General features: G+C 43.2%; 2 protein-coding genes across 2 annotated transcripts; one reads left to right on the top strand and one right to left on the bottom strand.

The window, feature by feature from the left end:
* Positions 1-3,967: 3,967 nt before the first annotated feature.
* Positions 3,968-7,390, bottom strand: LOC127299457 (heptahelical transmembrane protein 4). The gene is made up of 3 exons (XM_051329421.2): positions 6,979-7,390; positions 6,590-6,881; positions 3,968-4,744 (listed from the first exon to the last, which is right to left on the bottom strand). The coding sequence occupies exons 1-3, from the start codon at positions 7,191-7,193 to the stop codon at positions 4,091-4,093; spliced, it is 1,161 nt and encodes a 386-aa protein (XP_051185381.1). The 5' UTR covers positions 7,194-7,390; the 3' UTR covers positions 3,968-4,090.
* A 38,328-nt stretch (positions 7,391-45,718) lies between these two features.
* On the top strand, positions 45,719-48,317 carry LOC127299455 (protein CLT2, chloroplastic). The gene is made up of 10 exons (XM_051329420.2): positions 45,719-46,013; positions 46,135-46,280; positions 46,400-46,437; positions 46,760-46,875; positions 46,956-47,055; positions 47,137-47,172; positions 47,264-47,314; positions 47,411-47,534; positions 47,616-47,741; positions 47,860-48,317. The coding sequence occupies exons 1-10, from the start codon at positions 45,877-45,879 to the stop codon at positions 48,012-48,014; spliced, it is 1,029 nt and encodes a 342-aa protein (XP_051185380.1). The 5' UTR covers positions 45,719-45,876; the 3' UTR covers positions 48,015-48,317.
* Positions 48,318-72,089: the final 23,772 nt, after the last annotated feature.

The following is a 72,089-nucleotide window of genomic DNA, read 5'->3' as shown; positions in this document are numbered from 1 at the left end:
TCTAAGTTGAGAATAATCAAAAGCGAGAAATCCAATGCGTGCTTTCTCCTTAGACCTTTGTACAGGCGGCATAGAGGTACCCCTTTGTGACACTTGGTTGAAACATATGTCATGCAATGATAACCGTGTTATCCGAGCTGATTAGGACAAGGTGCGAGCACTATTAGTACTCTATGCATGAGACTTGCAACTTGTAGGAAGTATTATGCATAGCACATATGAATTATTACTACCGTTGACAAAATTGTTTCTATGTTTTCAAAACAAAAGCTCTAGCACAAAAATAGTAATCCATGCTTCCCTCTGCGAAGGGCCATTCTTTTACTTTATGTTGAGTCAGTTTACCCACTTCTTTCTATCTTAGAAGCAAACACTTGTGTTAACTATGTGCATTGATTCTTACATATTTACTTATTGCACTTGTTATATTACTCTATGTTGACAAATATCCATGAGATATACATGTTACAAGTTGAAAGCAATTGCTGAAACTTAATCTTTTTTTTCGATAAAGGATGCTTTTATTACTTTTGGTAAGCAATTACATCCAGCCTCTGCACAACCAGGGTGCACACAGCCGTTTATGAGTCTTTTTAGGACTAGAAAAAGTTCAAAAAAATAGAAAAAGAACTAGGCGAAATACATATCGAAGCGATGAAACATATAACGCCTAAGATGTGGGTGGGGCTTCAGTCCGTAGACTATGCTGACACCCATGTAGAGAAAAAGTATCCCTCGCCGTAGCCTCCAACCGTGTACAGACCTCCGTAAATAGATCTCGGTTCTCCATGCGCTGAAGAGGTAACCACAAACGGAGAATACATGTACATTTGTAGATGACCTGCAACAAAGAACAATTTTTATCATTGAAAATCTTGTCATTCCTACTCAGCCAAAGCGCCCAGATAACTGCTAGCGCCCCCACCCTAAGAAGCAACTTAAACCTTGAATCTATACCATGCAGCCAATTGCCAAAGACATTGGCCACACTAGTCGGAGGGTACAAGGTAGACGCTACTTGGATGAAACTTAATCATCCTTTGTGTTGCTTCAGTGCATTCTACTTTGAATTTATTGCTTATGAGTTAGCTCTTATGCAAGTCTTAATGATGCTTGTCTTGAAAGTACTATTCATGAAAAGTTTTGCTATATGATTCATTTGTTTAGTCATTATCTTTTGTTAGCAATCTTTTGCTTCAGATCACTCCATTCATCTCATATGCTTTACAATAATGTTGATCAAGGTTATGTTGGTAGCATGTCACTTCAGAAATTATTTGTGTTATCGTTTACCTACTCGAGGGCGAGTAGGAACTAAGCTTGGGGATGCTGATACGTCTCAAACGTATCTATAATTTCTTATGTTCCATGCTACTTTTATGACAATACTTGAATGTTTTATACATACTTTACATCATTATTATACATTTTCCGGCACTAACCTATTAACAAGATGCCGAAGCGCCAGTTGCTGTTTTCTGCTGTTTTTGGTTTCAGAAATCCTAGTAAGGAAATATTCCCAGAATTGGACGAAATCAACGCCCAGGGTCCTATTTTTCCACGAAGCTTCCGGAAGACCGAAGGGATAACGAAGTGGGGCGACGAGGCGCCCACACCACAGGGCCGCGCGGCCAGGGTGGGCCCTGCGCCGCCCTATGGTGTGGGGCCCTCGCGCCGCCCCCTGACCTACCCTTCCGCCTACTTAAAGCCTTCGTCGCGAATACCCATGTACCGAGAGCCACGATACGGAAAACCTTCCAGAGACGCCGCCGCCGCCAATCCCATCTCGGGGGATTCAGGAGATCGCCTCCAGCACCCTGCCGGAGAGGGGAATCATCACCGGATGGCTCTACATCATCCTGCTCGCCTCCGGATTGATGCGTGAGTAGTTCATCCTTGGACTATGGGTCCATAGCAGTAGCTAGTTGGTTGTCTTCTCCTCTTGTGCTATCATGTTTAGATCTTGTGAGCTGCCTAACATGATCAAGATCATCTATTTGTAATGCTACATGTTGTGTTTGGTGGGATCCGATGAATATAGAATATTATGTCAAGTTGATTATCAATCTATCATATATGTGTTGTTTATGTTCTTGCATGCTCTCCGTTGCTAGTAGAGGCTCTGACCAAGTTGATACTTGTAACTCCAAGAGGGGGTATTTATGCTCGATAGTGGGTTCATGCCTCCATTGAATCTGGGACAGTGACAGCAAGTTCTAAGGTTGTGGATGTGTTGTTGCTACTAGGGATAAAACATCGATGCTTTGTCTAAGGATATTTGTGTTGATTACATTACGCACCATACTTAATGCAATTGTCTGTTGTTTACAACTTAATACTGGAAGGGGTGCGGATGCTAACCTGAAGGTGGATTATTTAGGCATAGATGCATGCTGGATAGCGGTCTATGTACTTTGTCGTAATGCCCTGATTAAATCTCATAGTAATCATCATGATATGTATTGAATCTTTATTTGTCAATTGCCCGCCTGTAATTTGTTCACCCAACTTGTTATTTATCTTATTGGAGAGACACCACTAGTGAACTGCGGACCCCGGTCCATTCTTTACATCTGAATACAATCTACTGCAATCATTGTTCTCTACTGTTCTTTGCAAACAAACATCATCTTCCACACAATACGTTTAATCCTTTGTTTTCAGCAAGCCGGTAAGATTGACAACCTCACTGTTACGTTGGGGCAAAGTATCTTGATTGTGTTGTGCAGGTTCCACGTTGGCGCCGGTTTCACTGGTGTTGCGCCGCACTACACTCCTCCACCAACAACCTTCACGTGCTCCTTGACTCCTACTGGTTCGATAACCTTGGTTTCTTTCTGAGGGAAAACTTGCTGCTGTGCGCATCACACCTTCCTCTTGGGGTTCCCAACGGACGTGTGCATCACGCGTAATCAAGCTCTTTTTCTGGCGCCATTGCCGGGGACCTGAAGAAAAGTTGCACCCCAGAGATTTCTAACTCCCACGTCAACTACACGCCAGCAGGGAACATGGGAGAGAAAGTTTGCGGCGGGATCGAATCCCACGGCCTTTAAAAATGGGGAGGAAAATATAAATGAAAAAATAAAAGCTCACCAAAAGTAGAAGACATGCGTTGCACTGCCGATTGATTAGGATGTTCTCCTGCAGTAAGTGACTTGTATTGAGGCTTGGATGTATAAGGGAGAGTTTCCTCCTCTATAGCATTGAGATGGTTGTCCATTGCCTCAAGTACAACTTCTGTGTCACGAAGTGTTGTGTCTTTGTCAGAGAATGAATCCAGGTTGGTAGGATTGCCCTCGGTTGAAGGATTGGAGCAGACATCAGCTTGACAGATTGCATGGGATTTGAATAGAATATATCCTCCTCTCAAGAAATTTTCAGAAGAGACGACGTTAGGAGACAGAACATAGAAACCGAGACAGAAGGCTGCCGATGTTATCACTACAACAAATGGTAGATGGTTGAAGCAACCAGATGGATGCGGTTTGAATGCTTTATGTGTTGTTGTCTTCAACGATGTTATCACTACAACAAATGGCTCTTAGCAGTTTAGTTGCTTGAAGCAAGAAGATGGTTGCACTTGTGAGTTCCTCGATAGTTGCTGTCTTTTAGTGATAACCTTGAAGCAGATAGAACTCAAGGAACATCAATTGAGTCTTGCCTTGAAGCAAGTGATTTGCTCCTTGAGTTTTTAATGTAGTGCTGCTTCAACGATGGCCTTACAAGGTTCTCAAGGACACATGATATGTTGATGTAGATTGGCGTATGCTTTCAGTTCTTTTTTGTGGTGTTGTTCAATGTCTCAATAGTATTTTACTCTAAACTTTATTTACATATAGCGTACATCTCCAATCAATTATAATGCATAAGATTGTCCGGTACCAGCAGCTCTTAATCCCTTCATAATACAAGTTACACCACACCCATTTAATAATCGAATAACCTCCTAATAGGAGATTTCTATATACTCTTCCACTAAAGTACACAGTTTCTCCACGCCTGATCCCTCCATCACCAATTCGATGAATGGATTCCGGCAGGAGCTGTAGCTGTACTGCTGCAGCCTGCAGCATGCCATTGCCATGGTCGGTCACCAGCACTTGTCGGCGTCCCTCCACCTGAGGTACTCGACGCCGCCCAGGTAGTGCGCGTACGCGCCTGCGATGACGAAGAGGTGGAACAGCTGGTGGCTGTGCCCGACAAGGTCGAAGCGCCCGGGGAACCACCGCTCCGGCACGCGCAACGCGTAGACCGCGGCGCCGAGCCCGTAGAGCGCGCCCATGAGCGCCTCGTAGCCCGCCGTCACGACGGCCTCCTGGCGGCCGCCGTAGAGCAGGAGCTTGTGCGCCACGGGGACGAACCCGGACACGCCCATTAAAGAGAAGAGCGCCGCGCGGAGCGGGCGGAGTTCGGGCGCCTGGAACGCCGGCACCAACGACGCCGTGACCGCCGAGGCGCCGAAGGCGGTGATGAAGCCCATGTAGAGCCGCTGGAGCCCCGGGTGGCACAGGAAGGAGTAGTAGACGACCGGGTAGAAAGAGGTGACGATGAGGGCGGCGATGCCGGCGTAGTCCAGCCTGAGCGTCACGTACGCCGTCCGCTCCGAGTGGCACAGCACAAGGTGGCACGCGCTGCTCGTCAGCAGGCACACCATTGCGCCGCACAGGTAGGCGAACAGCGGCCACCGCGTGATCGGATCGGCGGAGGCGGCATCCGCAGCCCGTGGCGTCCGGCCGGCGTCTTCCTGCATTTGCAGTTCATGCAGGATTTTAGTATAGTAGTACACTCATTTTGTGTTCGGGCTGAAGCTTAATTTGTCGGACGTAGCACAGTTGCTAGAATGGACCTCTTTCTGTGTTGTGAAATAAACTGATGAATATTCAGGAGAGATCTAAGAGGTAGCTGTGTAACTAGTCAAAGTACAGTTATGTTCTGAATCAAGCGGTACCATATTCTACTTGATCTTGATTTCTGGTTACAAAGTTGGTGAGCTACAGTGCAAGGATTCAAATGGGCAATGGATTTCTGGTCCAGGACATGCCCAGACCAAGGACATCTAGTTACATCGGGTTTATGTATGGATCCCTGAAATATGGATCTGGAGATATAGAACTTCGGTCCTACACGCCGTGTTCTCAGACATCCGCTTGGTCTTCAAAACGCAAGTTGATCGAGTACAATTTGTACAGATCAGCCCTCCATGGTATTGTACTAGGCATCCTCATAGTTATGAAGTATTTTTTTTTTTTGAGGTAAGTATTTTGTCTTTTACCTTCTCTTCATTCCTTCTTGCAGCTATGTGTACCTTAGTTATGTAGATATCGGGTATGAGCTCTTTGCTTGTATCTCCTTTGTAGGATCTTTCGAGTTTAATAAAAACGACCTTTATCGAAATGAACTTTCGGGTAAAAGGACGTGACAAATCCTTTTTTGATCTTTTTGCATAAAATGATCTCTTTCGGGTAGAAGGGCGGCGTTGGAGCGGCGAGGCTGGTAGAGAGCAGCGGTGGCTGGTGCGTGGGAGGAAATCGAGCGTGCGATCGTGAGAGATCGAAGAGAAGCAATGGGGAGGGTAGAGAGTGATGCGCGAGACGAGCAATCGACCGAGGTAGCTCGGGAGGAAGTGTTTTCCATCTCAAAAGCCAGAACATATGCAATTCATTGTTATTAGAAAAAAAATGCATAAATCCCAGGGGCTGCTAGTGTGTACATGCGGATCTGCAGCTTACAGCTAGTTTATTGGATTGGTTGACCAAAACGAGCTAATCAAGGCTCGCGGCACCAAATAGGTGGTTGTCCATCACATTCATGGGAAAGTAGAGCGCCGCACTACTTCTATTCTCTGATTGCGTTGCTCATAATCAACTCCATGTAGGTGACACGATCTTGAAGGTGTCATTTTGACCATCAGTTTTGATGCAAGCAAGTTATCTTAGGTATAAAAAATTTCATTACCAACTATAGGTACATTAAACTATATGTGCATTGGACAAATGAATCTGGCAATACAATTTTGTGTTGATTGTTGTCTGGCACATCTACCAGGCTGGTTGTCGGTGATACTTTGTTTATTGATGTTTAAACCTGAAATGTTTGACTATATAGATAATTTGGTTCAGCCAGCTTTGCAAGCACGCACACACTGTCACTAGCAAATCAATCAGTTGGCTAGAACCATAAGTGTGGAAGGTGGCTTTGCGAAACATTATGGTTGGCACAAGACGAATAGACCATGTACCAGAAGTAAGTAAATCAACCTATCAAAGTAGTACCATCTGTACTAGTACGTGTGCCCTACTCTGAACAAAAGTACACCAACAAACATGCCTTGCATGCATCACGCTCAAGAACCCTAGCTTAGCTAGCACAGGAAAGCAAAAGAAGAATCAATGCAATGCAGATGCCCTGCCACACCACCGCCCCATTAAGAACTTGCCAACAACCTAAGAAAAAACCAATAGGGATTCAGCCTACCTAACCTTCAACGAGGTGACAGGTCCTCCCAATTAGCCAGAGCACATGAACACATGACAAAGGCACTCAGCTAAACCAATAAAGAAAACAGAGTAAGTAGTCGAATCAGTGGTACCTGGATCAAGGCAACGTGATGGTGAGAGGGCGAGGAGGATGTGTTGGGTGGACAGCTGGTTGGGATCTTCTCCTCGTTTTCAGACAAATCTGTGGCAGCTGGAGGTAGCAGGAGGCAGGCCGCAGCTGCCTCATGCTTCAGCGCCCCCGTCATGTTGGCCATCGACATCAGATCTCCCCAGTAGCTCCTCGCCGACGATGCATCTTCGAATGTGCCGCTAATGCCGTCACTTGGGATCACCATTGCCGTGAGGACCGTCAGGCACAAGAACAGCAGGAATCCTACCAAATGTCTGTGCAGAAACAGAGTTCAGATAATTTGGTGGCCTGGAGATCATCTTCCTCGATGATGCGCGCGTGAGCATATGTATACTGGGTTCAGGGACTTACGACCAGACGTTGAGGGTCTCGTTGTGGATGGAGAAGATGCTGAGGATGGTCTCCCGCATTGGCCACTCGCAGCGGTAGTAGCCGTGGATGAACTCGTTGTCCTTGAGCCACTCCGGCAGCGACTCGTAGCCGATCAGCTCGCACTTAGGCTTCTTCTGTTGCTTCTTCTTCTTCCTGTCGCCGGAGCCTTTGCAGGCAGCGCAGGAAGAGGCCATGGTTTGCCCCTTCAAGCTGCTCGTCAGTCGTCACCCTTCTCTCCTCCTTGCTTTGCTCTTCTTGGATGTGCCACCCACGAAAAACTCGTTCAGGTACAGCTTTGACGTGTGCAGCTCCACAGGACAATATGCATACCAACAGAAGGAAAGGATGTCGCCGACGGTGGTTGTTTGTTCAAAGGTAGAGAGAGAGAAAAGAGGTTCTGTGGGTGTGCGTGTGGAGAAGCAGAGCACTCTATATATGCACACGTCTTCTCTCTGAATCGATCTATCCCTCATGTGATTGGTGGCACGTTGCTCTATAGAGCCAAAGAAGAAGTGCAAGCAATTTGGATCGCAGAGGCCATGTACTGATTCTTATAATATTCCAAGTCGATCCCTCCACATAGATGCCAAGATTCCGATGTCTCGTGGCATATTAGTTGTGGTCCATATGTGGATTAATCTAAGGAATCGACACTGCAGTACCACTCATGAGGAAATTGCACAAACCACTCACTTTTGGTGTCTCTGTTGCACAAACTACTCACTATTCACGTCTTTTGCAGAAAACACCAACTTTACGTGTAGTTGGTTGCAGAGAGGTCTAATTTTAAGATTAGGCTAGTTAACAGCAAATCTGACGGATGGATCCATGGCAAGTGATGATGTGGCACCCGAGTATCATAAACTAGATTTTTTCAAGTATTTTTAAAAGTTTAAAATTTTTCAAATAAATGAAAATAATATAAATCGAGCAGTATGATGGCATGTACTTGATGGCTTTAAATTATGTTAAACTTTTCGAGATTACTTATGTCATATTGTTTCAAATACTATAATTTTTTTGGAACTTTTTAAAAAGTTTGAACCCAATTTTGACCACATCACACAAAAAGTGATAAATATTTTGAAGTATTTCAAAGTTTTCTAGATTTGTTAATTTATATTGTTCAATTTATTGGAATTTTCATAATTTTTAAGGTTAAAAAGAATAGTTGATGACACGTGGATGCCACATCATCACTCACTGTGGGCCTTGTTTGTCAGATATGCGATTAGCAAGTCTAATCCTTAATTTGGACCTCTGTGCAACCAACTACATGTAAAGTTGATGTTTTCTGCAAAAGACGTGAAAAATGAGTGTTTTGTGCAACATAGACAACAATAGTGAGTGGTTTGTGCAATTTCCTCTACCACTCATCGCAGGCGCATCAAAACAGTTAATAAAAACGCGGCCTAAATATAATAAATAAATAATGTTCTGTTAGTTCAGTTTGATATTTGGAACACATGAAGTAGACGGGAAATCAATCAAGACAAATATTAGACTCAAGGAGACAAACATAAGTTTGTACTTTTGTCTTGGATGGGGTTAGTTAGTTGTCATTTTGTCTACCTTTACTTCTTGTTGCGCTTAGTGCCATAAATCTTTCTGAAGACAAATACATACGTCCACAATTTGAAAGTTTCCCACAAAAAATAGTGAAAAGACTAAAGTCAGAGTCATCCCTACAAGTACCAATACCGTTATCAATTGAATCCCAACCAAATCATGTGATATCGGTCCTCCATCCTAGATTCCGCTAGATAGTGTCATCTTTCACTAGTAGGAAACATGCAATCGTGACGGCGGCACGAGGAGCTCTAGCTTTGGCATGGTGCATCAGTGCAACAACCGTGTTGGTCGGCCAACATGGGGGGCCTCCTCCCCCGAGCCCATACTAGCTAGCGGCAAGGTTGATGGTGGTAGCAGCCCTCTTCTTCGACGATGAGGCCAGAGCGGCTTCTTGCTTCTCTGGTGGTGGTTTAAGCAGGCAACTGTGTCCCGATCCCTCGTCACCAGTCAGTTGACTCCGATAGCATTAGGGTCATGGGGAAGGACTAGGGTGAAAGCCCTGCTCGGGGCATGCATATCACAACGACGTCTCCAAGCGGAGTTTCCTTCATGGTGGCGTGGTCTTGGTCCAGAGTGTGCCTTCCTCTCCTCCGGTGCCACCTCCTGGGAGAAACCATAGGTCTGATCCGTCAAACCAGGTAACAACGACGACGCCGCTCTCCGTCGAAAGAAATCGTCTGAGCTACCTAGGGAGATGGTGATGTGACATCTGGAGTCTAACGAAAATCCAATACGCTATCGGCGTTGGCTGCCTAGGGCATGGGCCTCCGAGGCCCAAATTAAGCATGGTAGACGCAGTTTGGTCATCGTCCTCCCCAAATCTGAAGGATCCTTCCTTCTTCTTGCCAACTCCCTAGAATCAAGAGGGGGGTACGTTGCTATGGGTTGCCTTGGAGTTGCGGTCATGCTTTGGTGGTGTATTGTTTGGTCCGTGATACGGTCCGGAAGCGATGTGCTCCACCTCCTCACCAACTCAACACTCATGGAAGGATGTTGGGCATGTCAGAGTTGTTATCATCAGGTCGTTCATAGAGGGTGCGCTCTAAGTCGGTTGATGATGCATTGAGTAAGATGAGTGAGGTTGCATCCGTCCATTGCGGTTGTATTGGCCACCTTTCCTCAATAAAATATGATAAATCTTCTTTATTCTGGAAAAAACATACAGATTTGCTAATTCTCACTATACTGGGAATTAAGTTAGGGCTCAATAGAATTAGGGACCGTCTGATTTTGATGTGCTTTGCGATTCTGTTTTAGCTAAGTTTTCCCGTTTCAGGCCTGGTTATCGATTTTGAGTTAAGATTTATTTTACTGAGCGAACTTCATTGTCTGTTATCTTTATTTTGCTCGGTCTTGCTTGCTCTCGTTGACGTTTTTATTATACAGGCTTCGTTGTTTTCTCTTGCCTTGCAGAAACGACTCGATACGTAGCGCGTCACCGCCTTCGTGTCGCGTGCTTTTCCTGGTCACCAAGCGTATCATCTCGTGTACGCGTGTTAGCTAGCTTATTTGTTTGCATGATTCCTTTATTTTTTCCCTTCAATTTTTTTCTCTTTTCTTTGGTATTTCTTCATGCGTTTTTATTTCTATTTTCCCTTTATTTTTTACTTTAAAATTCAGTTTTTTTACTATTTTCCATTTAATCTACAAGCTTGGTCCTATTTTATAGTGGGATATGTTCTACCGACGTCATTTTTTATGTATAGTAGGATGCTTTTTATTATTAGTTTTTATCAATCAATATTAAGACATGTTTCTTTTTTATTTCATGTTTTGTTTGGAATATGTGTTTCTGGGACATAACACTTTTTGTGCCTCGAATAGGCGAGATTTGTTTATCAGATGGAATATTCTTGTTCCCTTAGTAGACTAGTTCTATTTCTTGGATGCAATATCCTTTGTTTCCTAAGTAGACGTGATGTGTTTGTTGGACACAATATTCATGTTCCCTGAGTAGACGAGATGTGTTTCTCGGATACACTATTCTTGTTTCTCCGACTAGATGATATTTGTTCCCTCGACGCAATATTCATGTTCGCGGAGTAGACAAAATGTGTTCCTCGGACTCAATATTCTTGTAATTTTTTTTTGCAAGTGGAGTTTGAAACTGCTAGTGAAATGCTTTGAAATCCGTGCTAAACCCTAGTTTTAGTTTGTACCAGTTGCAAGTGTGGTCGCAACAGACCTTTGTTGCCCAATAGCAAGTGTTGTTGCAACTGGGTGAGAAATTAATCCATGCTAAACCCTATTTTTTTTTAGTTTGTACCACTTTCAAGTATGGTTTGGTTAGTTTTTTTCTAGCTACAAATGGGGTTGCAAATGAGTTTTTTTTACAGTTGCAAGTTGAGTTGCAACTAAGAGATAAATACTTTGAAATTCTTTCTAAACCCTAATTTTGTCAATTGCAAGTGGGATTGCAACTGTTTTTTCGGTTGCAAGTGAGGTTGCAATTGAGAGAGGGATGCTCTGGAATCCGTGCCAAACCCTAAGTTAGTCAACTGAAAGTGGGATTGCAAGTGAGGTTTTTTTTCCCATTTGCAAGTGAGATTGCTACTCAATTTTTCCCAACCGAGACATAAATTCTCCGAAATCCGTTCTAACCCTAATTTTGTCAATTGTAAAGTTAGTTTACAACTTAGTTTTTCCCATTTGCTAGTTAGGTTGCAAGTGAATTTTTTCCCCAGTCGCAAGTCGAGTTGCAACTGAAATTTTTCCAGTTACAAGTTGAGTTGTAACTGATATTTTCTTTATAGTGGCAAGTTGAGTCATACCTACATATTTACCAGTTTCAAGCCGAGTTGTGATACGTCTCAAACGTATCTATAATTTCTTATGTTCCATGCTACTTTTATTACAATACTAGAATGTTTTATACATACTTTACAGCATTATTATACATTTTCCGGCACTAACCTATTAACAAGATGCCGAAGTGCCAGTTGCTGTTTTTCTGCTGTTTTTGGTTTCAGAAATCCTAGTAAGGAAATATTCTCGGAATTGGACGAAATCAACACCCAGGGGCCTATTTTTACACGAAGCTTCCAGAAGACCGAAAGGGAGACGAAGTGGGGCCACGAGGTGGCGACACACCAGGGCGGCGCGGCCTGGGCCCTGGCCGCGCGGCCATGTTGTGTGGGCCCCTCGTGCTGCCACTTGACCTACCCTTCCGCCTACAAATAGCCTTCGTCGCGAAACCCCTGTACCGAGAGCCACGATACGGAAAACATTACTGAGAGGCCGCCGCCGCCAATCCCATTTCGGGGGATTCAGGAGATCGCCTCCGGCACCCTGACGGAGAGGGGAATCATCACCGGAGGGGCTCTACATCATCATGCCCGCCTCCGGATTGATGCGTGAGTAGTTCATCCTTGGACTATGGGTCCATAGCAGTAGCTAGATGGTTGTCTTCTCCGCTTGTGCTATCATTGTTTAGATCTTGTGAGCTGCCTAACATGATCAAGATCATCTATTTGTAATGCTACATGTTGTGTTTGGCGGGATCCGATGAATATAGAATATTATGTTAAGTTGATTATCAATCTATCATATATGTGTTGTTTATGTTCTTGCATGCTCTCCGTTGCTAGTAGAGGCTCTGGCCAAGTTGATACTTGTAACTCCAAGAGGGAGTAATTATGCTCGGTAGTGGGTTCATGCCTCCATTGAATCTGGGACAGTGACAGAAAGTTCTAAGGTTGTGGATGTGCTGTTGCTACTAGGGATAAAACATTGATGCTTTGTCTAAGGATATTTGTGTTGATTACATTACGCACCATACTTAATGTAATTATCTATTGTTTACAACTTAATACTGGAAGGGGTTCGGATGATAACCTGAAGGTGGATTATTTAGGCATAGATGCATGCTGGATAGCGGTCTATGTACTTTGTCGTAATGCCCTGATTAAATCACATAGTAATCATCGTTGATATGTATTGAATCTTTATTTGTCAATTGCCCGCATGTAATTTGTTCACCCAGCATGTTAGTTATCTTATTGGAGAGACACCACTAGTGAACTGTGGACCCCGGTCCATTCTTTTACATCTGAATACATTCTACTATTTTTACTGTTCTTTGCAAACAAACACCATCTTCCACTCGATACGTTTAATCCTTTGTTTTCAGCAAGCCGGTGAGATTAACAACCTCACTGTTACGTTGGGGCAAAGTACTTTGATTGTGTTGTGCAGTTTCCACGTTGGCGCCGGTTTCACTAGTGTTGCGCCGCACTACATTCCTCCACCAACAACCTTCATGTGCATCTTGGCTCCTACTGGTTCGATAACCTTGGTTTCCTTCTGAGGGAAACTTGCTACTGTGCGCATCACACCTTCCTCTTGGGGTTCCCAACGGACGTGTACATCTACGCGCATCAAGGCATTTTTCTGGCGCCGCTGCCGGGGAGATCAAGACACGTTGCAAGGGGAGTCTCCACTTCCAATCTCTTTACTTTGTTTTTGTCTTGCTTTACTTTATTTTATTTACCGTCTTGTTTGCTTTATATCAAAAACACAAAAAAATTAGTTACTTGCATTTAATTTATTTTGTTATCATGTCTAGTCCTGTACTTGTTTTTATTTTCACTAGTTAGGCTTAATGGAAAACAACAAAAAAATTAGAGATCTTTATGAACTATATCTTGAATTAGGACATGGTGTGTTTGAAGAGAAAATTAAAAAACCCATGGAACTTTGTTTACAAAATAGTTGTAGCAATGTTATTAGCATGAACTCTTTGAACACTATTATTGCTAAAGCTATGGAAGAATTTAAGCTTGGGGAAGCTGGTTGTGATATTTTTAGTGCCCCAAGCATGGAGGAGAAAATTTACTTTGATGATACTTTACCTCCTATATATGATGCTTGCAATGATGAATATGATATTTTCAGTCCACCTACTATTGAGGAGAAAATTAATTATAATTACAATATGCCTCCTATATATGATGATTATGGTGATGAGAATAATAGTGATAGCTATTTTGTTGAATTTGCTCCCACTACAACTAATAAAATTGATTATGCTTATGTGGAGAGTAATAATTTTATGCATGTGGCTCATGACAAGAATGTTTTATGTGATAGTTATATTGTTGAGTTTGTTCATGATGCTACTGAAAATTATTATGAGAGAGGGAAACATGGTTATATGCATCTTAATAATATTAAGTTTCCCCTCTTTATGTTGAGAATCTTGAAATTGCACTTGTGTTGCTTTTCTATGCTTGTCACTTTGTTCTTCATGAATTTATTTGTGTACAAGATTCCTTTTCATAGGAAGTGGGTTAGGTTTAAATGTGTTTTGAATTTGCTTCTTGATGCTCTCTTTTGCTTCAACTCTTATTTATTGCGAGAGTATCATTGAAATTACTGAGCCCATCTTAATGGCTATAAAGAAAGAACTTCTTGGGAGATAACCCATGTTTTATTTTATTTACTGTATTGTTGAGTCTTGGAAGTTGTTTACTACTGTAGCAACCTCTCCTTATCATGTTTTTGTGCCAAGTAAAGTTTCTATGTTAAAGTTGATGATAGATTTGGATCGCTGCGCAGAAACAGCATTGCTGTCTGTCACGAATTCTCGCAGAAGTCTCTGTAAAAAAATCGAAAAAATCTGCAAATTTACGAGCGTGATCCCCAGATATGTACGCAACTTTCATTAGTTTTGAGTTTTTCCATTTGAGCAAGTTAAGTGCCCCTGCCAGATTCATTTTTACGGACTGTTCTGTTTTTGACAGATTCTGTCTTTTATTTTGCATTGCCGCTTTTGCTATGTTGAATGAGTTTATTTGTTCCATTAACTTTCAGAAGCTTTGTGCAATGTCCAGAAGTGTTAAGAATGATTGTGTCACCTCTGAATATGTGAATTTTTGGTTATGCACTAACCCTCTAATGAGTTTGCTTGAAGTTTGTGTGAAGGAAGTTTTCAAGGGTCAAGAGAAGAGGATGATATACTATGATCAAGAAGAGTGAAAGGTCTAAGCTTGGGGATGCCCCGGTGGTTCATCCCTGCATATTTTAAGAAGACTCAAGCATCTAAGCTTGGGGATGCCCAAGGCATCCCCTTCTTCATCGACAACATTATCAGGTCACTTCTAGTGAAACTATATTTTTATTTCATCACATTCTTATGTTCTTTACTTGGAGCGTCGGTTTGCTTTTATTTTTGTTTTGGTTTGAATAAAGTTGGATCCCACCATTCTTATATTGGAGATATTACGCTCCGCTTTTTCATATGAAACACTTGTGTTCTTAATTGTGCTTTAATGTTCATGGCGAAAGCTAATTGCTTCGTTAAATTGCTATTTGGTTGGAATCAGAAAATGCTGCATATGGTTTGGTAACTTGGCAATTGTTTGAGCTCTCTTAGATCATGTTTAAGCTCTTGCATCATGTAGTTTAATCTATTAATGAAGAACTACCGTAGAGCTTGTTTAATTTGGTTTGCATGATTGGTCTCTCTAAGTCTAGATATTTTCGGGTAAAGTGTTTGAACAACAAGGAAGACAGTGTAGAGCCTTATAATGCTTGCAATATGTTCTTGTGTGAGTTTTGCTGTACCTGTTCATACTTGTGTTTGCTTCAAACAACCTTGCTAGCCCAAACCTTGTACTGAGAGGAAATGCTTCTCGTGCATCCAAACACCTTGAGCCAAAATCCATGCCATTTGTGTCCACCATATCTACCTACCATGTGGTATTTTTCTGCCATTCCAAAGTAAATTACTTGAGTGCTACCTTTAAAATTTCATTCCTTTACCTTTGCAATATATAGCTCATGGGACAAATAGCTTAAAAACTATTGTGGTGATGAATATGTAGTTATGTGTCTTAATTCTTATAAGTTGCTTGTTGAGCGGTAACCATGTTTCTGGGGACGCCATCAACTTTTACCTTTGTTGGATATCATGTGAGATGCTATGCATGTTCGTCTTGTCTGAAGTAAGTGCGATTTCATGATCAAATGGTTTGAGTATGCATATGTTAGAGAAGAACATTGGGCAGCTAACTAAAGCCATGCATCATGGTGGAAGTTTCAGTTTGGACATACAACCTCAATCTCTTATGAGAATATTAACTGTTGTTGAATGCTTAAGCATTAAAAGAGGAGTCCATTATCTGTTGTCTATGTTGTCCCGGTATGGATGTCTAAGTTGAGAATAATCAAAAGCGAGAAATACAATGCGTGCTTTCTCCTTAGACACTTGTACAGGCGGCATAGAGGTACCCCTTTGTGACACTTGGTTGAAACATATGTTATGCGATGATAATCCGTGTCTTCCGAGCTAAGTAGGACAAGGTGCAAGCACTATTAGTACTCTATGCATGAGACTTGCAACTTGTAGGAAATATTATGCATAGCACATATGAATTATTACTACCGTTGACAAAATTGTTTCTATGTTTTCAAAACAAAAGCTCTAGCACAAAAATAGTAATCCATGCTTCCCTCTGCGAAGGGCCATTCTTTTACTTTATGTTGAGTCAGTTTACCCACTTCTTTCTATCTTAGAAGCAAACACTTGTGTTAACTGTGTGCATTGATTCTTACATGTTTACTTATTGCACCTGTTATACTACTCTATGTTGACAAATATCCATGAGATATATATGTTACAAGTTGAAAGCAATTGCTGAAACTTAATCATCCTTTGTGTTGCTTCAATGCATTCTACTTCGAATTTATTGCTAATGAGTTAGCTCTTATGCAAGTCTTGTTGATACTTGTCTTGAAAGTACTATTCATGAATTTTTTTGCTATATGATTCATTTGTTTAGTCATTATCTTTGTTAGCAATCTTTTGTTCAGATCACTCCATTCATCTCATATGCCTTATAATAATGTTGATCAAGATTATGTTGGTAGCATGTCACTTCAGAAATTATTTGTGTTATCGTTTACCTACTCGAGGACGAGTAGGAACTAAGCTTGGGGATGCTTGATACGTCTCAAACGTATCTATAATTTCTTATGTTCCATGCTACTTTTATTACAATACTTGAATGTTTTATACATACTTTATAGCATTATTATACATTTTCCGGCACTAACCTAGTAACAAGATGCCGAAGTGCCAGTTGCTGTTTTTCTGCTGTTTTTGGTTTCAGAAATCCTAGTAAGGAAATATTCTCGGAATTGGACGAAATAAACGCCCAGGGGCCTATTTTTACACGAAGCTTCCAGAAGACCGAAAGGGAGACGAAGTGGGGCCACGAGGTGGCGACACACCAGGGCGGCGCGGCCTGGGCCCTGGCCGCGCGGCCCTGTTGTGTGGGCCCCTCGTGCCGCCACTTGACCTACCCTTCCGCCTACAAATAGCCTTCGTCCCGAAACCCCCTGTACCGAGAGCCACGATACGGAAAACATTACTGAGAGGCCGCCGCCGCCAATCCCATCTCGGGGGATTCAGGAGATCGCCTCCGGCACCCTGCCGGAGAGGGGAATCATCACCGGAGGGGCTCTACATCATCATGCCCGCCTCCGGATTGATGCGTGAGTAGTTCATCCTTGGACTATGGGTCCATAGCAGTAGCTAGATGGTTGTCTTCTCCGCTTGTGCTATCATTGTTTAGATCTTGTGAGCTGCCTAACATGATCAAGATCATCTATTTGTAATGCTACATGTTGTGTTTGGCGGGATCCGATGAATATAGAATATTATGTTAAGTTGATTATCAATCTATCATATATGTGTTGTTTATGTTCTTGCATGCTCTCCGTTGCTAGTAGAGGCTCTGGCCAAGTTGATACTTGTAACTCCAAGAGGGAGTAATTATGCTCGATAGTGGGTTCATGCCTCCATTGAATCTGGGACAGTGACAGAAAGTTCTAAGGTTGTGGATGTGCTGTTGCTACTAGGGATAAAACATTGATGCTTTGTCTAAGGATATTTGTGTTGATTACATTACGCACCATACTTAATGCAATTATCTGTTGTTTACAACTTAATACTGGAAGGGGTTCGGATGATAACCTGAAGGTGGATTATTTAGGCATAGATGCATGCTGGATAGCGGTCTATGTACTTTGTCGTAATGCCCTGATTAAATCACATAGTAATCATTGTTGATATGTATTGAATCTTTATTTGTCAATTGCCCGCCTGTAATTTGTTCACCCAGCATGTTAGTTATCTTATTGGAGAGACACCACTAGTGAACTGTGGACCCCGGTCCATTCTTTTACATCTGAATACATTCTACTGTTTTTACTGTTCTTTGCAAACAAACACCATCTTCCACTCGATACGCTTAATCATTTGTTTTCAGCAAGCCGGTGAGATTGACAACCTCACTGTTACGTTGGGGCAAAGTACTTTGATTGTGTTGTGCAGGTTCCACGTTGGCGCCGGTTTCACTGGTGTTGCGCCGCACTACATTCCTCCACCAACAACCTTCACGTGCTTCTTGGCTCCTACTAGTTCGATAACCTTGGTTTCTTTCAGAGGGAAACTTGCTACTGTGCGCATCACACCTTCCTCTTGGGGTTCCCAACGGACGTGTACATCTACGCGCATCAAGTTGCACCTGAGATATTTTGGTTGCAACTAAGATTTTTGCAGTTGCAAGCAATGTTCAAGAAATCATGAATCGCCAACTTATCGGTCAGCCTCAAAATGGAGATTAATCGCTTATCGGACGATTAATTGATTTTATCGGTCAACCATTTATCGGCTTAATTTTGTGTAAATTCTAATTTTTTACACTAAATTTTCTATAATATGCTATTTATAGATAATATTGAAGCATTGAACAGAAGTATTACATTGATTCCTTGCATTTGAATCAACAAAAATGGAAATATTGAGCTAATGCATAGTTCTACAAGACTATAGAACGTAAATATCGACTGCCAGACCGAATTTCTATGAAATTTCACGGAAAATCGGCCAAAATATCGGTCATCCGACAAAAAAATCGGCCGGAATATCGGTGTAGCGATAAATTAGCCGAGATGTCGAAATCTTATCGGTAACCGGCCGATTCACGATCAATCGGCCGATAAATCGGTATCTCGCCCGATTTTTTGAACAGTGGTTGCAAGTCAAGTCGCATCTGAGATTTCTTTCTGGTGGCAAGTCGAGTTGCATATGAGAATTTTCCAATTGCAAGTCGAGTTGCAACTGAGTTTTTTTTAGTTTCAAGTCAAGTTGCAACTGCGATTTTTCCTGGTGCAAGTACGCAACCGAGAATTTTCCAATTGCAGGTCGAGTCGCAAGACTTTACCAGTTGCAAGTCGAGTTGCAATTGAGATTTTTTCAGTTGCAAGTCGAGTTGCGATTGAGATTATTTCAGTTCCAAGTTCGCAACCAAGAATTTTCAAGTTGGAAGTCGAGTCGAAACGTTGGTTTTCCTAGTTTCAAGTCCAGTTGGAACTAAGATTCCAGTTACATGTCGAGTTGGAATTTAGATTTTTCCAGTTACAAGTCAAGACAAAATAGAGATTTTTCCATTTGAAAGTCCAGTTGCAACTGAAATTTTTCAGCGCAGTCAAATGCTTAAATATTTTGGTACATTTATGAAGAAGCTTCTTATTTGTTGGACACTGCTTTTTTCTCCATATGAACTTGTAGTATATTGGCATGTGATACGTCTCCAACGTATCTATCATTTCCTATGTCCCATGCTAGTTTTATGACAATACCTACATGTTTTGTCCACACTTTAGATGTTTTGATGCATTTTCCGGCACTAACCTATTAACAAGATGCCGCAGTGCCAGTTCCAGTTTTCTGCTGTTTTTGGTTTTAGAAATCCTACACAGGAAATATTCTCGGAATTGGACGAAACAAAGGCCCACGGTCTTATTTTTCACGGAAGGTTCCAGAGCACCGAAGAGGATACGGAGAAGGGCCACGAGGCGGCCACACCCTAGGGGGGCGCGACCCCACCTCTGGCCGCGCCGCCCTATGGGGTGGGCCCCTCGGGTGCCCCCATGCGCTGCCCCTTCGCCTAGTTAATCCCTCCATCGCGAAAACCCTAGTACCGAGAGCCACGATACGAGAAAAGTTACTGAGACGCCGCCGCCGCCAATCCCATCTTGGAGGATTCAGGAGATCGCCTCCGGCACCCTGCCGGAGAGGGGAATCATCACCGGAGGGCTCTACATCACCATGCCCGCCTCCGGACTGATGCGTGAGTAGTTCATCCTTGGACTATGGGTCCATAGCAGTAGCTAGATGGTTGTCTTCTCCCCTTGTGCTATCATGTTTAGATCTTGTGAGCTGCCTAACATGATCAAGATCATCTATTTGTAATGCTACATGTTGTGTTTGGTGGGATCCGATGAATATTTAATATTATGTCAAGTTGATTAATTGATCTATCATATATGTGTTGTTTATGTTCTTGCATGCTCTCCGTTGCTAGTAGAGGCTCTGGCCAAGTTGATAATTGTAACTCCAAGAGGGAGTATTTATGCTCGATAGTGGGTTCATGCCTCCATTGAATCTGGGACATTGACAAAAAGTTCTAAGGTTGTAGATGTGTTGTTGCCACTAGGGATAAAACATCGATGCTTTGTCTTAGGATATTTGTGTTGATTACATTATGCACCATACTTAATGCAATTGTCTGTTGTTTGCAACTTAATACTGGAAGGGGTGCAGATGCTAACCTGAAGGTGGACTTTTTAGGCATAGATGCATGCTGGATGGCGGTCTATGTTCTTTGTCGTAATGCCCTGATTAAATCTCATAGTAGTCATCATGATATGTGTATGAATCTCTATTTGTCAATTGCCCACCTGTAATTTGTTCACCCAACATGCTATTAATCTTATTGGAGAGACACCACTAGTGAATTGTGGACCCCGGTCCATTCTTTTACATCTGAAATACAATCTACTGCAATCTCTGTTCTCTGTTGTTCTTCGCAAACAAACATCATTCTCCACACCATACGTTTAATCCTTTGTTTTCAGCAAGCCGGTGAGATTGACAACCTCACTGTTAAGTTGGGGCAAAGTATTTTGATTGTGTTGTGCAGGTTCCACGTTGGCACCGGAATCACTGGTGTTGCGCCGCACTACACTCCTCCACCAACAACCTTCACGTGGCCTTCATCTCCTACTGGTTCGATAAACCTTGGTTTCTTACTGAGGGAAAACTTTCTGCTGTGCTCATCATACCTTCCTCTTGGGGTTCCCAACGGACGTGTGCTTTACCGTCACAAGGAAGTTGTCAACTACACGCCAGCAACTCTTTTTCTGGCGCCGTTGCCGGGGAGATCAAGACACGCTGCAAGGGGAGTCTCTCACATGCAATCTCTTTACTTTGTTTATTGTCTTGCTTTACTTTATTTTATTTTCTGTCTTGTTTGCTTTCTTATATAAAAAACACAAAAAAATTAGTTACTTGTTTTTACTTTATTTTATTCTGTTTGCTTAGTTTACTTTTATTACTGCTAAAATGAATACTCCTGAAAATACTAAGTTGTGTGATTTCACTAGCACAAATAATAATGATTTTATACGTACTCCTATTGCTCCACCCGCTACTACAGCAGAATTTTATGAAATTAAACCTGCTTTACTAAATCTTATTATGAGAGAGCAATTTTCTGGTGTTAGTAATGATGATGCTGCTGCCCATCTTAATAATTTTGTTGAACTTTGTGAAATGCAAAAGTATAATGATATAGATGGTGATATTATAAAACTGAAACTGTTTCCTTTCTCCTTAAGAGGAAGAGCTAAAGATTGGTTGCTGTCTTTGCCTAAAAATAGTACTGATTCATGGACTAAATGTAAAGATGCTTTTATTGGTAAATATTATCCTCCTGCTAAGATTATATCTTTGAGAAGTAGCATTATGAATTTTAAGCAATTTGATAATGAACATGTTGCTCAAGCATGGGAGAGAATGAAATCTTTGGTAAAGAATTGCCCTACCCATGGACTAACTACTTGGATGATCATCCAAACCTTTTATGCAGGATTGAACTTTTCTTCGAGGAACCTATTGGATTCAGCTGCTGGAGGTACTTTTATGTCCATCATTTTGAGTGCTGCAACAAATCTTCTTGATGATATGATGATCAATTACTCTGAATGGCATACTGAAAGAACTCCTCAAGGTAAGAAGGTTAATTCTGTTGAAGAAACCTCTTCTTTGAGTGATAAGATTGATGTTATTATGTCTATGCTTGTTAATGGTAGATCTCATGTTGATCCTAATAATGTTCCTTTAGCTTCATTGGTTGCTCAAGAAGAGCATGTTGATGTGAATTTCATTAGGAATAATAATTTCAACAACAATGCTTATAGGAATAATTATGGTAACAACAACTATAGGCCATATCCTTCTAATAATGGTAGTGGTTATGGTAATTCCTATGGTAATTCTTACAACAATAATAAGAGTGTACCCTCTGGTCTTGAAGTCATGCTTAAAGAATTTATTAGTACACAAACTGCTTTTAATAAATCTGTTGAAGAAAAGCTTGGTAAAATTGATGTTCTTGCTTCTAAGGTTGATAGTCTTGCTCTTGATGTTGATCTTTTAAAACTGAAAGTTATGCCTGATGAAGTTAAAGATACTAAGTTTTCTAAAATAAATGCTATCCAAGTTCGAATTAATGATAATATTAGAATGTTGGCTGAATTGCATGCTAGGTGGGAAAGAGAAGAAAAAGAAAAACTTGCTAAAGAGAATAATGTAGCTAAAGTTTGGACTATTACCACCACTAGTAATGTTGATGCTTCACATGTTGCTAAACCTCCTACTATCAATAGTAAAATAATTGGTGTTGGCAATGTTTCTACTCCTAGTACAAAGCGTGCAAAATTGCCTGAAACTGCTGAAACTGTTTGTGATAAAAGGGCTGAAATTTTTCAGAATGTTGTAGATCATAATGGTTTAGATTTTGATAGTTGTCATATTTCTGAAGTTATTAAGTTCTTACAAAAACTTGCTAAAAGTCCTAATGCTAGTGCTATAAATTTAGCCTTTACAAAACATATTACAAATGCTCTCATTAAAGCTAGGGAAGAGAAATTAAAACTTGAAGCTTCTATTCCTAGGAAGTTGGAAGATGGTTGGGAGCCCATCATTAAGATGAAAGTCAATGATTTTGATTGTAATGCTTTATGTGATCTTGGTGCAAGTATTTCTGTTATGCCTAAGAAACTTTATGATATGCTTGACTTGCCACCATTGAAAAATTGTTATTTGGTTGTTAATCTTGCTGATAATTCTATAAAGAAACCTTTGGGGAGGATTGATAATGTTCGCATTACGGTTAACAATAACCTTGTCCCCGTTGATTTTCTTGTCTTGGATATTGAATGCAATGCATCTTGTCCTATTGTTTTGGGAAGACCCTTTCTTCGAACTGTTGGTGCTATTATTGATATGAAAGAAGGAAATATTAAATATCAATTCCCTCTTGAGAAAGGTATGGAACTGTTACCCTCCAAAACCCACCGACGGGTGTTGGTTAAGCAACACGAAGAGCCGGGAAGCTCCCAGGGCCGCTTAGTGGATCCCTGGCACCTCGCGTCGTCCGGCAAATCTTCTGGCCAACGTCCTGGCGGTTGCTAGGGCGTGCCACCTGACCTAGACCCGATCATTATGTTGACTGCCGCTCCGGTATCAACCAACATCTTGCTGACAGGTTGCCCGTTGATGTAACCCCTCAAGTATAGGGCTTTCAGATGCCTGTAGCTTCTATCTCGTGGCTTTTCAAAGATAACCGGTCGTGGACCGCAGTCGAATTGAGCCACTGAAACTTCCTCGTCGCTTGGAGCGCGAAACTCCGACGGGAGTATGAATACCATGTTCGCATCAGCCGATGTCTCTGCATCGGCATCAGCCGATGCCTGTGCATCGGCTTTCGCCTGTTTTGGGCGCCATACTTTCTTTTGCGGGCGCGCCTTCGTCTCCAACATTTGCTGGATTTTCACGGCCAGATCGGGCCGTGCTCTTCTCAACGTGTACAGGTACTGTGCCTCGGCTTCTTCCAGGTTTCGCAGCCGTTGCACCCGACGCTTCTGAGAATGGCTGAGTCCATCAGGGCACCACCTTGGTCGGTGATACCTATCTTCTTCTCCATCTGACTCCTCAAAGTCTTCTTCTTGAGATGACTCAGCTCGGTTACTCTGAGGTGGGAGAGGTCCTAGACGCTCGAACACTGAAACTTCACTTGTCCCTTTCCTTTGCTGTTTGCATTCGGCGATTCTCGATTGTTGGCAATCGGCTCATTCCTGAGTCCCAGCAATGTTTGAAGAATGGACAGTCCCAGTGCTTATCCACGTTGTCTTGTTCCCTCGACCTCCCTCTGGCGCGACGTTCGTACCCGTCGTTGTTGCCGTCATGCTGACGATACCTCCTGTTTTCCGCATCAGACCGACGATATCCTCCATCGTCGTCGCCGTAGCGGCGACGTCGGTCGTACTGCTGCTCATATTTGTTGAGGAGATGCACGGATAGTGGGCGTTGATACCGCGCGCTTCTCACCTCCTCCTCGGTTAGGTACCGTCTGTCATTACCTTGGGGCCGGTCACGTGGAACGGCTTCCTCTTTATCTTTGCCACGAGAGTGGCTGCTCTCTGCCTTGTCCACGCTATGGCGGTTCACAAGCCCTGCCATGTTGACACTGAAGGAGAACCCTGGTTCCCTTATGGAGTGGCTGAGATCTATCGTGTTGACGCCATGCGACGGACGCGTGTTTTCTTTCAGCTTGATATCGTGAGAACGAGTCTTCTCAAAGGAGCCGATGAGCCCAGCTTCACAGATGGCCTTCAGCTCATCGTATTTCTTCTTGCGCTCCGCAGGGAGATCCTTGTAGGTGATTTGCTCCTCTGCCATCTCGGATGTCGATGTTGACGTGGATGTTGCAGAAGATGGTCCCACCGGGCGTGCCAGAATGTGTTACCCTCCAAAACCCACCGACGGGTGTTGGTTAAGCAACACGAAGAGCCGGGAAGCTCCCAGGGCCGCTTAGTGGATCCCTGGCACCTCGCGTCGTCCCGCAAATCTTCTGGCCAACGTCCTGGCGGTTGCTAGGGCGTGCCACCTGACCTAGACCCGATCAGGAAGGTGTTAGTGCTTCGATTGTTCCTGCATGGCAGACACGTAAACATTAAATACGAGCCCTATCGGCTCTCAGGTTTCCCTGTGGATCGGCTCAAGGAGCCGATCGCCCCATGTTTCACGTTGGATTTACAATGGCATGGGGATCCTGCTTGATCAGGACAAAGCTAAAACGATCCACGACAGTTTAGGGTTTTCACCGCATAATCGGAACGTCCTACGTGCGATCGGGCCTAGCAGCTACGAGAGATGATGCAAACTACCCCTACGAGAGGCCTAAAAACCAACATAACGTTGATTCCCGGAACATCCCTCGCAGGGACGGTAAACAACGCCTAACGCACTGCCGGATCGTCCGACCCCAACATAAGGCCTAACTATGCAGATATTAAACTGATCCTTGCGGAGCAAGGAGCAACTATAACGGATCGGATCTACTAAGTAACGAATAAGCAAGATGCTGCCCTTACGTCTGGACAGACGTAAGGACAGCTAGGTGTCGAGGGACGGCATCGCCATGCAGATGTGCACGTGAAAGCATCAATGCTAGCCCCTAAACACCTAAGGATAAATAGTACTGCTCGCCATCAACAAGGCTTCAGCACGAGCAGTACAAGGTTAACGAATAAACGTGTGCTGCCTAGATCGCTAGATGCGATCTAGGCAGCATGGTGCTTACCCGGGAGAAACCCTCGAAGAAAGGGGTGGCGATGCGCCTGATTTGTGTTGGTTGAACGATGATTGTCCTCCTTTTCCGATAACCCTAGATACATATTTATAGTCCAAGGGACTTTCTAATTGAGGCGTGCACCTAACCGTGCACGGGCCGGACTCTATCTCTTTAATCTAAATTACAATGCGATCTAATATGTTACAGATACATGGGCAGTTAAGCCCGAACTCCTTGCGCAAGGCCGCTTCGAAGATGCTCCACGTGTACGTCCTTCAAGCCCATCTTCACTTACGGCCCATCTCCTGATTTGGCCAAAATCGGGTGGTAACACATGCCCCCCTGGTTTTGATAATGGTAATTGCAAAACCATCTGTCTCCTTCGAAGGGTCATGTCGTGGCAGAACCGTCGCAGTTTTCTTCATGATGACGTCTTGCCTCCTCGCCTTCTCTGCACGACTTGACGGTTCTGGCACCACGTCCTCGGGAACTGCTTAGGCATTAAACCATATATTCCCCTTTTATTCAGCCACTTCCTGTGGTTTCTTTCTTCATCCCCCTGCTCCACAGTAGCCATCGGCAAACCGAAAAACCCTCCTCCGCCGCCATGTCTTCCTCTTCGTCTTCTCCCTCATCGGGTCTTTCCACCCAATCCTCCACCTCCCGCGAGCCAACGCCCGAATGGGACCCACAGGAGGCCCACGCGGCCAACATCCGCCGCGCCATAGCCGACGGGGACGAGTCGACCCACGACTCCTTCGTCTGGTCCGAAGACGACCAGTCCTTAACGGACGGGGAGAGCGACCTTCGCTTCCTTGCCGTTGGGCAATCGGAGGAGGAAAGCGACGACGACGGCTTCTCCTGGGACGGCTACTCCTCTGCCGAGGAGGTGAAGGAAGAGGAGGAGGACACCACCTCCTCCGACGAACCACCGGCCAAGCGTCTCTGCCCCTGGCCAGGCAACATCAGCGACTTCGACAGCGACAATGGCGACGCTAGCGAAGAAGATGAGGACAATGAAGGTCCCGCCGGTGGTCACTACAGCAGTGACGACGAGCCGGCCGGGAGCAGCGCCGACAGCGGCGACGGCGACGATGAGGGCAGCAGCGGCCCCTAGATAGGATAGAGCTAGGAGTAGTAGATGGGGCAATGTCCCCCCTAGCAACTCCTTTTGAGAGCAATCAACTCTTTATGTAAGAAATCCTTGTTTATCAATGAAGAATTCCTCAATTTGATTTTACTGATTCCCTTGGTGATGATTTAGCCGATTGCCCTTCGTACTGAGTCTGCCGATTGTCGATTCGGTAGATGCTCAATGAGCCGATGGCAAAGCATCAGCTTTTCCAATAGATTGCAAAACAGATCGATCTAATCGCCTTCTTAGATATCAACTTGCAATCCATGAAATTCAGATCCAAACTTCCAACCGGACAGGTCCAGCGCACAGCCTTGAGACCCCTAGGTCCTTGGACTTCGAAATCATCCGATTGTAGTGTTTGTCCTGACAGCAAAACTCCTGGATTAATGCTTCCAGGAAAGCTCCTTAGTCCGCTGCTGACAACCTTGATTTTGAAGCCGATACTCCTGTAAAACAGGTGCCACTCGTTCACAGCTTCCCTTGCGATGCTATACTCCTTCGCAGCAACGAACTACTCTAGAGCCTAACCACTGATAATGGCTCCTTCTTCAAACTCCTCCTGTCAACCCTGGTGGTTTTCCTCTGCAAGAGTTCTCCACCCTTCAACGTGGTTACGATGCGGGGACAGCCGATTTCAACACCATCGGCTTTTCAGAATGAGGAATTTTCAGGGCTAGCTGCCCCCCGAGCCTTGGTCAAGGCGATAATGAAAGTGCACCAGCCGCATTGGGCCACTATCAGCTTCTCAACTGTGGTGCAGCATCAGCCGATTCTGACCAAATCGGCTTTCAAAAGCAGAGAACCTTCAATGTGAGCTGTCCCCCGAGCTTCTTCAGTCCAATGACACAACCTCTGGTAAGAATGCAGTCTAGTCCAACTGGACGATCGTCGGTTGTTCTCACGATCCTGGCCTGATCTGCACGCTCATGCTGTTCTTGCTGTGGGCCAGGGCTGCGATCCTCAAACTTGCCGGCAAATACCAACAGCTTAAATGAGAAAAAGGGCCGTCTCGGACGCCCAAACTGATGTTTCTGCTGGTGTTGCCGAGCTTGAAGTCTTGCAAACGAAGCTACAGGTCCTCGCCATGTAACAGTTTATACCCCTTGAGTCGATGGCCGTGCATCGGCTTTGAATTCTTAAGTCGATGCCTACGCATCGGCTGTGCTCAAAAATTTCTGTATTTTCGATTTTTTATGGCCGATTTGTTTATGTATCGGCCCCCATGCTTGAGCTGCTCTGTTGGACATTTGACACCCGTTCCCAGCTCCGTATCCTCGTATCTCATCCATCTATGTGCCCCCCGAGCCGATTCTGTCAAGTAATTGATGGCATCGGCTCTTCAGGCATCTGTTAGATCAATGCTGAACGCAGACAAGGTATGTTGAGGATAATTTTGGCCGATTGCGGGAATCGGCCTCCCTTTCCGTTGCAACGCTTTGGCGATGGTTTGCAACTTCTCGGATTTCCACTATAGCTACGTGGCATGTTGGAGATGAGATCCTCTGCTTTTCATTTTTTGAGGGCTGATCTCAGGGATCGGCCTTGCCACGTATGTCCAATGTCTTGGACCTGCTACTCTGTTAGGCCGGTGGATAAAACCAGCCTTACCCCATTTTTCGAGGCTTCGATACGCTCACAACCCTCTAAACTGATTCCAGAGAGCGGCTCTTGGTCATCTGCTTCCCACACGCTCATGGCAGCTAATGATATCTCGATAGAGTCATCCGCCTGAACGACTTCCACCTCATCTCCATCCCACTGTATGATGCATTGGTGCATTGTAGACGGGATGCAACAGTTAGCATGAATCCAGTCCCTTCCCAATAGGACGGCGTAATTGCTTTTGCTGTCAACGATGAAGAACGCAGTAGGTATGGTCTTCCGGCCTACAGTAAGTTCTACATTCAGAACACCTTTCGCTTCTGACGCCTGGCCGTTGAAGTCGCTTAATGTGATGTTGGTCTTGATCAGATCGTCGCTGGAATGTCCCAAACGACGTAGCATGGAATACGGCATTATGTTGACTGTCGCTCCGGTATCAACCAACATCTTGCTGACAGGTTGCCCGTTGATGTAACCCCTCAAGTATAGGGCTTTCAGATGCCTGTAGCTTCTATCTCGTGGCTTTTCAAAGATAACCGGTCGTGGACCGCAGTCGAATTGAGCCACTGAAACTTCCTCGTCGCTTGGAGCGCGAAACTCCGACGGGAGTATGAATACCATGTTCGCATCAGCCGATGTCTCTGCATCGGCATCAGCCGATGCCTGTGCATCGGCTTTCGCCTGTTTTGGGCGCCATACTTTCTTTGGCGGGCGCGCCTTCGTCTCCAACATTTGCTGGATTTTCACGGCCAGATCGGGCCGTGCTCTTCTCAACGTGTACAGGTACTGTGCCTCGGCTTCTTCCAGGTTTCGCAGCCGTTGCACCCGACGCTTCTGAGAATGGCTGAGTCCATCAGGGCACCACCTTGGTCGGTGATACCTATCTTCTTCTCCATCTGACTCCTCAAAGTCTTCTTCTTGAGATGACTCAGCTCGGTTACTCTGAGGTGGGAGAGGTCCTAGACGCTCGAACACTGAAACTTCACTTGTCCCTTTCCTTTGCTGTTTGCATTCTGGGCAGTTCTCGATTGTTGGCAATCGGCTCATTCCTGAGTCCCAGCAATGTTTGAAGAATGGACAGTCCCAGTGCTTATCCACGTTGTCTTGTTCCCTCGACCTCCCTCTGGCGCGACGTTCGTACCCGTCGTTGTTGCCGTCATGCTGACGATACCTCCTGTTTTCCGCATCAGACCGACGATATCCTCCATCGTCGTCGCCGTAGCGGCGATGTCGGTCGTACTGCTGCTCATATTTGTTGAGGAGATGCACGGATAGTGGGCGTTGATACCGCGCGCTTCTCACCTCCTCCTCGGTTAGGTACCGTCTGTCATTACCTTGGGGCCGGTCACGTGGAACGGCTTCCTCTTTATCTTTGCCACGAGAGTGGCTGCTCTCTGCCTTGTCCACGCTATGGCGGTTCACAAGCCCTGCCATGTTGACACTGAAGGAGAACCCTGGTTCCCTTATGGAGTGGCTGAGATCTATCGTGTTGACGCCATGCGACGGACGCGTGTTTTCTTTGAGCTTGATATCGTGAGAACGAGTCTTCTCAAAGGAGCCGATGAGCCCGGCTTCACAGATGGCCTTCAGCTCATCGTATTTCTTCTTGCGCTCCGCAGGGAGATCCTTGTAGGTGATTTGCTCCTCTGCCATCTCGGATGTCGATGTTGACATGGATGTTGCAGAAGATGGTCCCACCGGGCGTGCCAGAATGTGTTACCCTCCAAAACCCACCGACGGGTGTTGGTTAAGCAACACGAAGAGCCGGGAAGCTCCCAGGGCCGCTTAGTGGATCCCTGGCACCTCGCGTCGTCCCGCAAATCTTCTGGCCAACGTCCTGGCGGTTGCTAGGGCGTGCCACCTGACCTAGACCCGATCAGGAAGGTGTTAGTGCTTCGATTGTTCCTGCATGGCAGACACGTAAACATTAAATACGAGCCCTATCGGCTCTCAGGTTTCCCTGTGGATCGGCTCAAGGAGCCGATCGCCCCATGTTTCACGTTGGATTTACAATGGCATGGGGATCCTGCTTGATCAGGACAAAGCTAAAACGATCCATGACAGTTTAGGGTTTTCACCGCATAATCGGAACGTCCTACGTGCGATCGGGCCTAGCAGCTACGAGAGATGATGCAAACTACCCCTACGAGAGGCCTAAAAACCAACATAACGTTGATTCCCGGAACATCCCTCGCAGGGACGGTAAACAACGCCTAACGCACTGCCGGATCGTCCGACCCCAACATAAGGCCTAACTATGCAGATATTAAACTGATCCTTGCGGAGCAAGGAGCAACTATAACGGATCGGATCTACTAAGTAACGAATAAGCAAGATGCTGTCCTTACGTCTGGACAGACGTAAGGACAGCTAGGTGTCGAGGGACGGCATCGCCATGCAGATGTGCACGTGAAAGCATCAATGCTAGCCCCTAAACACCTAAGGATAAATAGTACTGCTCGCCATCAACAAGGCTTCAGCACGAGCAGTACAAGGTTAACGAATAAACGTGTGCTGCCTAGATCGCTAGATGCGATCTAGGCAGCATGGTGCTTACCCGGGAGAAACCCTCGAAGAAAGGGGTGGCGATGCGCCTGATTTGTGTTGGTTGAACGATGATTGTCCTCCTTTTCCGATAACCCTAGATACATATTTATAGTCCAAGGGACTTTCTAATTGAGGCGTGCACCTAACCGTGCACGGGCCGGACTCTATCTCTTTAATCTAAATTACAATGCGATCTAATATGTTACAGATACATGGGCAGTTAAGCCCGAACTCCTTGCGCAAGGCCGCTTCGAAGATGCTCCACGTGTACGTCCTTCAAGCCCATCTTCACTTACGGCCCATCTCCTGATTTGGCCAAAATCGGGTGGTAACAGGAACACTTCCCTAGAGAAAGAACGAAGTTGCCTTTTGATTATATTATTAGAACAAATTATGATGTTGATGCTTCTTCTCTTGATAATGCTTGATTTGCACTTTCTGCGCCTAGCTGAAAGGCGTTAAAGAAAAGCACTTCTTGGAAGATAACCCATGTTGTTTTTTATTTTTTTACTACTGTTTTGTTGAGTCTTGGAAGTTGTTACTACTGTAGCAACCTCTCCTTATCATGTTATTGTGCCAAGTGAAGTCTCTAATAGAAGGTTGATACTAGATTTGGATTTCTGCGCAGAAACAGATTTCTTGTCTGTCACGAATTCGCGTTTTTCTCTCTGTAGAAGAATCAAAAAAATCAGAGAATATTTATGCGTGATCCTCAGATATGTACTCAACTTTCATTAGTTTTGAGTTTTTCCATCTGAGCAAGTTAAGTGCCTCAGAAAAATTCGTCTTTACGGACTGATCTGTTTTGACAGATTCTGCCTTTTTATTTCGCATTGCTCTTTTACTGTGTTGAGTGGATTTATTTATTCCATTAACTTTCAGTAGCCTTGAGTAATGTCCAGAAGTGTTAAGAATGATTGTGTCCTCTCTGAACATGTGAATTTTTTATTATGCACTAACCCTCTAATGAGTTTGCTTTAAGTTTGGTGTGGAGGAAGTTTTCAAGGATCAAGAGAAGAGGATGATATGATATGATCAAGAAGAGTGAAAAGTCTAAGCTTGGGGATGCCCCCGTGGTTCATCCCTGCATATTTTAAGAAGACTCAAGCATCTAAGCTTGGGGATGCCCAAGGCATCCCCTTCTTCATCGACAACTTATCAGGTCACTTCTAGTGAAACTATATTTTTATTCCGTCACATCCTATGTTCTTTACTTGGAGCGTTTGTTTGCTTTTATTTTTGTTTTGGTTTGAATAAAGTTGGATCCCAACAATCATGGTATTGGAGAGAGACACGCTCCGCTTTTTCATTTGAACACTGGTGTTCTTAGTTTTGCTTTAATGTTCATGGCGAAGGTTGAAAACTGCTTCGTTGATTGCTATTTGGTTGGAATCAGAAAATGCTTCATATGGTCTTGAATAATTTGATACTTGGCAATTGTTTTGAGCTCTCATAGATCATGTTTAAGCTCTTGCATCATGTACTTTAAATCTATTAGTGGAGAACTACTGTAGAGCTTGTTGAAATTTGGTTTGCATGATTGATCTCTGATACGTCTCCAACGTATCTATAATTTCTGATGTTCCATGCTTGTTTTATGACAATACCTACATGTTTTGTTCACACTTTATATCGTTTTGATGCATTTTCCGGAACTAACCTATTGACGAGATGCCGAAGTGCCAGTTCCTGTTTTCTGCTGTTTTTGGTTTCAGAAATCCTAGTAAGGAAATATTCTCGGAATTGGACGAAATCAACGCCCAGCATCTTAGAATTCCACGAAGCTTCCAGAACACCCGAGAGGAACCAGAGGGGGGCCACAGGGGCCCCACACAATAAGGCGGCACGGCCAGAGGGGGGGGGCGCGCCGGCCTACTGTGTGGGCCCCTCGTAGCCCTTCCGACTCCGCCTCTTCGCCTATAAGAAGCCCCCTGACCTAAATCTTTGATACGAAAAAGCCACGGTACGAGAAACCTTCCAGAGCCGCCGCCATCGCGAAGCCAAGATCTGGGGGACAGGAGTCTCTGTTCCGGCACGCCGCCGGGACGGGGAAGTGCCCCCGGAAGGCTTCTCCATCGACACTACCGCCATCTTCACCGCCATCTCCATCAACGCTGCTGCTCCCATGATGAGGAGGGAGTAGTTCACCCCTGGGGCTGAGGGCTCTACCGTAGCTATGTGGTCAATCTCTATCTCTCTGCACTCCAATACAATGATCTCATGAGCTGCTTTACATGATTGAGATCCATATGATGAGCTTTGTATCGCTACTAGTCTATGTGCTACTCATGTGATGTTATTAAAGTAGTCTATTCCTCCTGCATGGTGTAATGGTGACAGTGTGTGCATCGTGTGGTTCTTGTCATAGGTTATGATCATAATCTCTTGTAGGTTATGGAGTTAATTATCGCTATGATAGTATTGATGTGATCTATTCCCCCTTTCATAGTGTAATGGTGACAGTGTGTATGCTATGTTAGTACTCGGTTTATTTTGCAAAGATCTATTATGCTCTAAGGTTATTTAAATATGAATGCCGAATGTTGTGGCGCTTGTTAACTCCGGCTTGAGGGAGCTCTTGTAGCCCTACACAACGAATGGTGTTTGTCATCCAACAAAAGAGTGTATGTAGCACAAAAGAGAGAAGTTATTATTTATTTTGCGATCAATGTTGAGAGTGTCCACTAGTGAAAGTATGATCCCTAGGCCTTGTTTCCAAACATCGAATCTCCGTTTATTTACTGTTCTGTTGCATGTTTACTCGCTGCCATATTTTATTCAGATTGGTATTACCACTCATATACATCCATACTACTTGTATTTCACTATCTCTTCGCCGAACTAGTGCACCTATACATCTGACAAGTGTATTAGGTGTGTTGGGGACACAAGAGACTTCTTGTATCGTGATTGCAGGGTTGCTTGAGAGGACTATCTTTGACCTCTTCCTCCCTGAGTTCGATAAACCTTGGGTGATCCACTTAAGGGAAAACTTGCTGCTGTTCTACAAACCTATGCTCTTGGAGGCCCAACACTGTCTACAGGAAAAGAAGCGTGAGTAGACATCAAGCTATTTTCTGGCGCCGTTGCCGGGGAGGAAAGGTAAAAGGCACTCATACTCCGGTCCCAGGTAACTAAGTTATTTTTTTTTGCCGTTGTAAGTGCTCGAAGCTATTTCCTTTAGATCCTGCAATTGCATCTTTTGGTTTCTTGTTTACACTAGTTAGGCATAATGGAAAGCAACAGTGAGCTTCTTATTCTATTTCCTGAGTTAAGACATGGATTGTTTGCTGCGAAAATTAAAAAACCTATGGAATCTTATTTGCATGCTAGTAGCAATGATATTAGTATGAACGCTTTGAACACCATTGTTGCTAATGATATGGAAAATTCTAAGCTTGGGGAAGCTGGTTTTGATGAGCATGACATTTTTAGTCCCCCAAGCATTGAGGAGAAAATTTTCTTTGATGATACTTTGCCTCCTATTTATGATGATAATAATGATAATGGTCTTTTGGTGCCGCCTACTATGGAGAGTAAATTTTATTATGATTATACTATGCCTCCTACACTTGATGAGAATGATAATGATAGCTACTTTGTTGAATTTGCTCCCACTACAACTAATAAAATTGATTATGCTTATGTGGAGAGTAATAAATTTATGCATGTGGCTCATGAAAAGAATGTTTTATGTGATAGTTATATTGTTGAGTTTGTTCATGATGCTACTGAAAGTTATTATGAGAGAGGGAAACATGGTTATATGCATCTTAATAATATTAAGTTTCCCCTCTTTATGTTGAGAATCTTGAAATTGCGCTTGTGTTGCTTTTCTATGCTTGCCACTTTGTTCTTCATGAATCTATTTGTGTACGAGATTCCTTTTCATAGGAAGTGGGTTAGGCTTAAATGTGTTTTAAATTTGCTTCTTGATGCTCTCTTTTGCTTCAACTCTTATTTCTTGCGAGAATATCATTAAAATTACTGAGCCCATCTTAATGGCTATAAAGAAAGAACTTCTTGGGAGATAACCCATGTCTTTATTTTACTACAGCACTTTTGTTTTATATTTGAGTCTTGGAAGTTTTTTACTACTGTAGCAACCTCTCCTTATCATGTTTTTGTGCCAAGTAAAGTCTCTATGGTAAAGTTGATGCTAGATTTGGATTACTGCGCAGAAACAGATTTGCTGTCTGTCACGAATTTGTGCAGAGCTCTCTGTAGGTAACTCAGAAAAATCTGCAAATTTACGTGAGTGATCCTCAGATATGTACGCAACTTTCATTAGTTTGAGTTTTTCTGTTTGAGCAAGTTAAGTTCCCCTTCAAAATTCGTCTTTACAGACTGTTCTGTTTTTGACAGATTCTGCCTTTTATTTCGCATTGCCGCTTTTGTTATGTTGAATGAGTTTCTTTGTTCCATTAACTTTCAGAAGCTTTGTGCAATGTCCAGAAGTGTTAAAAATGATTGTGTCACCTCTGAACATGTGAATTTTTATTATGCACTAACCCTCTAATGAGTTTTCTTGAAGTTTGGTCTGGAGGAAGTTTTCAAGGGTCAAGAGAAGAGGATGATATACTATGATCAAGAAGAGTGAAAAGTCTAAGCTTGGGGATGCCCCCGTGGTTCATCCCTGCATATTTCAAGAAGACTCAAGCATCTAAGCTTGGGGATGCCCAAGGCATCCCCTTCTACATCGACAACTTACAAGGTCACTTCTAGTGAAACTATATTTTTATTCCGTCACATCTTATGTACTTTACTTGGAGCGTCTGTGTGCTTTTATTTTTGTTTTTTTATTTTCATTCTCTGAATAAATTCATGCTCATGTGTGGGAGAGAGACACGCTCCGCTTTTTCATATGAACACTAGTGTTCTTCATTTTTGCTTTTAATGTTCAAGGGCGAAAGTTGATCGCTTCACTTGTTGCTATTTGGTTGGAATCAGAAAATGCTTCATATGGTCTTGAATAATTTGATACTTGGCAATTGTTTTTAGCTCTCATAAATCATGTTTAAGCTCTTGCATCATGTAGTTAAATCTAGTAGTGGAGAACTACTGTAGAGCTTGTTGAAATTTGGTTTGCATGATTGGTCTCTCTAAGGTCTAGATATTTTCTGGTAAAAGTGTTTGAGCCACAAGGAAGACAGTGTAGAGTCTTATAATGCTTGCAATATGTTCTTATGTAAGTTTTGCTGTACCGGTTTATACTTGTGTTTGCTTCAAACAACCTTGCTAGCCCAAACCTTGTACTGAGAGGGAATACTTCTCGTGCATCCAAAACCTTGAGCCAAAACCTATGCCATTTGTGTCCACCATATCTACCTACTATGTGGTATTTCCTGCCATTCCAAGTAAATACTTCATGTGCTACCTTTAAACAATTCAAAAGTTATTATCTCTTATTTGTGTTAATGTTTTATAGCTCATGAGGAAGTATGTGGTGTTTTATCTTTCGATCTTGTCATTTACTTCTGACAGACTTTCACAATGGACTAGTGGCTCATCCGCTTATCCAATAATTTTGCAAAAAGAGCTGGCAATGGGGTTTCCAGCCCCAATTAATTAACTTGCATTAATAATTCTCTTCACATGTTTTGCTCTGATCTATCAGTAAGCAACTTAAATTTGCAAATAGACACTCCTCCATGGTATGTGAATGTTGTAAGGCACCCGAGGATTCGGTTAGCCATGGCTTGTGAAAGCAAAGGTTGGGGGGAGTGTCATCTAATAAATAAAACTAAAGTACATGTGTAAACAAAAGAGAAGAGGGATGATCTACCTTGCTGGTAGAGATAACGTCCTTCATGGGAGCCGCTCTTGAAAGTCTGGTTGATAAGGTAGTTAGAGTACCCATTACCATTCGTTGACAACAACAAACACCTCTCAAAACTTTACTTTTATGCTCTCTATATGATTTCAAAACTTGAAAATCTCTAGCACATGATTTAATCCCTGCTTCCCTCTGCGAAGGGCCTATCTTTTACTTTATGTTGAGTCAGTCTACCCATTTCCTTCCATCTTAGAAGCAAACACTTGTGTCAACTGTGCATTGATTCTTACATACTTGCTTATTTGCATTCATCATATTACTCTGTGTTGACAATTATCCATGAGATATGCATGTTGAAAGTTGAAAGCAACTGCTGAAGCTTATATCTTCCTTTGTGTTGCTTCGATGCCTTTACTTTGAATTTATTGCTTTATGAGTTAACTCTTATGCAAGACTTTTTGATGCTTGTCTTGAAAGTACTATTCATGAAAAGTTTTGCTATATGTTATCTATTTGTTAGCAAACTATAGATCATTGCTTTGAATCACTCCATTCATGTCATATGCTTTACAATAATGTTGATCAAGATTATGATGGTAGCATGTCACTTCAGAAATTATTTGTGTTATCGTTTACCTACTCGAGGGCGAGTAGGAACTAAGCTTGGGGATGCTTGATACGTCTCCAACGTATCTATAATTTCTGATGTGCCATGCTTGTTTTATGACAATACCTACATGTTTTTCACTTTATATCGTTTTGATGCATTTTCCGGAACTAACCTATTGACGAGATGCCGAAGTGCCAGTTCCTGTTTTCTGCTGTTTTTGGTTTCAGAAATCCTAGTAAGGAAATATTCTCGGAATTGGACGAAATCAATGCCCAGCATCTTAGAATTCCACGAAGCTTCCAGAACACCCGAGAGGAACCAGAGGGGGGGGGGGGCCACAGGGGCCCCACACAATAAGGCGGCGCGGCCAGAGGGGGGGCGCCGGCCTACTGTGTGCGCCCCTCGTAGCCCTTCCGACTCCGCCTCTTCGCCTATAAGAAGCCCCCTGACCTAAATCTTCGATACGAAAAAGCCACGGTACGAGAAACCTTCCAGAGGCGCCGCCATCGCGAAGCCAAGATCTGGGGGACAGGAGTCTCTGTTCCGGCACGCCGCCGGGACGGGGAAGTGCCCCCGGAAGGCTTCTCCATCGACACCACCGCCATCTTCACCGCCATCTCCATCAACGCTGCTGCTCCCATGATGAGGATGGAGTAGTTCACCCCCGGGGCTGAGGGCTCTACCGTAGCTATGTGGTCAATCTCTCTCTCTGCACTCCAATACAATGATCTCATGAGCTGCTTTACATGATTGAGATCCATATGATGAGCTTTGTATCGCTACTAGTCTATGTGCTACTCATGTGATGTTATTAAAGTAGTCTATTCCTCCTGCATGGTGTAATGGTGACAGTGTGTGCATCGTGTGGTTCTTGTCATAGGTTATGATCATAATCTCTTGTAGGTTATGGAGTTAATTATCGCTATGATAGTATTGATGTGATCTATTCCCCCTTTCATAGTGTAATGGTGACAGTGTGTATGCTATGTTAGTACTCGGTTTATTTTGCAAAGATCTATTATGCTCTAAGGTTATTTAAATATGAATGCCGAATGTTGTGGCGCTTGTTAACTCCGGCTTGAGGGAGCTCTTGTAGCCCTACACAACGAATGGTGTTTGTCATCCAACAAAAGAGTGTATGTAGCACAAAAGAGAGAAGTTATTATTTATTTTGCGATCAATATTGAGAGTGTCCACTAGTGAAAGTATGATCCCTAGGCCTTATTTCCAAACATCGAATCTCCGTTTATTTACTGTTCTGTTGCATGTTTACTCGCTGCCATATTTTATTCAGATTGGTATTACCACTCATATACATTCATACTACTTGTATTTCACTATCTCTTCGCCGAACTAGTGCACCTATACATCTGACAAGTGTATTAGGTGTGTTGGGGACACAAGAGACTTCTTGTATCGTGATTGCAGGGTTGCTTGAGAGGACTATCTTTGACCTCTTCCTCCCTGAGTTCGATAAACCTTGGGTGATCCACTTAAGGGAAAACTTGCTGCTGTTCTACAAACCTCTGCTCTTGGAGGCCCAACACTATCTACAGGAAAAGAAGCGTGAGTAGACATCAATCTCTCTAAGGTCTAGACATTTTCTGGTAAAAGTGTTTGAACAACAAGGAAGACAGTGTAGAGTCTTATAATGCTTGCAATATGTTCTTGTGTAAGTTTTGCTGTACCTGTTCATACTTGTGTTTGCTTCAAACAACCTTGCTAGCCAAAGCCTTGTACTGAGAGGAAATGCTTCTCATGCATCCAAAAACCTTGAGCCAAAACCCATGCCATTTGTGTCCACCATAACTACCTATATGTGGTATTTTTCTGCCATTCCAAAGTAAATTGCTTGCGTGCTACCTTTAAAATTTCATTCTTTGTCTTTACAATACATAGCTCATGGGAAAATAGCTTAAAAACTATTGTGGTGATGAATATGTTGCTATGTATCTTAGTTCTTATAAGTTGCTTGTTGAGCGGTAACCATGTTTCTGGGGACGCCATCAACTTTTTACACCTTTGTTGAATATCATGTGAGTTGCTATGCATGTTCGTCTTGTCTGAAGTAAGGGTGATTTATCATGATTATATGGTTTGAGTATGCATATTATTAGAGAAGAACATTGGGCCGCCAACCAAAGCCATGTATCAGGGTGGAAGTTTCAGTTTGGACACTAATCCTCAATCTCTTATGAGAATATTACTTGTTGTTGAATGCTTAAGCATTAAAGAGGAGTCCATTATCTGTTTTCTATGTTGTCCCGGTATGGATCTCCTCAAGTTGAGATCTATCAAAACTGAGAAATCAAATGCGATCTATCTCCTTGGACCTTTGTACAGGTGGCATAGAGGTACCCCTTTGTGACACTTGGTTGAAACATATGTAATGGAATGATAATCCATGGAAATCCGAGCTAATTAGGACAAGGTGCGGGCACTATTGGTATTCGATGCGTGAGGCTTGCAACTTGTAGGAAGTTTTACGCATAACACATATGAATTATTACTACCGTTGACAAAATTGTTTCCATGTTTTCAAAATAAAAAGCTCTAGCACATGAGTAATCTCTGCTTCCCTCTCCGAAGGACCTTTCTTTTACTTTATGTTGAGTCAGTTTACCTACTTCTTCCTATCTTAGAAGCAAACACTTGTGTCAACTGTGTGCATTGATTCTTACATGTTTACTTATTGCACTTGTTATATTACTTTATGTTGATGATTATCCATGAGATATACATGTTACAAGTTGAAAGCAATTGCTGAAACTTAATCATCCTTTGTGTTGCTTCGAAACCTTCTATTAAGAATCTATTGCTTTATGAGTTAGCTCTTATGCAAGTCTTATTGATGCTTGTCTTGAAAGTACTATTCATGAAAAGTTTTTGCTATATGATTCAGTTGTTTAGTCATTATCTTTTTGTCAGCAATCAATTGCTTCGAATCACTTCATTCATCTCATATGCTTTACAATAATGTTGATCAAGATTATGTTGGTAGCATGTCACTTCAGAAATTATTGTTTTTATCGTTTACCTACTCGAGGGCGAGTAGGAACTAAGCTTGGGGATGCTTGATATGTCTCCAACGTATCTATAATTTCTTATGTTCCATGCTAGTTTTATGACAATACCTACATGTTTTGTTCACACTTTATGATGTTTTGATGCATTTTCCGGCACTAACCTATTAACAAGATGCCGCAGTGTTAGTTCCTGTTTTCTGCTGTTTTTGGTTTCAGAAATCCTACACAGGAAATATTCTCGGAATTGGACGAAACAAAGGCCCACGGTCTTATTTTCCACGGAAGGTTCCAGAGCACCGAAGAGGAGACGGAGAAGGGCCACGAGGCGGCCACACCCTAGGGGGGCGCGGCCCCACCTCTGGCCGCGCCGCCCTATGGGGTGGGCCCCTCGGGTGCCCCCCTGCGCTGCCCCTTCGCCTACTTAATCCCTCCGTCGCGAAAACCCTAGTACTGAGAGCCACGATACGAGAAAAGTTACTGAGACGCCGCCGCCGCCAATCCCATCTCGGGGGATTCAGGAGATCGCCTCCGGCACCCTGCCGGAGAGGGGAATCATCACCGGAGGCTCTACATCACCATGCCCGCCTCCGGACTGATGCGTGAGTAGTTCATCCTTGGACTATGGGTCCATAGCAGTAGCTAGATGGTTGTCTTCTCCTCTTGTGCTATCATGTTTAGATCTTGTGAGCTGCCTAACATGATCAAGATCATCTATTTGTAATGCTACATGTTGTGTTTGGTGGGATCCGATGAATATTGAATACTATGTCAAGTTGATTAATTGATCTATCATATATGTGTTGTTTATGTTCTTGCATGCTCTCCATTGCTAGTAGAGGCTCTGGCCAAGTTGATACTTGTAACTCCAAGAGGGAGTATTTATGCTCGATAGTGGGTTCATGCCTCCATTGAATGCAGGACGGTGTGAGAAAGTTCTAAGGTTGTGGATGTGTTGTTGCCACTAGGGATAAAACATCGATGCTTTGTCTAAGGATATTTGTGTTGATTACATTACGCACCATACTTAAGGCAATTGTCTGTTGTTTGCAACTTAATACTGGAAGGGGTGCGGATGCTAACCTGAAGGTGGACTTTTTAGGCATAGATGCATGCTGGATGGCGGTCTATGTTCTTTGTCGTAATGCCCTGATTAAATCTCATAGTAGTCATCATGATATGTGTATGAATCTCTATTTTTCAATTGCCCACCTGTAATTTGTTCACCCAACATGCTATTAATCTTATTGGAGAGACACCACTAGTGAACTGTGGACCCCGGTCCATTCTTTTACATCTGAAATACAATCTACTGCAAGCCGGTGAGATTGACAACCTCACTGTTAATCTTCGCAAACAAACATCATTCTCTGTTCTCTGTTGTTCTTCGCAAACAAACATCATTCTCCACACCATACGTTTAATCCTTTGTTTTCAGCAAGCCGGTGAGATTGACAACCTCACTGTTAAGTTGGGGCAAAGTATTTTGATTGTGTTGTGCAGGTTCCACGTTGGTGCCGAAATCACTGTTGTTGCGCCGCACTACACTCCTCCACCAACAACCTTCACGTGGCCTTCATCTCCTACTGGTTCGATAAACCTTGGTTTCTTACTGAGGGAAAACTTGCTGCTGTGCTCATCATACCTTCCTCTTGGGGTTCCCAACGGACGTGTGCTTTACCGTCACATGGAAGTTGTCAACTACACGCCAGCAGCATGCAAGCAGGGTGTGCAACCCCATTCGTTCATTATACACTTTTGCCTCGCGAAAGCACTATGTGATGGGATTCGTCGCATAGAAAACAAAAAAATTTCTACCGCAAGAACGAAACACAAGCCAAGATCTAATCTAGTAGACGGTAGCAACGAGGAGATGAAGAGACTAACCCTCTAAGATTCGCAAAGCTTAACGAGATTAGATATCGGGGTGGATGTAGTCGATCACTTGCGGCTTGCAAAAGCGCGTAGAAGATCTTAACGGTGCCACAAACGGGCAGCACCTCCGTACTCGGTCACACGTACGGTGTTGATGAAGACGACGTCCTCCTCCCCGTTCCAGCGGGCAGCGGAAGTAGTAGATCCTCCTCGGAATCTCGGCAGCACGACGGCGTGGTGGCAGTGGTGGTGGAGAACTCCGGCAGGGCTTCGCCTATGCGCTGCGGGAGTATTGCGTGGAGGAGGAGAGGCTAGGGTTTGGGGAGAGGGGGTGTTGGGCGCTGGCCACTTGGGGGCTGCGGCCAACTAGGGTTTGTGGTGGCCGGCCCCTCCCCTTGCCCCTCATTATATAGGTGGAAGCCCAAGAGTTGTAGTCCAAGTCTTCGAATAAGACCCCAACACACAAACTTGCCATAGGTGGGAAACCTACTCAAGATGGGAGTCCTACTCAAGGTGGGACTCCCACCTTTCCTTGAGGGGGGGGGGGGTGCCGACCACCTTAGGTGGAGTCCACCTGGCACTCCTCCCCCTTAGGGTTGGCCGGCCATGCTAGTGGAGTCCCTCCGGGACTCCGCCTTCCATAGTGATTTCTTCCGGACTTTTCTAGAACCTTCTAGAACCTTCCATAAATGCACCGGATCATTTTCAAACTTATAAAATGACTTCCTATATATGGATCTTATTCTCCGGATCATTCCGGAACTCCTCGTGATGTCCTAGATCCCATCCGAGACTCCGAACAAAACTTCGAACTCCATTCCATATTCCATATCTACTTAAACGACATCAAACCTTAAGTGTGTCACCCTACGGTTCGCGAACTATGCAGACATGGTTGAGACTTCTCTCCGACCAATAACCAATAGCGGGATCTGGATATCCATAATGGATCCCACATATTCAACGATGAATTAGTGATCGATTGAAACATTTACATACGATACCGATTCCCTTTGTCACGCGATATTTTACTTGTCCGAGGTTTGATCATCGGTATCACGTTACCTTGTTCAACCTCGTCTCTGACAAGTACTCTTTACTCGTATCGTGGTATGTGGTCTCTTATGAACCATTCATATGCTTGCAAGCTAATTAGACGACATTCCACCAAGAGGGCCCAGAGTATATCTATCCGTCATCGGGATGGACAAATCCCACTGTTGATCCATATGCCTCAAATCATACTTTCCGAATACCTAATCCCACCTTTATAACCACTCATTTACGCAGTGGCGTTTGATGTAATCAAAGTACCCTTCCGGCATAAGTGATTTACATGATCTCATGGTCGAAAGGACTAGGTAACTATGTATCGAAAGCTTATAGCAAATGAACTTAATGACGTGATCTTATGCTACGCTTAATTGGGTGTGTCCATTACATCATTCACATAATGACATAACCTTGTTATTAATAACATCCAATGTTCATGATCATGAAACTATGATCATCTATTAATCAACAAGCTAGTTATACAAGAGGCTTACTAGGGACTCCTTGTTGTTTACATAACACACATGTATCAATGTTTTAGTTAATACAATTATAGCATGGTATATAAACATTTATCATAAACACAAAGATATATAATAACCACTTTATTATTGCCTCTTGGGCATATCTCCAACACTATGCAAATCCCAATGACATCCCAAATTAAGAAACTACAATGGTGATTTTGATCTAAATTTCTATTTCCTTTTTATTTTAATATTTCATTCCAAATTTATGTTTCATGTGGGTAACACAATGATGAATAGCTGTCAAATTTTTGTTTGAATAGCCCATGAACTTTACCGCACAAAAGCTCGTTCATATCATCACTGTACCTTTTCAATTCCCACCCGCCGGCATTTATTTGTCTCTACTATTTTAATCTGGACCCGCTAGTTATTTTCTCGTTACTTGTATGTATTTCTGACAAAGAATGGTACGTGAGTAATTTACTGCTTGAGCAAGATGAGTGAAAAACACGAGGCATGAAAAATTGGTCTGTGTGAGCATGCAAATGGTTGTTGATCGATGAGCTAATGTGTGTTGGAAAAAAAAGGCAAGAGTGAAATGGATTGCATATGAGCCGGCTGATTGCCCCCATGGATTAGGTTCCATACTTTGCATTACTATTTTCGGGCCTAACAGATGAAGGCAAGCTCACAACATAACCAACTGAGCAAGATAACGATCCAATAAATTGGAGGAGAGAGAATGAAGAAAGAGAAGGTTGTCTTCCCTTCGCTAAGAGATCATCTCTTAGAAAATAAGGGAAGGCATTTTCTCCATTGTACGACATGTCTTCCCTTAGCAACATAATTTCCTACCAATTTTAATTGATTACCATTAATTGCTAGGGAAGGCTATAAGAGATAACACAATGTATGACTTGTATGTATTGTTATCTCTAGATGATGTGACGGTATAAGTGTTGTGGATATACATCATAGGTATACCATCGACATGGTCCGATTCCGGCAAGCCCGGGTGGCCCAAAGATGGTGGTGATGGCATATGGCCCACCGGGCGGCCCAGTTGCTGTTGATCAAGATGGAAGATGTCCAGCCCAGGAACAAGGAGCCGGATCCGAACCACCCTAGAAAGGTAGCCGGATTCGAACCGCCCTAGGAAGGTAGCCGGATCCGAACCGCCCTACAGAGGTACCCGGATCCGAACCGCCCTACAGAGGTACCCGGATCCGAACCGCCCCTACAGAGGTACCCGGATCCGAACCGCCCTACAGAGGTACCCGGATCCGAACCGACCTACAGAGGTACCCGGATCCGAAGAGGTCTATGCCAGGAGTCAGATCCGTGGAGGCCCATGAAGGAAGCCGGATCCATGACGACAAGTTAGGCATAGGTGGATCCTTGACGTACACGGCAAGACATTGTATCGTAGTTAGGCAACTTGTATTCCGGCTAGGACTCTCCATGTAAACCCTAGATCCGTGCGCCTTTATAAGCCGGATCCCGGGAGCCCTGAAGGGGGATCTCGAGCTAGAAACGAGACAACCACAACTCATTGTAACAACGCGAAAGCGCCCAGATAATTCCAGACAAGCAGCAGTAGGCCCTGTCATCGTGCAGGTGATCCGAAGCTGGGTAACTCGCGTACCACCGTCCCGTGTGCACTCCGCCCTATGGCCCCTACTTCTTCTCCCCCTCGTGAGGATCCCTCCTCCGAGGTACCGTCGATTAGGCAACGACAATAAGGGAAGGCATGCCTTCTCTACCATTGTACATGCCCTAACTACCTTTGCCAAGCCTAAGTTGTGGCAAGTGTGGCAGACACAAAAATTTGGCTAGAAATTTGGAAGGCACAAAGTGTGGTAAAAGTTGGCAATAAATACATTACATGGCAAGGGCCACATAAACAATAAAGTGTGACAGCCTAAAAGTGCGTAAAAGTGTGTGAAGAATCAAATACATACCAAATCGCTAAACTTTAGCTTGGCAAATTATGACTAAGAACCAATCATACTCTTAGTGTTCAGTAGACTAAGCCCTACAGAGACAGAAAAAACATATTCAATGATATAATATTTGCTTATGTGATACTCTCTCCTTCTCAAAGTGAAGGGGTAACTTTTTTATAAAAACTCTTTTTAGGGTACCTTTCTCAGAAGATTGACCAAGTTTACTAAGGCCATAAACCAGACCAATTTGGACACTTGCACTATGAAATATATTTTCGTTATACACTTATATCAAAAACAAATCGAAAACATCCAATGGGTCAAAGGCCTCAAAGGGTGTAGTAGCAAAATCCCCTAAGCCAATGGGCGTGTAGAGTCGACGAGAGAATCCCGTGTACTTCCACGGCAAGGCAAACAACCGGCCGGCCGGCCGCCCGCCACCGCCATCACTGCCGTGTGCCGTCCTCCCACACAGCACTCCGATTCCCAGCTCCGACTCCACCCTGCATGGACTGAATCCCTATCACTAGACCAGCCCTCGCTTGCGCTACACATAGCGATGAGCTCCTCGCCGGCGATCGCGGCCGCGTCGGCGGCCGTAGTGGCGCTGGCCGTCGCTAACCGCGTGCTCTACAAGCTCGCGCTGGTGCCCCTCAAGGAGTACCCCTTCTTCCTCGCCCAGCTCACCACCTTCGGGTAAGCCTTTTTTGAACCGCCAGGATGTTCGACGAAATGCCCAGCAGTAATTCTAGTAAGCCCGTCGCGCCCGCGCCCTTCCGGGTTCTAACTGTACGTGTGTTCGATTTGGGCGTGGCAGGTACGTGTTCGTGTACTTCTCGATCCTCTATGCGAGGTACCGTGCCGGGGTGGTGTCCCGAGAAATGCTTGCACTGCCAAAGAGCCGGTTTGCCGCCATCGGCTTGCTGGAGGCTCTTGGGGTCGCAGCTGGAATGTCTGCTGGAGGTAATTGTTGTAGATTATTTCTGTTAGCATATACCCTGGTGTAGTATGGCTACAATACGATTCAGAGTGTGTGCTATGTCTTTCTTGTACGCACTTGTGCTAATTTCTGAAACCTGCAGCTATGTTGCCTGGCCCTGCCATTCCTATACTGTCTCAGGTACGAGGTTCAGCTGCGCCACCATAAGTGTTTCCTTACATAGTATCCGCACCATTCTCTAGGAAAACCATATCATCTGCATGTTCTCTTATCTCTGGCATCCATCCTTGATGGTTACAAATATTTTTCTCTTATGCTGTGATATTTGTTTCTAATAACTAGTGCAATAAGTTTCTGCAGCTATGCTAGCTTTCGGAACAATCATCTTATGGCTGGATGAGCTTGCGATTCCCCAAAATGCTAAAACTGACAACATTGATGTTCGAACCTGATAATCATGTCCGCTGTTGTCGAATAATATTCTTCTGATCGTGTTCTGCAGTCTTTCCTGGTGTGGCAGCTTATCTTCTCTGCGTTGCTTTTGGGAAGGACCTATTCATTGAGACAGATTATTGGTTGCTTCCTTGTAACTTCTGGTGTTGTTTTTGCTGTTGCGAGGTATGACCTTCGAAATATCTGGTTCGCTGGTATATTTACTGGTTACTGGATCACAACGAATTTGTTCACTGTTACTGTAGTGGAGTGGATGATGGTCACCTTCTATCTGGAGTCAAGTTTATATGGCCATTACTGATGGTTCTTTCATCAGCATTTCAAGCTGGTGCATCTATTTTGAAGGTTTAGCCACTAAAATTATCACATAACACTCTTTCTATAGTTTTGGGTCACTTCAGTCAGATACATAATTCTGTATTGCAGGAGTCTGTTTTCGTAGATGGTGCAAAGCGTCTTCAGGTCTGCTCTCATATTTTCTTCTCTATATGTTTGTGTCTGTGTGCCCACTTTGTTTGTTCAGAAATAACCGCAGAACCACATATTTGTGCAGGGGAAGCGGCCTGACATCTTTGTGGTTAATTCATTCGGATCTGGGTTTCAGGTGACTTACTGTAATTTGCCTGTTATGCTTAGCTGCATTACCATATCAGTAAACCTTGATTTACATCATATATCATATTTAACATTTTTTCTGCAGGCCCTATTTGTTTTTCTTCTTCTCCCGTTGCTCTCTAATTTGAGGGGGATTAAGCTTGCTGAGCTCTCTGGTCATTTAAATGGTGGTGCTGAGTGCTTCTTAAACGTTGGGGAAAGCCCGATTGGTAATGACTATTCTTTGCCTGGAATCTAGTGTTTTGATGGAATTGAGCGCTGACCGCTCATTATGCTGCCATTTTTATAAGATTGCGGAGGTGCTCCATTCCTACCATTGCTTTTTATACTGGTGAACATGGCTTTCAATATCTCGTTGCTTAATTTGGTGAAGATGTCATCTGCCCTGGTTGCTTCACTTACAGCAACTTCAGCAGGTTTTTCTTCCTCTCCCCTTCCTCTAGTTGTATCTTCATTTTTGCTCTGCTGCCGCTGTATAGACCAAACTGAACGAGTACCTTCATGACAGTGTTGATGTTCTTTTTTCAATTGCAGTGCCAATATCAATCTACATTCTTTCTCTTCCTTTGCCCTACATCCCTCAAGGCGCAAAGCTAAGCACATCTTTTATCATCGGTGTTGCGGTATTGCTGATGGGCCTGATCCTATATAACCTTCCCCAATCATCTAAAGAGTCAAAGGCTGATTGAGACCTTCATAAGGCGATTGAGTGTACATCGGCACTGCTACAGAAACTCAATTATTTGTTTGGTCTTGAAGCTAATGAAAGATTTCAAGGTTGATGCCACCAGATTTGTTAAGTACTCTGTCGGTTTGTTGTAGCATAGATACGTGGTACTTTCAAGTTCTAACAATTTATTGAACAGTAGTACATACATGTAATTACGTTTCCCCATGTATATATGTCAAATTTGTCACCTTAAAGAGCACTGCAGAAGCTGCAAGTCGTAATATACAGCATATTAGTCCAGACAACTGACTGTAATTTACGTTGACTGCTGTCTTTTTCTCCATTATGTTGAGGTTGTCGTTGCGACTGAGATAACAAAATTGACAGCTAGCGCGCCCACTCTCGCTGGACACACCTCAAATTCTTCTATTAAACTGTTTGGAGGGCTCTAACTTCCAACTAATATAAATCGGTGGGAGTAGTATTTTTTGGATGGGAAGTATATGAAGTTTTCATTTATGCTAGCTAGAACCAAGAGCAGATGTTTCAAACTTTATACTCAGGCTGGTTATGAAGTAAAATTGAAGTTACTAGTGCCATCACGAACCCTTAAAAACAACTCCGTCCTTCAAAAGAAAGAATGAATTAGCTCTCCGTGTACCATGGCAGGTGGATCTAGCTTGTTTTCGTGCGCTCGATGTAACCCGTAGGATGCATGTACACTGTCTTATGTCTATTTGTAAGTCATGTTGAAGTTAGACTTCCTCTGTTACCCAGTAAAAAACATGCTGACAAACTAAATTAGTTTACCAAAACGTGTTTTATATTAGGTAACCGAGGGAGTAGTTGCCAGCCATTCGAACCAAAGTCTATTTTCTCTCCTGGTGACCTGGTGTAGTCCAGACTCCAGACAAGGCTTTCTAAATTTTCCATGACAACATCATGGCATGATACCTCGATTCGATCCCAATGCTACAATTCATATAGAGTACTTCTCAACTTGTTCGTGATGTTTTGCAGTTCTGCTCAATGTTTATAAGATGCACCAAAAAGGTGATATCGATGAGTGAACCGAATGCCTTCCTTGCAGCATAGGAATATATTATATCATCCACACTTTACCCCAACTATTTCAGTTAGATGCCCCCAAATCATACATCTGGACCCGCATTTATTCTCTCCCTAGAATGGTGTTGAAATTCTTTCTATCCCCTTTTGCAGTCTTGCATCGGAAATTCTATTTTGCAGACTTGATTTGGAGACAGGCTTCACCGAGCTCCAATTGTCACCCGTCGCCGCCTCACCATTTCGGGCATTCTGGGGGCCTTCAGATCGCACTGATTCTTATTCTTTTTGTTGTTCGTATCTTGTTGTTATTTACGGCAAAACAGAATCTTCTGTTGCACCATATGCCTTTTCTAGATCTCTCTGAATCTAATTGACAAAAAAGCTCTCTCGTATTTTCATGACCTGTGCCACATCAAGGCCTTGTTTATTTCTCTAGTATTTTCATTCTCACAAAGTTTATGCATGAGAGGGATTTGGTGTTCATCCAATACCCTCACATCTTCTCAAATACTATTTTTAAAAAATAAACTAGTATGATGGAGAGTTTTTAGTCTAGGAAAAAACATGAGGATGGAAGAGGATATCTCGGAATTATTCTATCTAAACCAGCAGAAGTAAACGGACAAGTGAGAATTTTCCGGGATTCGTAACAATCCAATAATAATTCACTCCAATCCCTGCAAATACATTAGAAGTAAACAAGGCCTCAGAGGGAGAAACCGAATAGTCCTTTTTAACTCTTGAGCTTCAGATAGCTCTTTTAAAAGAATTCAAGAGTTCCATTTTTTAAATGAAATATGCTGACAAAAAATATGCTGAGTACAGATAGCTGTGGTAGGTAGATCAGAAATCTTGTCAACTACATTCTAATTCCTTTTTAGCCATTTTAGAGCCAGTGTTTTTAGCCCAAAATACAACATATTATTTAACATAACGTTGGATATATATTCTAGTTTTATAAAACTTTTAACTATCATTTTTTAGCTTTTCAAATCCACGGCTCGCTAGAACGTGGGAGCCAAAATGCTGCACTAATTGTCTTTCTTTTTTTGAAATGGGGACTTGGCCCCGGCCTCTGCATTAAAGCGATCACACACGCGTTTCCTTTATTACGAAGTTCAGTTATTTAATATTATTACAATCACGGATCATGTACGATTGAGATAAAGATCAACCAACAAAAAGCTATCCATTCTAAATTCCCGTAATATGCTACCATCCAATATCCTGGAAATGTAAGTCTTGTGCGATCGTCAGAAGCCAGCTCATCCAGTAGCTATAGGCGCTATAGGCTCCCGTTGATCGTCTATAGTTATATTCAATGAACAATGATTAGGCTGGCCGGTGGTGGGGCCCACCTTAATTCTGTGACGCACGTGATCCTGTGTGCCACATAAATAGTGAAATCAATGATTAGGGCTGGTCGAGGATGGGGCCCACCTTATTTCTGTGGCGCATGTGCGTCAGGTGCGCCAGAAAAACTCGTTGTTTCAGTGGCACACCATGTCTGGTGCTCCACACGCAAAACTGGTGCGCCACTGAATAGCCTCCCACCTATAGCTAGTTTCCTACTAGTGTGATACTCTTAACATATTCGATAGCAGGGTAGAACAAAAGGATACTTGGCTTGAGAAGCTTCTTTAAGTTCTTCTTCGGTTCTCAGATCGGGATGCTCCAGAAAATATGTACATAAACTCCAAGATCAGAAATCAAGTCATAAACATCATCGGAATGCTGATGTGATACCTAACTAAGGAAGAGAGAGGAGATTAAAATAACACAGGTGAATACCATATCATAACACACATCACGAAAAAAGTTAATGCTGAAACAATCTTTACACAATTTTACACTGAGATCTACAAATCAATAACTATAACAAATAAGTATAACAAGACTAAACTACTTCCATAATAGTAGCTGTATCAACTATAAAGATAGGATCATAAATATGCATGATAACAGTATGTGATACTACTCACTATAGACAGTCTAAGGCATAAGGGACTCGTTGTTCCCACGTGAGAAGATATCTAGTGCTACCACGCCTTTAGGTGCTACCGTGCTACCGTACAAAAAACGTATTTTATACGTGTCAAAAAATTATACGAAAAATTCTGAGTGCTTATGAAGCATGTCCCTACAACATCCCAAAATTTCATATCCAAAAACGACATGGACACTGAGAAATAAAAAAGAGCAAATCAGCATGAATAGTGTCATTTTCTGATTTGTCTTTTTGTGACACTAGGTAGCACTATTCATGCTGATTTTCTCTTTTTTGTTTCTCAGTGTCCATGTCGATTTTGGATATGAAATTTTGGGATGTTGTAGGGACATGCTTCATAAGTACTCACATTTTTTCGTATAATTTTTTGACACGTATAAAATACATTTTTTTATACGGTAGCACGGTAGCATGCAAAGGGGTGGTAGCACTAGATATCTTCTCGTTCCCACGTGTCTCCTCACTCAGTCAGCCACATTTGGGCTCGAGTGTGTCTGCCCGGCTCAATGAAAATGGTAGAATCAATCGTTTCTCAAGAGTCAAGATCCTGACCAAGATGGTTTTATTTGTGTATATAGGTTTGCATTGGGGATCTGTAGCACTCGAGCTCTCCGGAGATTGGTTTTTTAAATCTTTGGAAATGGTAGTTCGGAGTTTCTAAATATCCAAACTTTTCCCACCAATACATACACATGTGCTCTATACTTGTGCAAACTTCTTGAGCTACAGGGAAAACAAGTTTGTGAATGCATAAAAAGGAAAGGGTGTGTCTATGTCTAAGTTGACTGAGATTTTTTAAGTCTCAGTCACTTCAGAAAAATGCAACTACAGTTTAAAGAAAAGTGCAACTCGGTTCAGTTGCACATTTCTGGCAGAAAAGTGCAATTGCACTTATTTAACAGAAAAATACAACTCAAGCATTTTTTTTGTAAGTGACTTAGACTTAAGAAAATTTCAGTTGACTGAGACATAGCAAAACCGAAAAGGAAAACTCCTATTTGTTTATGTAGCCCAAAATACAACCTCTCTTTAAAGGCACTTCTATCGTACGTACTACATGTGTATATGTTTTTTTTATAGCAATTTTTGCTATAAAACAAGAGTAGTTCTTTGGTACGTGCAACTAGCAGTTTTGTATGGTTTGGCCGGACACTGCATACAGTGATACATACGATTAAACACTTAGAAACTGTATTTCATTGAACTAATTAGATTTGATACGGGCAATTAAACAGATCTTTAGCCATCAGAGCGCGACAAATAAACCGGACACGTATGCACTTCTTTGGACCAGTAGTAGGCTGCTTGGTCCCGGCTGGCGGCCGTACAGTTATATGGTAATCATTAAACCTTGAATCTTATCGATCTGGGAGTATATACTTGCTTTGTCTGATCGATCATGGCTAGCTTGCTAGCTGCCGGTCCCGTGAAAGAAAAAAGATGAACTTGCCTACGATCTCTGCCGCCGCCACTCTCTTTTTTATTTTGCCAAAAATTCACTAATTTATCAATAATCATTAACACCACTCCCTCCGATACATATTAGTTGACTCTAGTAGATGTATCTAGATACATTTTAGTTTGTATCTAGATACATCCATATTAATGGCATGTAATATCTACAAATTATCCGAAACACATCTCCTCCCGGGCCGATCACGGGAGGGCGGCTCCGGAGGCCACCCACAACACGAAGAACACCAGATCCCGATCTCCCCTACCAGCCGCTGCCGCCGCCGGCGGTGGCGGCCACGCCTGGCTGTCGAAGGGCGGTAGGCAGGGATGGCGCGATTCGTCTGGCTCCCTTCGCGTGGGGGATCAACATCGGGGAACACAGGTGGAGTCCCGCGGGCGGGGTGGCGGCACTCGCCGGTGGGCAGTGCTTGCTAGCGCGCTGCAGAGAGGCACGAAGGAGGCAGAGAAGGGCGTACTTGCTGACTTGCTGTGGTGTGCCGGCCGCGGCGGATGGCGGCGCTCGCCTGCGGTCCTGTCCCTCGGTACCACCCGCGCATGTTCAATCTAGGGCCGACCTTGGGCTCGATCTGGGCCAGAACGGGTCGGCACGTTCATCTATTCGCCGAAAGCCAGCCATCGGCGACGGTGCTCCTGGCCTGGCCAAATAATGGTGGTTGTTCTAGGGTTCCAACTCACACCAAGATGAAGATCTACTGGTTGCGAGTCCCCATTAACCTGGCCGGAGTGTCGTGTTCTGGAAGGCTACGTCAGCGAACTCCATTTGGAGATTCATGCCTGAAGATTGCTGGATCGGGTGGGCTGCAGTACTTGTAGCAGCAAATATTATTTATATAAGTTTGTCCCTGAGAAGCTTTGCAAATGGCAATAAACACAATCCCGCAACTGCGTTGTTAGGCGCATCCACGTTCGCACCCAAACTGTGGTTTGAAAATAGCTTATTCTATAAGCTACTATAATGGCAATAATTTGTGAGTTTAAAGTAACTAAGAGCAAAGTAAATAACAAATGTAAACTAAAGCAAAAGAGTGTTGGTTGAGTATGTTTGTGATATGGTTGAGGTGTTCTCAACGAGTGTAGGTTCCACCACTAGTATTGGTATTACTTATCATTAGGATGAACCAATATCTTTCATTTATGTTATGTATGGAGAGAGCTCCGTAATAAGATGCGCCCAGAAAGACATCGGTCATCGTATCTCTAAATAACCACTGCGGCTAGCCTTCTGCAAACAACATGTTGACCATCGCAATTAAGGGTTTTACCTATGGTTATCGATATGAGCTTAGTGAACCTCTCTTTATCCCCCTCTTCCATACAATAAAGTCTCGTACATATGTCACTTCTTGTCGTACACTTTACCATACTTCCAAGGGTAGTTCCCTCTCTAGTCCCTAAGAAAAATGCTATGTGGTGCACTTCACATAATATACACGAGAGAGAACTAAAACATAGTTAATAAATCAAAGTTATAATTCATCTTCGCATCATAATATTACTAGGGCTTCTCCATATCTCCCCAAGAACGAAGGTACTACTCATACATGAAGAGGATCAATATCATGACAATAATATGGATCGAATATGAAGGTACAGTTTTATAAAGTGCAAATTTTAATACAGTTTTGATCACATCTAAGTAGACAAAGGGGATCGGCGATGGAGACGACGGCTACGGACATGACAGAGGCGGTGGAGCGGCAGGGCTCCGCCCCTTAGGGCGTGGATGGATGATGCTCTCCCTTGACTCCTCCCCTCCTTATATAAGCGCTGGAGACCGGCTTCGCAAACCGACAGAGTTCGGTGCCGAATATGCCCATCGGGCCTTCAAAAATGTTGTTCCGTTTGACAAAACGGAGCCTACGGAGCCCAGTACGGGCGGACGGTACGGGCGGGCTCTGCCTGTGCCGATGGTCGCTATTCACCCTGGACTTTCGTATATTGGCCGTCATTTCTTCATACGAACTCCAATTTAGGTGGTCTTCAGCTTGTTGAACTCGTATGGACGAGGGCTACAACACCATGGCCTTAGATCTTAAATATAAGATGTTGGGAAAATATCACTTTCCCCACATCTCATATGGTTAAGTCTAGTGCTTGTAACTCTCCCATATTGTACCATCTTGGTCCTTTTGTCTCCCTTTCTCCATGATTGTACATAACACCTAAATACATATAAAAGACAAGGGAAACATAATAAAATCCTACTATTACTACTAAATTTGCAAAGCTGGTATGAAAGTGAACGTACAAGAACTCGTAAGTATGCAAAACAAGCATAGGTGTATCTAGCTAGAGCATGAAATGAGTGACCATATGAGTAATAGTATACTTAAAAACCTCAGTAAAATAGTACAAAATTTCGAGCTATCAACTTCCCCATGCTTAGCTGTTACTCTCCCTCGAGTGAAAAAGTGAAAAAGAACCATAGCGAGAAACGAACTTGGGTAGAAAAATTCACAAGTACAAGGTGATATCCTATACTTCCCCAAGCTAGAAGTGAGATGTAACATAACCATACAAGGAAACACCAATTCAACTATGTCAGTCCATAAGAGACCACTTACATATTCTATTCCTCATGTCAAAAGTAAATCTTTCTTGAAATCAAACTTGTGATCCTCCTATTGCTTCTTTTTATGTTTGCGTATTAAGAGTAATAGATCATGTAAAAAGAAGCATAAAAATAGAGTGTTTCATTAACTCCCACATCAATAAATCAAGGCTATCAAAACACTTCTTTTCTATTCATTGTCTTTCAAGAAATTTCATCTAATAGTATTGATATCATGCCAAAAATTTCTAGGTGATTCATTTGGATTCCATAATAGTTTCCAATTAGCAACAATTTTGCACAACTCAAGAGTACTAATGTTGCACACAAGTAGCTAGCTACCCGTGCATTCAACTCAATAGATGAAATTGGTGTTTTGAATCCGCAAATCATTCATAACCCAGTGGAGTTGTTAGCATTCCAAGAGTGTGCACCACAGTTTGTAGACAAGCTTATCGTAATTTTGATTCATAACTTTCAGTTTGGGCATGCATCTCAACTACCACTAAACTTCATTTCCTTCAAACAAATCCTTTCAAAATGTGCTATCAAATCAGTCATCATATATATGGGGTTGAGTATCTTCATGGTTAAACTCTTAAGACAGTTAAACATTACATAATTCATCACTAAAAACTCTTTATTATTGTATTTCATATTCTCAAGTGTAGAAATCATGGCATTGTATTGTAGAGGATCACAATATTTTTCTCAAACTGGATAAAGATTTGAACATAGTGCATCAAAGCTCTATCTCAACTCTTATGGAAACTAACAAAAAGCAAGTGCATTTCTTATATAAGTACGAAACATAACTTACTCATGCAATTCATTCAAGAGCAGCGGGATACATGCTTGTTCAAAACTTTATTGAGTGGGAGCATTGCACATGATCCTACACATGCGAAAGTAACTTCCCCATGCTAGGCTCTTGCAAGAGCCAAACTTGAATAGATCACCAAAAGAAAAGAGAAAATGTAGTTTTCAAAAGAGAGTGTGAGAAGTGGTTACCTTCCCAAGCTTGATTAAAGAAAGGGTGATGCACTTTTACTGTTGAGGTGCGGATAACCTCTCTTTCATTGGACAATAATCTTTGCTTAAATGAACCTTCTTTGACGTGGCATGGTGATTTGCCTCCTAGAGAACCTGCTTGAAAAGTTAAAGAGAAAACAAATATTTTTGTTATTTTGGAAGCACAGGGTTAGCTCACAAGTGATGAAAGCATAAGTCTCACGAGGTCGGTTCATTAACCTAAGCACCACATTTAAGTCAACAAACTAAGTCTAAGAGTTGTACAAATTCTTGGATTTGATGAAAGGCAAATGAGACAACGTATGAGACATAAGTGTGCAACCCTATGTGCTTAATTTAAAAGGAGAGGTTCCGCTTAAGGTGGAAATATCGCTACTAGAAATTTATTGAGCAAGGTTCGAGTTGGAAGGTTTTAGCATACACTTGTTGTTGAAGTGTTGAATTGAAGCAACCAATTGGCTAGTGTGGGCGTTTGAGCGGTTGGCACACACCGTTAATGTTTCCACGCAAGGTTCAAGTCCCTGCAAAAATAACACACGAAATAAAGCAAACAATTTGGTGTAAGAACAAAGTTCATTCACCCAACCGTGAAGACAAAAGAAACAAAATGATACATAAAACACTACAGAGAGTTATAGGCTAGGGAGTTTCGAAGGTAGGTAAATAAGGTACAATAGAACATGTAGAAGGTAACCGACTAACCTTAGGCTGTTTTTATTTGGTTGTTCCTGTCCTTATTGAGCTTTGTTGCCTCCTGGTATGGGCGGGTGGTACGGGCAGATGTCCGCGTACTGATGCTCGCTATTTCCACTGGAAATTCTTCAAATTCTCTGCGTCTTGTGGCGAGGTCGGTACGGGCGCGCGGTATGGCCGCATCCCACTGTATCGATGGTCGCTATCCACACAGTGGCTTCTCTGGAAAAAAATTTGGTGCCTGTGTTGTGTTGTGGGAGCGGTACGGGTGGGTACAGGCAGATGCACCCGTATGGGTGCCCGCTAAACTCCCTGTAGCCTCAAAAAACACTCATTCTCCTCGGAAATTGCACTAAGGACGTAAAACATTAATTAGTCCAGCATCCAAAAATGCATGCATATATTCTGTAGATAACTGTAACTAGGATATGCAGCACATGATTTCATCAATGATCAATTCTACCTTTTAAAATAGTCCCAAGCCAACTCTAATAGGAAATCATGCATATATATAAAAGTGCCAATGCAACATGAATGAAACTAGACTCAAGACACAAAATTAAGAAAGACACCTAATAACTTCCGAGTTGCCTACGGGGAAGCGCTTTCTTTAAAGCCATATAGCCAGGCTTCGATGCTCCATTAATATTTCAAAATATTAATTATAGAATTATGCATTTTACCTTAATGAGGTTTGGAGCATCTCATAGTGGAGTACGGTCGGGGTCGTATACCCGCTTACAGTACATCGACATCTTGTAGATGAATAGGTTCTCGCCTTCAAGCGAGTGTGGATGCACCAATTGTGGTGGACATTGATACGTCTCCAACGTATCTATAATTTCTGATGTTCCATGCTAGTTTTATGACAATACCTACATGTTTTGTTCACACTTTATGATGTTTTTATGCATTTTCGGAAAATAACCTATTAACAAGATGCCGAAGTGCCAGTTCCTGTTTTCTGCTGTTTTTGGTTCCAGAAAGGATGTTCGGGCAATATTCTCGGAATTCGACGAAACAAAGACCAAACATCTTAATTCACCGAGACGGACCAGAACACCGAAGGGGAGACGGAGAGGAGGCCCAGGGCCCCCACACCATAGGGCCGCGCGGGCAGGCCCCTGGCCGCGCCGGCCTATGGGGAGGGCGCCCTGGTGCCCCTCTGACGCCGCCTCTTCGCCTATAAAGTCCCTCGCGACCTAAAAACCTGACACCGATTGACGAAACTCCAGAAACCATCCAGGGGCGCCGCCGCCATCGCGAAACTCCAATTCGGGGGACAGAAGTCTTTGTTCCGGCACCCTGCCGGGACGGGGAATTGCCCCCGGAGCCATCTCCATCGACACCACCGCCATCTTCATCGCCATCGCTGTCTCCCATGATGAGGAGGGAGTAGTTCTCCCCCGGGGCTGAGGGCTCTACCGGTAGCTATGTGGTTAATCTCTCTCTTTACTCCAATACAATGATCTCATGAATTGCTTTGCATAATTGAGATCCGTATGATGAGCTTTGTATCGCTACTAGTCTATGTGCCACTCATGTGATGTTATTAAAGTAGTCTATTCCTCCTGCATGGTGTAAAGGCGATAGTGTGTGCACCGTGTAGTTCTTGTCGTAGGTTATGATCATAATCTCTTGTAGGTTATGGAGTTAATTATCTCTATGATAGTATTGATGTGATCTATTCCCCCTTTCATAGTGTAATGGTGAAAGTGTGTATGCTATGTTAGTTCTCGGTTTATTTTGCAAAGATCTATTATGCTCTAAGGTTACTTAAATATGAATGCTGAATGTTGTGGCGCTTGTTAACTCCGGCTTGAGGGAGCTCTTGTAGCCCTACACAATGAATGGTGTTTGTCATCCAACAAAAGAGTGTATGTAGCACAAATGAGAGAAGTTATTTATTTATTATGTGATCAATATTGAGAGTGTCCACTAGTGAAAGTATGATCCATAGGCCTTGTTTCCAATACTGCAAACACCGCTTACTTACTGTTCTACTACATGTTTACTTGCTGCCATATTTATTTCAGATTGTTATTACCACTCATATTCATCTATACCACCTGTGTTTTACTATCTCTTCGCCGAACTAGTGCGCCTATACATCTGACAAGTGTATTAGGTGTGTTGGGGACACAAGAGACTTCTTGTATCTTAATTGCAGGGTTGCTTGAGAGGACTATATTTGACCTCTACCTCCCTGAGTTCGATAAACCTTGGGTGATTCACTTAAGGAAAACTTGCTGCTGTTCTACAAACCTCTGCTCTTGGAGGCCCAACACTGTCTACAAGAATAGGAGTACCCGTAGACATCAAGCTATTTTCTGGCGCCGTTGCCGGGGAGGTAAGGTAAAAGGTATTCACATCCTCCGACTACTAAGCTATTTCCTAGCACTATTGCCGGTGTGTGAGTGCTCGAAGCTCTCTCCTTTAGATTCTGCAATTTTATCTTTTTGTCTCTTGTTTTTATTTTCACTAGTTAGGCATAATGGAAAACAACAAAAAAATTAGTGAGCTTTTTTATCTTTTTCCTGATTTAGAATTGTTTGATGCAAAAATTTAAAAACCTATGGAACCTTATTTGCCTGCTAGTAGCAATGTTATTAGTATGAACGCAATTACTGCTAATGCTATGGAGAAGTCTAAGCTTGGGGAAGCTAGTTTTTATGATCTTTTTATCTTCCCATCTTTGGGGGAGAAAATTTGCTCTGATAATAATTTATCTCCCATATGCGATAACTCTAATGATGCTTATGATATTTTAAATCCACCTACTGAAAGTATTCCTTTCAAGATACCCATGAAAATTATTGAACGTGTTAGGGATAACCGCTATGAAGGGGATGGAACTATCCATCCTGGAGATCATTTACTGTTTTTGCAAGAATTATGCGGGTTATTCAAGTGTGCAGGTATCTCTATGGATGAAGTGAGGAAGAAACTATTCTCTATTTCGCTGTCTGGTAAAGCGGCGCATTGGTATAAATTGCTGAAGAATAGTCATTCTCTTGGTTGGGAGGAAATTGTATCTCTCTCTTATTCTAAATTTTATCCTCCTCATGAAGTGCATATTGATAGGAATTATATTTATAACTTTTATCCTCGTGATGGAGAGAGTATTTCCCAAGCATGGGGGAGATTGAAGTCACTAATGCTCAAATGTCCCATTCATGAGCTCCCCCGTAATGTTATTATTAATAATTTTTATGCAAGGCTTTCAGGACATCACAAGGACTATCTAGATGCCTGTTTGGAGGGATCTTTCACAAGCAAGGAGGTTGAAGCTAGATGGGATCTTCTTGATCGGATTGAGGAGAACGCTGAAGATTGGGAGAACGACAAAGGTAGAGAGTCAGGTATAAATTATGATTATGAATGCATTGAAACTTTTATGGATACTGATGAATTTCGAAACATGAGTGCTACTTATGGTCTTGACTCTCAAGTTGTTGCAAATCTTTATAAAGCTTTTGCTTCCCATTTTGAATTGCCTAGGAAGAATTTTGATAAGTATCATGAACCTTTTAAAGACACTTGCATGAAGGATGAAACTGTTATTAATGATTGCAATGAACATGTTCAAACTTCTGAAAATGCTATTTCCTATAAGCATGTTAATTTTTGTGGAATACATAGACCTTGTGGAATTAATCAAATCGAAGATGAATATTGTATCCATCATAGGAATGAAAAAACTAGAAAGTGGTCTAGAGCTCTAGATGATCTTGGTGAAAAAGTGTGTGTCCTCTATCCTTTTATTTGTGAACTTTGCCATAGAGTTGGTCATTTTAATTTTCAATGCTCCTCCAATGATAATTCGAACCCCATGAGTGCTGTAAATTTGTATTGTGATGATGAAATTATTCCTAATCAGCATGATGAACTTACCTTATTTTTGAAGTGTGAAGAGTTATCAAGAAAAATTTCTTTGTTATATATTAACGATCTTGATATTGATGATGTCCTGCATGGGTGTCTTTCTTATTGCATTAATAATTGCCATACAAATACTTACATACAAAATATTTTAGAAGATGACACTTTGCCAAAATATGATAGGACCGCTGTGTGTTTTAAACTTATTAATGAAAAGGAGGAATCCTCCCAAGTTTCTTCTATTGTTTCTGGAAATAAATCAGGTTATGTGGAAAAGCCTCCCTTCAAGCCTCTTCCTCCTAAAGAAGGGAACGAGGAGAAGGAAAAGAAGAAGAAGGGAAAGAAGAAGAAGAAGAAGAAGAAGAAGAAGAGGGGAAATAAAAAGAAAGAGGTAACGGCATATCCCCGTGTGTATGAGGTAACGATAGGTAACCGTAAGTATGTTGCTCCTAATGATTATATTATGATAATGAATCTGAGTACAATGATCTTTCCATGCCCTTTACCCATATTAGTGATCATGATTTGGAAGAGCACACTACCTTTGATATTGGAAATCTCTTTGGTACTGATTTTGAAAGTAATGATGATAGCACTATTCATGTTCCCTCAAATGATGATATTGAAAGCTCTAAGCTTGGGGATGTTGTGTTTGAAGAGCCTATATTTGATACCTTTACTTTTAATGAAAATGATGTTATTACATACTCTGGTTTAGATAATCGCTATAGAGATGGATATGACACATGTTACAATTATCCTTATGAAACTTGTTATAGTTATGATGGGCTTGCCAAAAACCATTCCCTTAGTATGCAACTTGTTTACCATGTTCAAATTCTTGATAATGATCCTGCTCCAATTACTATTAATGAGAAGAGTTTTTCTTATGTCAAAAATAATGATACTGAATGTACTAGGACGTCGCCTAGAGGGGGGGGGGGGTGAATAGGCGGTGTATAAAAACTTCTACTTGAGAGCTAAACTAGGCGGAATAAAACTACACATGTGTTTACTAGTTTAGCTCAAGGCCTATCAACTAGGAGTTTGCCTAAGTGCTCCAACAACCTATGCTAGCATGATGAGCAACAAGGTGATAACAAGATAGGCATAGCATCAAGCATGATAGATATCACAATGTAAAGCGCATAGGTAAAGGAGCTTGGGTTGAGAAGTAACCGGTGCACGAGGAGACGACGATGTATCCCGAAGTTCACACCACAAAAGGTGCTACGTCTCCGTTGGAGCGGTGTGGAGGCACGAGGCACTCCAAGAAGCCAACTAGGGCCACCGTATTCTCCTCGAGCCTTTCCACCAAAGGAAAGCCTCGATCCACTAAGGGACACTTGAGGGTGGTCACCGAACCCGTACAAGCTTGGGCAAACACCAAGTATCACACTTGAGGCAACTCCACAATGAGGAGGCTCTCAAGTACACGGCCACAAGAGGAAACACACACCACCAAGGAAACACACTCCACCTAGGATGCTAGCTAATGAGCCACAAGAGGCTAACACACTCCACCAAGGAAACCAACTCCACCAAGGATGCTAATGCGCCACAAGAGGCTAACACACTCCACCAAGGAAACACACTCCACCAAGCAAACACACCACTAAGGCAAGAACACCACTAAGGTAACTAGGCCACTAAGGCAACAACACCACTAAGGTAACATGCCCTCTACGAGATTGAAACCCCGGAGAGAACCCAAACCGATGCACCTAATGCAATGGCTAAGAACACCACTAAGATGCCCAAGTTCTTCTCTCCCAAATTCCAACAAAGCTACACAAGCTATTGGGGGAATAAGGGAGGAAGAACAAATATGTGGAGAAACACCAAATAACTCCAAGATCTAGATCTAGCAAGATCCCCTCACTTGGAGAGGGATTCAATTGGTGAAGCTCTAGATCTAGATCTCCTCTATCCTTTCCCCCAAAAATATGCAACAAATAGTGGGGGGATCAAGAGGAGGAAGAAAGAACTCAAGGTCAACAATGGAGGAGAGAGAGTGGAGGGGAAGAAGTAGTTGGGTCAGAGGTAGAAGAGAGGTATATATAGGGGCCCAGAAATATAGCTGTTGGGGGCTAGAAAAACGGTCAGATTCGCACTAAGCGGTACTACCGCTCTGCAGAGCGGTACTACCGCTTTCCCCCAAAAAGTCAGATCTGAAAATCGGGCCAAAACCGGTAGTACCGCTGTGCAAAAACTGGTGCAAATCAAACCATGCATGCATGAGAAAGAGGGGACAGAGCAGAGAGCAGAGCAGCGCGCGGCAGGCAAGCGAGCGTGCGGCCAGCAGAGGAGAGAAGAAGCGGCAGGGAGCAGGGCAGGCGCGCGCGCAGCAATCGAGGGGAGCAGCGGGCGTGCGGCAGGTGATCGATCCCGTGCTCTCCCCGCGACCCCCGCGTGGTCAACGCCCTCCCGCGTCGTCGCAGGCCAGCGTGGCGGCGGCTGGGCCCGGCTGGGGCAGCGGCGTCCCAATGCGGGTTGGAGCAGCGAGGCCCAGGTGCGGGCGATGGGCAGCGGGGGAGTTGGGCCAGACTAGTGGGCGCGGCCCACTCGCGTGAGGGAGAGAGGAAGGTGAAGAAAAAAGAAAAAATAAAGGTGGGCCGACCGATAGTACCGGGCCCAGTACCGGCCTGGTACCGTAATTGGGTTACGGTACTACCGGGCTGGTACCGGCCTGGTACCGCTTCCAGTCGAGTAAGCAAAAACGCCCGTGCGGTACTTTGGCCGGTACCGCCCACGGTAGTACCGCCCGGCCCAATAAGATTTTTCTTTTTCTTTTTAAATATGCAACAACTTGTAAAATCCATAACTTGAGCTAGGAAACTCAGAATGCGGTGAAACCAATTTCGTTGGAAAGAGGGCGACAAGAGCTACCTTCTCACATGATGAAATCATGCAAAAGAGTGAGTGATGATTTTCTCATGGTCATAGAGGTGTAACCTCTCAATACGGTATATCGGGGAAATCATCACTCTCGCATATGCAACATGCGATGCAACCGAAATCCGTTTCATGCATAAGAACCAAGAAGAACCAAGAACACGATGCAATGCATGCAAGGTTTGAGCTCTCTCCGATGATGCGACTCACAATCCTATCGAGCACAAACCTAGTCCTTGCGCGTTCTTCTCGAGTCGGCAAGCTCCGTCTTCATCTTCTTCATGATTGTACATGTCACCGTCTTCCTCCATCTTGTACGCACGCCACCGTCTTCATCCATCTTCAACGTCGTCTTCTCTCTTCATCTTCAACACCGTCTTCGCCTCTCTTCGACACCATCTTCATCATTGTACTCCGTCTTCTCCATCTTGCAACCTTGAGTCCAACATGGCTATGGACTTGACCTAAGAATGATTCTCAAAGCAACCGTTAGTCCATAGGGATTGTCATCAATTAGCAAAACCACACATGGGCAATGGACATGTTCTTTCAATCTCCCCCATTTTGGTAATTGATGACAATCTCTTTGAGAGGGTTTAAATATGGAATTTAGCGAACAACCCCAAGTTGAATATTTAGAACAAACTCCCCCATAATATATGCATGTGTGAATGAACTTGAATTTCATTGCATATACCGGCAATTCAAGCCTAGCGGAGTATCCTCTAAATATTCAACCATGCAAAGCAACAAATGCAAGGCATGAAAGGAAAATGCTTAAGAACCACAAAAGCAATTCCCTTAAACCCTCCAAACTTCTCCCCCATTGGCATCGATTGCCAAAATGGACGAAAGGTTTGGAAGGCCAATATAGATCCTCCATAAGTTGTGCATTTCTCATAATTGTGAGTGAAATCAAATGCACATATTCAATGACGAATATTCGGAGGAAATCAAACTATATTGAGGATCAAAGATTGCAAGAGGATGTGAAGGTGAGAAAGCTTCGACAAATGAAGCAAGCAATCAATGAACCAACAAAATGCTCTAAGTAATATGTGGAAGCTCGCCAAAGTTTGTGCACAAGATAAACAATTTGCATTGAAGAATAAGGTGCACAAGCATGGCATCATCACTCCCACAAGACCACTCAAAGCTTGTGCCAAAATCAACTATGGGTGCTTGGAGATGCAAATAGGATAAAATGAGCACTCATAGCTAAATTCTTTGTGGAGTCATCAAAGAGTCAAATAAGAATAAAGGAATGGACTCCAACAAAGAGGGATATCAAAAGATATGCACCATCTCTTATGTATATAAGTTTCTCTAAGTGGAAAACATCACAAAGATATTTATCCACAAAGAAACATGCACACACAAGATAGGTACAAGAGAAATAGAGCAAGATATCCAAAACAAGCATGCTCAAGGACTTATCTCATTTTAGAAAAGTAACGCCAAATATCAAGTAATGAGATAGCCAACTCCCAAAGAAAGCAAGGTTCCAAATAAACCAAACCCTCAACGCTTTTCATGAAGGCACAAAGTACCGAAAAGAAAAGGTTTGTCTTCCAAGTTAAATTCTTGAAACAAGAGAGTGTTCTAGCAAACATAGGAGAGCTCCCCCAAAATTAGTGCACTATTTAGAATTTTGCATTTGAATACAAAATGCACAAATGCGGGATTATTGCTCAACCATGTTTATCAAAACACTAACAAGGTTTAAGTGAAATAAGGAGATCTAAAAGAAGCAAGGAAGACATATGGGAGTCTAACCCACAACAACAAATTCTTGGCAAGAAATGAAGCAATTGAGCACATGAGCCAAGTGTGAGGATGATCCGGAACAATACCACACAATTTATTACCAATTGTCCAAGGACAAGAGGTATTTAGGAAATATCCATATGGTAGTTTGTGAGTATGTCCAAGATTATCTTCACAACAAAGAAACCATATGGTGAAGTGGGATTTGTTTGAGCAAACATGTCACATAGGAACAAGATAATCTATCATATCAATTCTATGTGACACAACCTCAAATGTTCACATTTTATAGGCTTGTAAGATGCACAAAGCACAATACTCCCCCATAATGTGATTAAAACATTTTTCGTGCAAGAGGCAAATAAGAACCAAGTGAGATAATTAATGGACATTATAGAATTTTAATTCAACATGTCGCACATTTTGAGATTGTGAGATGCACAAGGCATATCACTCCCCCAAAATGGGATAGTCCATTAATTTCTCACATGAGCCAACAACTAAGATATCAACAAGATGCAATAGGCTCAACAAAGAACAATTGTACATGATGTGCCACCCAACATATATTAGCAAGCAAGCAAGATAAGCAAGTAGGAGGCACAACATACACAACCACATGCAAGGTACAAAACCAACACATGTAAAAGGGGAGCGAGTAACTTTCAATGAAAAGGAGTTGAGGACTCGTTACCGCAAGGAGGAGCATGGGTAAAGGATGAAAGGGATACAACTTGACTTGAGGAAATAAGAATGATGAAGATCCCCTAAGTCTTCATGAACTAGTCAAGCCTCCATGCCCTCCACTTGTACCTATTGATCAAATTTTGGCTTGTTGGTCCCCAACCAAGTTGGGTCCTAAGAAGTTAGTCACAATAGGCTTGGCAACCCAAATGGTTCTTTTTGAGAAACCACATTGAGTGCCCATATATTTGGCAAACACATTTCCAACCTTATCCTTGCAAAGAGAATAAGCACCATCGATCAAGATAGGGTTGGATGAGTTACCAATAGTGCAAAAGGAGGAGATGTGGCCCTTCTCACGGCATATGTAGCATGTCCTTCTCTTCTCCTTCTTCTCACTTGATTTCTCCACAACGGGAGCCTTGGCTTGATCCTTCTCGGGTAGCGGCCTTTCTTCAAGTCGAGGAAGACCTTGAGCTTGGCCTTGAAGTAGACCATGAACTCCATCTTGAGGCCGCTTCCCTTGTTTCTTCTCGCCAAGTGGCTTCTTCTTCAAGGGGCACGATCTAACATGATGCCCTTCAATCTTGCACTTGAAGCACACAATCTTGGCGGGGTCCTTCACATGCCCTTGTCCCTTCTTTTGCTTGTGCGTGGTGGACTTGTTCTTGTTGTTGGAGTTGAATCCAAGTCCACTCGCCTCGAGCTCTTTGATTTCCTCTACATGGTTAGTGACAACACAAGTGCTAGAGGAAGTGGAAGCTTCATTGTTAGAGCAACAAGGCAAGGTATGTAATTCACCACAAGATATAGCAATAGCATGGATGGGTGAATTACTAGCACTAGCACATGGAATTGTAGAGAAACAAGGCATAGAAGGTAGTTCACCACAAGATAAATCAATAGCATGAGTGGGTGAACTAAAAAGCACTAGCACATGGCAAAATATCATTTTGAGAGGTAGTGCTAGTACTCACATGAGGCTCACAAGATTTTACCTTTGACATGATAGCCTCATGAGCTAACTTGAGCAAATCATGAGAGACTAGAAGATCATCATGGGAACTAGAAAGCTTTCCATGATTTTCTTCCAATTTCTCATAATTGCTTGTTAGCAAAGCAAGTTGAGCCCTTAGCTCAACATTCTCCTTCAAGATGGATGCTTCACAAGAGGTAGAGTTAGTAGCACAAGCATTATCAATTATAGCACAAGGAGAAGGCAACTTAGCAAGATCTATTAGGTTGAGAGCCTTTAATTGCTCATGTGACTCGGTGAGTTTGATGAGCTCGCTCTTAATAGCCCTAGAGCTACTTTTGAGAAGCTCAAAATCCTCAAGGAGTTTAGCATGAGCACTTATTAGCTCAACATTTTTAGTTTGAAAATCATGTGCCACCTCTAAAGCTCTATCACGAGATTCCTTTACCATAGATAGCTCTAGAGTAAAGGTCTCCTCAAGAGATTCATTGGTGGTTTGTTGTTCTTCAAGAGCTTCACTAAGCGTTGCAATCTCAATTGCATACTCGCGCTCATGCTCTTCCTTTTTCTCAATAATTTTTGTGCTCTCAATGGCAAAATCCAAGATTTTCATGAATTTAGAGCAAGCAACTTTCTTCTTATGAAGAGCATGAAAAACCAACTCACCCATCATGTTTAAGGAAGCAACATTAAGTTCTTCCATATCATCATCCTCATCATCACTAGATATATAAGTTTCCAAGGAAGGAGATACCTTAGAAGCCTTAGCCATAAGGCAAGTGTGGGAACCATGAGATGATGAGGATGAAGTAGTTGAAGCTCCATCCAAGATCTTGTCTTGGCCCATAGTATCTTCGGTTTTCTCTACATTGTTAGTCACACAAATACTAGAGGAAAACGAAGCATTCTTATCATGGCCACAAGACAAGGCAAGCATATCAACATGGGATGAAGATATGCAAGGACTATCAACACTAGCATGTAAAGCATTTATAGTGCTATAAGTGTTCAAGTCCAAAGATGAAACATTGCAATGGGATAGAGATGAAGAATCATCAAGAGAAGGCTCACCATCAACAATGCAATGTTCATCACCACTCACCATAGCATTACCTTGTGTCTTACCACACATTGGTGAAGTGGAAGGAGTGTGATCATCCTCAATGGTCTTGGACCCACCATATGTATCTCGAAGCTTTGTCCAAAACTCATGAGCACTCCGGAAGGGCGCGATGGAGGAAATCACTACATGACTCACAACACGGCAAAGCACTTTAGTAGTTTGAGCATCTAGATAAGAGTTTTTCTTCTCCTCAAAAGTTGGATTTTGTGGATCCTTAGGAGGACAAAAACCCATATCAAGAATTTGCTCCACATGTGGGTGCATGCCCCTAAAATAATCAAGCATGTAGAATTTCCAAGCATCATAATTAGTGCCATCAAATATATAAGAGGAAAAGTGCACTAATCCTCTAGTCGACGTCATACTCTCTAGGCGGTAAAGCCCAACAAGATAAGAGAGCCCTAGCTCTGATACCAATTGAATGTACTAGGACGTCGCCTAGGGGGGGGGGGGGGTGAATAGGCGGTGTATAAAAACTTCTACTTGAGAGCTAAACTAGGCGGAATAAAACTACACATGTGTTTACTAGTTTAGCTCAAGGCCTATCAACTAGGAGTTTGCCTAAGTGCTCCAACAACCTATGCTAGCATGATGAGCAACAAGGTGATAACAAGATAGGCATAGTATCAAGCATGATAGATATCACAATGTAAAGCGCATAGGTAAAGGAGCTTGGGTTGAGAAGTAACCGGTGCACGAGGAGACGATGATGTATCCCAAAGTTCACACCACAAAAGGTGCTACGTCTCCGTTGGAGCGGTGTGGAGGCACGAGGCACTCCAAGAAGCCAACTAGGGCCACCGTATTCTCCTCGAGCCTTTCCACCAAAGGAAAGCCTCGATCCACTAAGGGACACTTGAGGGTGGTCACCGAACCCGTACAAGCTTGGGCAAACGCCAAGTATCACACTTGAGGCAACTCCACAATGAGGAGGCTCTCAAGTACACGGCCACAAGAGGCAACACACACCACCAAGGAAACACACTCCACCTAGGATGCTAATGAGCCACAAGAGGCTAACACACTCCACCAAGGAAACCAACTCCACCAAGGATGCTAATGCGCCACAAGAGGCTAACACACTCCACCAAGGAAACCAACTCCACCAAGGATGCTAATGCGCCACAAGAGGCTAACACACTCCACCAACGAAACACACTCCACCAAGGAAACACACCACTAAGGCAAGAACACCACTAAGGTAACTAGGCCACTAAGGCAACAACACCACTAAGGTAACATGCCCTCTACAAGATTGAAACCCCGGAGAGAACCCAAACCGATGCACCTAATGCAATGGCTAAGAACACCACTAAGATGCCCAATTTCTTCTCTTCGAAATTCCAACAAAGCTACACAAGCTATTGGGGGAATAAGGGAGTAGAACAAATATGTGGAGAAACACCAAATAACTCCAAGATCTAGATGTAGCAAGATCCCCTCACTTGGAGAGGGATTCAATTGGTGAAGCTCTAGATCAAGATCTCCTCTATCCTTTCCCCCAAAAATATGCAACAAATAGTGGGGGGATCAAGAGGAGGAAGAAAGAAATCAAGGTCAACAATGGAGGAGAGAGAGTGGAGGGGAAGAAGTAGTTGGGTCGGAGGTGGAAGAGGTATATATAGGGGCCCAGAAATATAGCTGTTGGGGGCTGGAAAAACGGTCAGATTCGCACTAAGCGGTACTACCGCTCTGCAGAGCGGTACTACCGCTTTCCCCCAAAAAGTCAGATCTGAAAATCGGGCCAAAACCGGTAGTACCGCTCTACGGAGCGGTACTACTGCTTGTGCAAAAACTGGTGCAAATCAAACCATGCATGCATGAGAGAGAGGGGACAGAGCAGAGAGCAGAGCAGCGCGCGGCAGGCAAGCGAGCGTGGGCGAGCAACGTGCGTGGGGCCAGCATAGGAGAGCAGCAGCGGCATGGAGCAGGGCAGGCGCGCGCGTAGAAATCGAGGGGAGCAGCGGGCGTGCGGCAGGGGATCGTGCCCGTGCTCTCCCCACGACCCCGCGTGGTCAACGCCCTCCCGCATCGTCGCAGGCCAGCGTGGCGGCGGCTGGGCCCGGCTGGGGCAGCGGCGGCCCAATGCGGGTTGGAGCAGCGAGGCCCAGGTGCGGGCGATGGGCAGCGGGGGAGTTGGGCCAGACTAGTGGGCGCGGCCCACGCGCGTGATGGAGAGAGGAAGGTGAAGAAAAAAGAAAAAAGAAAGGTGGGCCGACCGGTAGTACCGGGCCCAGTACCGACCTGGTACCGTAATTGGGTTACGGTACTACCGGGTTGGTACCGGCCTGGTACCGCTTCCAGTCCAGTAAGCAAAAACGCCCGTGCGGTACTTTGGCCGGTACCTCCCACGGTAGTACCGCCCGGCCCAATAAGATTTTTCTTTTTCTTTTTAAATATGCAACAACTTGTAAAATCCATAACTTGAGCTAGGAAACTCGGAATGCGGTGAAACCAATTTCGTTGGAAAGAGGGCGACACGAGCTACCTTCTCACATGATGAAATCATGCAAAAGAGTGAGTGATGATTTTTCTCATGGTCATAGAGGTGTAACCTCTCAATACGGTATATCGGGGAAATCATCACTCTCGCATATGCAACATGCGATGCAACCGAAATCCGTTTAATGCATAAGAACCAAGAAGAACCAAGAACACGATGCAATGCATGCAAGGTTTGAGCTCTCTCCGATGATGCGACTCACTATCCTATCGAGCACAAACCTAGTCCTTGCGCGTTCTTCTCGAGTCGGCTAGCTCCGTCTTCATCTTCTTCATGATTGTACATGTCACCGTCTTCCTCCATCTTGTACGCACGCCACCGTCTTCATCCATCTTCAACGTCGTCTTCTCTCTTCATCTTCAACACTGTCTTCGTCTCTCTTCGACACCATCTTCATCATTGTACTCCGTCTTCTCCATCTTGCAACCTTGAGTCCAACATGGCTATGGACTTGACCTAAGATTTATTCTCAAAGCAACCGTTAGTCCATAGGGATTGTCATCAATTACCAAAACCACACATGGGCAATGGACATGTTCTTTCAGATACCTTTATGCATATGAACCATGATAAGAATGTTTTAAGTGATGGTTATATTGTGGATTTCATCAATGATGCTACTAAAAGTTATTATGAGAGAGGGAAACACGGTTGTATGCATCTTAATAATATTAAGTTTCCCCTCTTTATGTTGAGAATCTTGAAGTTACTAGTGTCTTATCTTCTTATGCTTGTCACTTTGTTCTTCATGAATTTATTTGTGTACAATATTCCTTTTCATAGGAAGAGGGTTAGGCTTAAATTTGTTTAATACTTGCTTTTTGATGCTCTCTTTGCTGCGACTCTCATCCTTATGAGAGCATCATCATTAAAATTGTTGAGCCCATCTTAATGGCTATAAAGAAAGCACTTCTTGGGAGATAACCCATGTTTTTATTTTGCTACTGTTTTGTTGTGTCTTGGAAGTTGTTACTACAGTAGCAACCTCTCCTTATCATGTTTTTGTGCCAAGTAAAGTCTCTATAGTAAGGTTGATACTAGATTTGGATTACTGCACAGAAACAGATTTGCTGTCTGTCACGAATTTGCGCAGAACTCTCTGTAGGTAACTCATAAAAATCTGCTAATTTACGTGCGTGATCCTCAGATATGTACGCAACTTTCATTAGTTTTGAGTTTTTCCATTTGAGCAAGTTAAGTGCCCCTGCAAAATTCGTCTTTACGGACTGTTCTGTTTTGACAGATTCTGCCTTTTATTTCGCATTGCCGCTTTTGCTATGTTGAATGAGTTTCTTTGTTCCATTAACTTTCAGAAGCTTTGTGCAATGTACAGAAGTGTTAAGAATGATTGTGTCACCTCTGAACATGTGAATTTTTATTATGCACTAACACTCTAATGAGTTTGCTTTAAGTTTGGTGTGGAGGAAGTTTTCAAG

Source organism: Lolium perenne, chromosome 5 (assembly GCF_019359855.2).
Source record: "Lolium perenne isolate Kyuss_39 chromosome 5, Kyuss_2.0, whole genome shotgun sequence".
NCBI lineage: Eukaryota > Viridiplantae > Streptophyta > Magnoliopsida > Poales > Poaceae > Lolium > Lolium perenne.
Note: the sequence above shows the minus strand (reverse complement) of the source record. Positions and strands in the feature narration are given on the sequence as shown.

What these genes read in the sequence shown, in the direction of transcription:
- LOC127299457 (XM_051329421.2), bottom strand. Translation starts at nt 7,193, where the DNA reads ATGGCCTCTTCCTGCGCTGCCTGCAAAGGCTCCGGCGACAGGAAGAAG. An exon ending in GAGACCCTCAACGTCTGGTC is followed by an intron (nt 6,882 to 6,978) that starts GTAAGTCCCTGA and finishes GTTTCTGCACAG; the next exon opens with ACATTTGGTAGGATTCCTGC. An exon ending in ATCACGTTGCCTTGATCCAG is followed by an intron (nt 4,745 to 6,589) that starts GTACCACTGATT and finishes CTGCAAATGCAG; the next exon opens with GAAGACGCCGGCCGGACGCC.
- LOC127299455 (XM_051329420.2), top strand. Translation starts at nt 45,877, where the DNA reads ATGAGCTCCTCGCCGGCGATCGCGGCCGCGTCGGCGGCCGTAGTGGCG. An exon ending in AGCTGGAATGTCTGCTGGAG is followed by an intron (nt 46,281 to 46,399) that starts GTAATTGTTGTA and finishes TGAAACCTGCAG; the next exon opens with CTATGTTGCCTGGCCCTGCC. An exon ending in CATTCGGATCTGGGTTTCAG is followed by an intron (nt 47,315 to 47,410) that starts GTGACTTACTGT and finishes TTTTTTCTGCAG; the next exon opens with GCCCTATTTGTTTTTCTTCT.